This window comes from Humulus lupulus, chromosome 1, assembly GCF_963169125.1.
Source record: "Humulus lupulus chromosome 1, drHumLupu1.1, whole genome shotgun sequence".
Classification (NCBI taxonomy): domain Eukaryota; kingdom Viridiplantae; phylum Streptophyta; class Magnoliopsida; order Rosales; family Cannabaceae; genus Humulus; species Humulus lupulus.
This window is the reverse complement of record NC_084793.1, coordinates 232,016,732-232,088,820: the sequence shown is the minus strand read 5'-3', so window position 1 is coordinate 232,088,820 and position 72,089 is coordinate 232,016,732. Positions and strand designations below refer to the sequence as shown.

At 37.2% G+C, this 72,089-nt stretch overlaps 2 protein-coding genes and 1 non-coding gene across 3 annotated transcripts; 1 reads left to right on the top strand and 2 right to left on the bottom strand.

The window, feature by feature from the left end:
* Positions 1 to 33,061: 33,061 nt before the first annotated feature.
* Positions 33,062 to 33,165, bottom strand: LOC133813699 (small nucleolar RNA R71). Its single transcript, XR_009884703.1, has one exon. It is a non-coding gene; the product is annotated as a small nucleolar RNA R71 (small nucleolar RNA).
* An 8,387-nt stretch (positions 33,166 to 41,552) lies between these two features.
* Positions 41,553 to 41,933, bottom strand: LOC133830737 (polyphenol oxidase, chloroplastic-like). Its single transcript, XM_062260788.1, has one exon. The coding sequence runs from the start codon at positions 41,931 to 41,933 to the stop codon at positions 41,553 to 41,555; it is 381 nt and encodes a 126-aa protein (XP_062116772.1).
* Positions 41,934 to 46,043: 4,110 nt separating this feature from the next.
* LOC133830729 (uncharacterized) lies at positions 46,044 to 48,304 on the top strand. The gene is made up of 5 exons (XM_062260779.1): positions 46,044 to 46,527; positions 46,676 to 47,184; positions 47,329 to 47,574; positions 47,659 to 47,901; positions 48,278 to 48,304. The coding sequence occupies exons 1-5, from the start codon at positions 46,044 to 46,046 to the stop codon at positions 48,302 to 48,304; spliced, it is 1,509 nt and encodes a 502-aa protein (XP_062116763.1).
* The last annotated feature ends 23,785 nt before the right edge of the window (positions 48,305 to 72,089 follow it).

Below are 72,089 nucleotides of genomic sequence, written 5' to 3'. Positions count from 1 at the left end.
ATATCAGTAGTTATCCAAAGTGATTTTTTGACAATCAATCAGAATTAATCACGCAATATCTGATATCTCAACTTTAATCAAAGTGATTTGCCAAAATCAATCAGAATAAATCACACAATATTAAGATAATCCCATCTTTAATAAAAGTGATTTGCTGAATCATTACCATTTTAGGCATCAATTTCTCATTCACTCGGCCATGGAAAAAGTAAATGATCATTTTTCTTATGACTAATCTACTCAGATGGTTTCTATTAGAATGTTTGTCCGCATAACGTGGAAGTAGCACACAATAAATGCTACATATACTATTTTTAGAATTGGTTATTGTATATAAATATAACTAGGAAATAAAACTATACCTGCAACAATTTTTTTTTTATATTTGTTTAATAATGTTTGAGAATAAAATAATTTATATATGTAATAATAAGAAAAATAATTAGTACTCTTTTTAATTTTATTTTTGCATTTAACCTGACTTGCTCATCAATTCATTAATTCAATAAATATAATAATTTTAATATACATAAAATCATTCTGACTCATTATTTAATTTTATTGACTTTCCAGTGGTTACTCTAATTTTAAACCAAATACTCAGTTTTAGTCTTTTACTCCATAAATTTTGGTGTAAATTACACTATATAGGCTATTTTATCTATTTAGCTTTTTTTTAATGAGAATTTGCAAGTATTAATGTTACTATTACTTTTTATTTTTAGTTTTTAAATATTGGGTTTTTTATTCCCGTATAAATAATTAAGTTTATAATTAAGACGCGTGGTTTATTTCACATTTAAGTTGTATTATTTATTACCCAACAAAAATAAACAGTTACATATTTTATTAATTTAATTTTTATTTTAAAAAAATATTCAATAAATTGTTTAGCTGGGTGTTTATGTTCTTCTGCATCTCAATGGTCGCCGTAGGCTCCTGCGCCAAACGATCTTTGTACTTGGCGAGGTAGCAAAGTCAATGGAACACTAGGAACAAGATATAATAAAAATGGTAAAACGGTAATTTTAATCTCTTTTAATTATGAACTTTTAATAGAGGATTAACGTTGTATGTAATGATTATATCAATAGACACTTTATTATTTAATAAGTACTATGTTAATATATGTCTGTAATTATCAAGAGTTCAATTTCATATTTATTGTGAAGTAATCTTGAGATTAATAAATATGATTATTTAATCAAAGAGCTTTGATTAATAATCTAATATTTATTGGACCTTGATATTATAGGTCCATAGGTTCCAAGGGTGGCTCTATCAACACCATATCAAGGTAAAAGTTGATACAAGGGTAAATCTGTAATTTAGAAATTTGAGAAGAATTTTTATTCTTCGGGTCAAATATACAATTATATGATAATTGAAGTTGAATAATTAATTTATAATAAATTATTAAATTTTCGAAAAGATGTATATTAATTTAAAGATATAATTTCGAAATATATATATAAATAAATAAATAAATAAAATTTGAAATTAATTATTTTATTTGAGTGGGAGAAAATAAAATTGGTAAGTCAAAATAATTTTTGATTTATTGAATTTTTGAAAGATAATGATAATGATGATCATCAATTTCAATTATTTTGAATATAAAATTTAAATTTTGAAATATGCTTGTGATCTTTTCCTTAAAAAGATAATATCATATTTTGTAAAATGATTTATTTTAATTAAATAAATAAAAAAAATGCAATATTTGTGAAAAAGGAATACTGCTATTCACGCATGACACAGTCCAAGGATTGTGCCATGCATGTAGCGGAATACTAATAATGTATCAGTATTATTTTTATTTTATTATTTATTTAATTAATAATTTAAAAATAGATATTTTCAAATTGGTAGGTTAGATATTTATCTAAATTAACTCCTATCATCATTGTGATATTATTATTATTATTATTAATATTATATTACTATTATTATTAGGAATAATAAAGTAATACATAATCTCTCTCTATATATAATATAGAATGACAACAAGAAAAACAAGTCAGTGGTAATTCAGAAAAAGTTTCAGAATTTGTCAGACAAGAAATTGTCATCTTCTTCTTTTATTCTAACATTTCTCAAGTCATAATACAAGTTCTCATGTGTTGAGATATACTTGTGATTTCTAAATTACAAACTCATATTCTCTATGTGCCCACACATATCTTGTAGTGTAGAGAACACTCCGAAAGATCAATGTTTGAGTACTCAAAGCGTTGGATAGGAAAATCGATATATATATATATTCAGAAAAATTGTGAATATTTGTGTATATGTGCATATGATATATATAAATATGTGTATATATATATATATATGATGCATGATTAATAATATTGCATATTAATGTTTCTGTCGGAATGTTTTCTTAAACATATAAATTGTTTATATGAGAGATGGAAAAAATTTTATGTTTTACACACTGGGCCCACCACGCCTATTTCGTTGTGCACTCTTATTGTTTTTCCAACAATTGGTACCAGAGCAGGTCATTAATCTCTGCATATTATTACTTGTTGTGTGGGACTATGTGCATTTTTATATTATATATATGTAATATATGTTTGAATGGATAGATGTTTGCATTCATGATGATAGATTTCTAAGAGTTGTTTATAATGGTGCTTTTGGGTTTAGGAATTGTTCTTAAAATTTCTAGATGAAAAATGTAAGCCAATTTTGGGGCATAGGAATTTTGTAATTTTTCTTGTAAAATTATGGCTAATAAAATTCCAAGATAGCCCAAGCCATGAGCTGTGCCCCTACACCTGCGCACGCTTGCGCGCCAGCCCTGCCCAGGCCTATGCCCTTGCCGCGCCTGCACCCAGCCGCACCCACTGCTGCACCTACGCCCAGCCGCACCCCGTGCCCACCTGCGCCCAACCGTATCATGTGCCTTGCGCACACGCCGTGCCTGCCGCACGCCCAAGCCATGCAGCACCGCCGCACCCTTCCTGCCACCCCACATTGGTACACACCTAGGGTTTGTATCTTACAAACTTTAATTTTTTGTTACCATAATTTTTTTAATTATTCATTAAATTAAAAATCTGAAATTGAATTAAAATGATTTTAATTTAGAAATTTCTTTAATTGAAATAATAATGATTATTTTTCTTAATTTAAAATGTTTTAATTATTCTCTTCCATTATTAAAATTGTTTTATTTAAAATATCCAAAATTAAAATTATTCTTAATTTTTATTTAATTAAATTAAATTGTTTAATTTTATTTTTTGAATTAAATTACTCAAATTCAAATTGGGCCTTAGAAACTATTCGGGTGTTAAAACCCAAAGTTTAATTATTTTTAAATTTGTTTAAAATATTTAAAAAGTTGTATAATTCAAAATTGATATGGAAAAGGGTAACACTGACTCAACAAGACTACATCTCATGGTTCGAGATCAAAGTGCTCTTCATCAGGCTTTAGTTAGTCTAGGTTACATTTTCATGTATTTTTTGCAAGTGTTGTAATTTTTCTAGAAATACCCAAAAGTTACCAACCGCTTTTATTTACTTATTATAAATGTTTGAATGCGATTAAAATGTTTAATATTTTGTCATGCATTATAACATGCCATTCATACATACATACAAGTATGCAATTAGCATGCATTAAATTCATGTAGAAACATGCTATTAGGAACGTCTTATATTTTATTTTATGTTTGTATATGATAATTCATATAATAATGAATTTAGTCTTAATTAGTTAAGATTGTAAATCAAAATTAAAGTTGTTTAATTTGTTATTTTAATTAAAAATATTTTGTTAAAATAAAAATGATATTCTCTTAATTAAAGCAAACTTAAAATTACAATTAAGGGCACATTTTTTTTTTTTTTTGTTAATTGGATTAGTAATTATTAGAATATCATTTCGTAAAAATAATTAAATTTATTTTTACAAATAAATTTTAAAATATTGATTTTGTGAAAAACACACTTTTTCAAAATAGTGAAAGGGAGAGGGAGTTATGACAATAAGTCTCATGGTCTCCATTATTGGTTTAACACCGAGAGGCATAGGAAATGCCTCATGTCGCCTCCGTTTGCAGCCACCCTAAGGAAAGACTTCCAAATATGTTTATTTTATCTCAAGGTTGACTTCTCTTATGAGAATATAATTAGTGATGTATTTCAAGTTTGACTGACCGCAAAGCACACTCTTGAGTTAAGTGATTGATTGAAAATAATGGGTTACACTTCGAAGGTGTATCTAGGCTTTCGAGCATGACTAGTGCATCTTGACCAAACTAGCGATAGTTCATAAGTGAAATGAGAAAAAAATGTTTTTAACTTTTCACTTATGAAACTGAGATTTGTCTCAAAATTAATTTGTAATTAGTCTGACCTACCCCAAGGCTGGTCCATTAATTTTCAAATTAATTTATCGTGGATTAATATATATATATTTTATGTGTTTCTATATGTTGCATTCATGTATCATGTTTATGTTTCCAAATAAAATCTTATATTTATTATATGTTTTTAAAAAAAAAAGATAAAAAGAAAATTTGGGATGGTTCTACCACTCATAAAAAAAAACGTACTTATATATTTATATTTATTGCTTTTTTTTAGTTGACGACACTTGTGCCTCCTTTCTATGTGTTTTTAATTTTTATAGTTGATGGCACTTGTGCCTCCTAATTTTGTTGTAACTTTGTTGTAATTTTTATTCCTTGTATATCTTTGTTAGTTGACGGCACTTGTGCCTCCTAACCTTTGTTGTAATTTTCTTTATTTATCTTGTTGTTATATTGTGTATCATAATTTCAGCACGGGTCTCTCCCTCAGGTCGTATGCAGCTGGCAAATAAATGCATGGAAGAAATAGCCAAGGAGTCCATGTACGTTCCATATAGACAACACGATTTTCATGATGGTTGTATGAGTTAAGGATGCATAAATTGATAAGTGCGATCTTATAGTATTTATAAGGCATGGCCTCCATGATACGAGGTTGGCGTTGTGTTCAACTCGCGGTGAAATGAACATATGGCATGTCCGCAGATCCCCGAAGACCCAGATACTTTATACAATCGTTTATGGCCAGCCTGTTATAGTTAATACCCTAGATATTAGGAGTCCATTTATTTCATGATCAGATCATATCATAGTATAAATGGGAATATTCCATAATAAATACGCAAATCTGTGATTGACTCACGGGGTTACCCAAACCTGTCCAAGGAATTTCTCTATAAATACTGAGAATATTGGACAAGAAAGGGGACGATTATTCTGTAATACCAAAACTCAGTCAAAATAGAGACAGAAAAGTAGTAATAATATAGACTCGTGGACTAGGTGAATTTTAACCACTGAACCACGTAAAAAGACTAGTGTTCTTGAGAGTTATTTTCTTACTTCGGTTTACCATCAAGCACTAATTCAACCTTATTATTTTCTTAATTCACTGTTGGAGAAAAACCGTGTCAATAGTTTGGTGCTTTCATTGAGAGAAAAATTAGTGCTTTCATCAAAATTCCAATCAAATCTCATCATGGTGGTTGCTCGCTCGATGCACGACAATGAGATGGAACAGCCTCGTGGGCAGGTGATGGACCCAAAATGGGTATGTTTTAAATATTTATAACTCGCAAGCGCAGGAATCGTATATGAAATATAATGTTCGTGTAAGCACGAGATTGATCCCAAATGAGTTGTCTAAAATAAAAAAGAAAACTATTTTAAATCAAAATTAATAAATTCTAACCTAGCTCCAAAGATTGATTAGATTTTTGTGACAAGAAAATCAAATAAAAGATAATAGTAAAGAAATTAAAGACAATATATAAAAATAAATTAATAGTAGAAATCAAGGCAGTAAAAGAAGATTATTAAGGTATTAGAATCCACAAAATATAAGTTCAATAATATTTATAAGTACATTGATTCCCAAGTTTCATTAATAGTAGAAAGTTATCAACTATCACTTATTCAAATTAGAATTGTAAGATTTATCTTCACTTTTAAAATTATAATTTCAAAGTATTTAATGTAAATCAATCTATTGAAATAACAAACAAATCAATGAATATTATTTATAAGGCAAAACATAATATTTTTGTTCTATGCATTTGATGTGCACAATTTAATGGCACACCTTAATCAAATAATATTATGATTTTGCACTAATGAAGAACAAAGTGTAAATATGTTCTAACAATAAAAAATACAAGATATTTAAGATGAAAGAAAATATTTGAAGAAGAAAATCCATAAACTTTATTGCACAAAATGGGAAATCAACATACAACATAAATACTATCTAGTTACATATTGTTTCAGCATCACCTTAATAATCTTAAAAAGATTAGAAAATCATAACTAGAATAAAAATTACAAACCAAAAAATTACAAACATAAATAGGAAAATTTGGAGGAGGAACCCCCAAATTTTTCTTCTAAAAACTCATAGAAAAAATGACCAAAAAGAAGAAAAAGATGAAGAGAATGGAGTGGTCTTGAAAGTGTAGAAATTTTGTAGTGTGACCTCTCCTAAAATTAAGCACACCCAAATGGTCTTGAAAATTCCCTATTTATAGCCAAAATGAGAGTGTTAAAATAATTAATTTAAATTAATTAAATTAATAATAATATGGAAAATAGGGGTAAATTTTAGGGTGTAATGATGATTTTGGGGTAAAATTTGTGGAAAAGTTTGGGTAAAAAAATAGCATTTTTAGACAAGGGGTCAAAGTGACAATTTGTGGGCTCAAGGAATTGGAGGCATGCATGGGTGGCTGCTGGCAGGGGCATTGGGCTCGGGCTGGGGTCGTTCGTAGGCCCATGTGGCTGGTGGAGGCAGCTGGGTGTGGGAAGCTTCGGAGGTTGGCTAGGTGAGCCCGTGGGGAGAAGCTGAAGGCTTGGCCGACTGGAGAGGAGAAGGATTTGGGCCTGGCAGAAGCTTGGGAAGGCCTAGACGGGCTGGGTGATTGCTGGGGAGTCAGGTGTGGAGGCACGGGCCCAGGAGGGCTGAAGGCTGCGTGGGCCTGGTGTGGGCTTCGGGTGGCAGGCACGGGCCCAAAGGCTGGGGGAGCTGAAGGAGGCGGGCCTGGGCCGAAGGTGCAGGTGGCTGTGTGGATCTGGCTGATGGTGCTTGGGCTGGCTTGGAGAGCTTTTCCAAAATGCCACATTTTCCTTATTTTTTTCAGCTTTAATTCTTGTCTTTCCTCTTATTTCCAAAGTAACAAAATGAAACATTGTTTTCTACAAAATAATTATAAACTAAATTAAAATTAAATGTTTTCATTAATAAAATATACCATATAACTTCCATGAAAATATTAATTAAAATTTAATTTACATAACATTTAATTTCAATAAAATCATATTTTCAACATTCAAACTAACAATACTAATTTTAAATAATTAAATTACAACATAAAACAATAAAATATCTATAAAAACATATAAAAATCTAGAAAATTACAATAAGACTAATAAATACAAAATTATTAAAAAAACTTAATAAATTATTGAAAAACTCAAAGACTAAGCAACAATTAGCATAAAAAATGTGGTAAAATAACTCTATTTTGTAGAGTTATCAGTAGGGGCCCCACCATACCGCTATTTCAAATGAGCATGGCCCTGAAATTCAGCAACGACCGGGAAAGTAACCGGTAGGCCATGGCGATACTGGGAGTTCAGCGTCATTGCCGCCAAATCCAAACCCAGACTACTTAACTGCAGTAGAACTGGAAAACATGTAGTTAAGGAGCCATCTTGCTAAGGCAAACAGGCAGATTGAGGAGGTTTTGGCTCAGTTACCCCCTCTTGCAACCAAAGTTAATGTCGGAAAGAGGAAAAGTGGGTCTCATAAGTCCCATAGGAATAACCGACCCAAGCCAAGTCGGTCAGTCAGAACTGCCACCCTAAGTTCTGGGCCCACAGCGCAAGATCGCCGAACTGCTCAGCCTAGTGGCCCTACTAGGGGTCAGCGACAAATTAGTCGATCGTTCAGAACCGCGACCCTAAGTTCAGTACCACCATCGCATGCTCATGGGAATACCCATGGAAACCCACGAGGAGGAGCCGGAGCAGGCTCACAGAGAAAAAATGTTCCGACCAATCCTCCTGTGCCACGATTGGATCGCCAGGTGCAAAGAGCTAGAAATGGTGGGGCAGAGCGACCACAGGCTAATTTAGTTCACCCTGATGGGACAAGAATTGCCTCACCAGTCAGGCATCCCCCATCACCCATAATACATCTGGCACCACCTCGTTTTGCACGAGACATTCTAGTTCATGGGAACAACAGGAGAAATCCTCCTCCTTTTGCCCCTACTTATGTCCCGCGGATCTGAGTCAATAGTCCGGATCCTCAGCCTCAACCGCAAACAATGAGCTTTGGTAAGGGAAGTTATTGGACTAAGAGCCACCGAAGTGGCATGTCCGAAGGCAATCTGAGAAATCACCTGAGTTCGGCTCAAAGTCCCCGATTTGATCCACAGCCTGATCTACCAGATCGTTTAAACTCGTAGAGAAGAAATTTATCTCGAAATGAAAGAGTTAGTTACACTCGTCACGGGGGAGGTCCTTCCAAGGTACGTGATAACGGGAATGTCCCACAAAACCAAGCCCAAACTTGGAGGGACAACAACCCGCAGAACGCGTACAATAGAACAGGAGCTATTGAATAGCCCAGAATAACCAAGGAACCAGGGACCAAACCCTGGAAAGGTTAGCCCAGATGGAGGAGCTGATGTAAAGGCTCCTATCGGAAAAAGAGAAAGATGAGTGTGATTCAGAGGATGAGCTTGAGCTTTTCGCCCCGAATATTGTAGCGACTGTATATCCACAGGGTTTCAGGATGCCACATTTGTCAATGTTTGATGGAGATGGAGATCCGTCTGACCACTAGGGGATGTTCAACACCATGATGATGGCCCACAACATCAGGCCTGAGCTAAGATGCTTAATATTCCCCTCGACTCTGATTGGGCCAGCTAGGCAATGGTTCAAACAATACAAGAGGCATTCAATCAGCTCGTGGAAGAGCTTTTTCACTGATTTCAAGAGAGCATTCAAGGCTTCTCAAGCAGCTACGATTAAAGCCGACTCTCTGGAAAACGTAAAGCAACATCCCGGTGAACTATTGAAAGCATAACTAAGTAGGTTTGCCAATCTTGCTGCAAGAGCTAGAGATGCCAACGAGAGTCCAAGCTCATGGCAATGAGAATGGGAATCCTTGTTGGAGGTGACCTGTGGCAAGAGCTATAGAGGAAAGGATTTAGTACTGTTGATGAGTTCTTGAACTGAGCTCAAAGGTGGGTTAACCTAGAAGAGGCACGAGCTTCCGTTGCAGGAACCAGCCAAGTCCCTGTCCAGCCCGTTGGAGCAACAACGGATGTAGCGGCTATAACTCAAACCGTTGCTCAGAATAACCAAGGGGGGAATAATAAGAGAAAGGGAAATGGTGAGGGCGACAAAACGGAACAAAGAAAACAAGTCTGTGGAGAAATATAAACTGGTCTACACAACATATACCGATCTCACGGATACTAGAGAACGCATCTTCTTGGCAAATTCTGCTCGCCTTCCATGGAAGAAACCAGAACCGTTAAAGAATCAAAGGGCGAAGAGAGACCCTTTGAAATTTTGTCGATTCCACAATGATATCGGTCATAACACGGATGAATGCAGACACCTGAAGGATGAAATCGAGACTCTCATCAGGGTAGGACCTTTGGCTTAGTACGCCTGGAATCAAACAACTCCTAGTCAGCCCGCTGAACAAAACACTCTGTCAGCTTCGGAAGCTCCAATGAATCAAATCAGAGCTCAGGTGAATCAGGAAAATCCTCCTCCAATAACAGGATGAGATATAGCCACCATTTATGGAGGACTTCATTTGGCAGGCAAGAACAGTGGTGCCCAAAAGAGGTATATCAATGAGCTGAAATCCCATAATGGAGTCGAGTTTGTCCCAGAGCAACGGTAGTCAAAGCAGTAGCGATTGGAAAAACAACCGATCAGTTTTACAGAGGAAGATCCCAGCCATGTCCAGTTCCCACATAACGATCCTTTGGTGATAACCATTTAGCTCGCCAACCGGAGAGTTAGGAGGACGCTAGTAGATAATGGAAGTTCCGTGAATCTACTCTTTAGGTCCACTTTGGACAAAATGGGATTGTTTGTAACTGAGCTAAAGGCTACCTCCATGATTCTATATGGTTTTTTGGTGAAGGGTCGGCAACTGTAGGAACAATCGAGTTAGTGGTAACATTGGGTGAAGTTCCATGAACTGTCTCCAAGCTTCTCGAGTTCATGGTCATCAATTGTCCAGCCACATACAATGCAATTTTGGGTTGACATGCGTTGATGTTGTTCGAAGCCATAACCTCTATCTGCCACTTGGCAATCAAATTCCCCTCATACGCGGGAACATGCACTATCAAAGGTGATCAACTCGCTGCCAGGGAATGCTATAACATTTCCATGAAGGAAAAATCACAACCCGGGCAGCAAGCAATGGCCAAAAGTGAAGGAGTTGAAGAGTCCCTGAAAGTGGAAGTTTCCTCCGAGACGAAAGGACCTCAAGGAATAAAGGATAGAGATGTCTCCCCAAATGATGACATCGATCCACGAATAGGCGAGGACAGGTCAGAGCTCCAAGCTATTGAGGAGCTCGAGGAGGTAAAGATAGATCCCACGGATGCTTCAAGAGTCGTTAAGAGTTGAAAAAATCTTGGCGATGATAGGAAAAATGAGCTGGTTAAATTTCTGCAAGGGAATCTAGATGTTTTCGCCTGATCTCATGAAGACATGGTGGGAATAAGCCCGAGTGTGATCATGCACACCCTAAACTTGGATAAAAGCATGCCTGCGAAATCCCAAAAACAGAGACGTTTGGGAACAGTTCAAGCTGAGGCATTGGAAGAAGAAGTAGCCCGGTTTTTAAAGTGCGAGTTCATTCGTGAAGCAAAATACTCGATCTGGGTCACAAATCCTATCCTAGTACCAAAGCCGAATGGAAAATGGCAGAATTGCATTGATTTCTCTGACCTGAGCAAAGCTTGTCCTAAGGATTGCTTCCCATTGTCGTGAATTGATCAGTTGGTAGACGCCACCACGAGACACGAACTCATGTCTTTTATGGATGCGTACTCTGGATATAACCAGATCGAGATGAATCCTGCGGACCAGGAGCATACTAGCTTTATGACTCCAACGAATGTATGTTGTTATAAAGCTATGCCCTTCGGGCTGAAGAATGTTGGGGCTACCTACCGACGGTTAGTTAATAGAATGTTCGTTGATCAGATCGGGAAAAATATTGAAGTGTATGTCGACGATATGCTAGTCAAATTCAAGACTTCCGATAACCATGTCTCCTATCTAAAATAATGTTTTGAAATCTTGAGGAAATACAATATGAGGCTAAATCCCAAGAAATGTACTTTTGGAGTAGCGTCGGGAAAGTTTTTAGGATTCATAGTCAATACAAGGGGGACAGAGGCGAACCCAGAAAAAATCAGGTCATTATTGGAGATGGCTTTGCCCAGCTCGCGTAAAGAAGTTCAGAGCTTGACTGGAAAAGTGGTGGCATTAAACCGATTTATTTCAAAGTCCACTGACAAGTGTTTCCCCTTTTACAACTTGCTCAGAGGAAAGAAGAAATTTGAATCGGCTGAAGAGTGCGAGCTGGCATTCCTCGCCCTAAATATGCATTTGGCCGAACCCCCAGTACTGTCTAAGCCTATATCTGGAGAGCCCCTGTTCCTATATTTGGCCGTAACAGAAAATGCAGCTAACGCCATGTTAGTTAGGGAAGAAGACCATGCTCAAAAACCAGTGTACTATATAAGAAAAAGACATCTTGGGGCTGAATCACGGTATCCACTGATAGAAAAGATAGTATTATGCTTGATATTAGCTTCCAGGAAGCTTAGACCATACTTCCAGTCCCATTCAATCCATGTCATTGCCGACCAACCTCCAAGGCAGGTTTTGCGAAAACCTGAAGCATCGGGACGTCTTTTAAAATGGGCAGTAGAACTCATCCAGTTCGAGATACGGTACACACCGCGAACCTCGATCAAAAGCCAGGCCCTTGCTAACTTTGTGGCTAAATGCACCGAATTTCAGGAGGAGTTTTTGAAGGAGCTGGTGAAGGAGTTATGGAAAATATTAGTGGACGGCTCATCTAACGAGAATGGATCCGGAGTTGGGATCATATTGATTTCTCGAGAGGGGCACCGGTCCATACAGCGTTGAGATTCAGATTCAAAGCATCAAACAACGAATTCGAGTATGAGGCTTCGTTAGCCGGGCTTAGAGTGGCAAGAGAATTGAAAGCAAGGGTTGTCCAGTGTTATAGTGATTCCCAGCTCGTGGTTAATCTGGTATTGGGGGAATATCAAGCGCGTGGTACCAAGATGGCAGCTTACCCAGCTAAGGTGAAAAAAGAGCTGTCAGAATTTGTAACGACCCAAATTTGCTAATAAGGCTTAAGGGCCTTGATTAGTGTGTCGGGAGGGCATAAATGGGATTTGAGTGAATAATATTTATTTGAATGTGTAATTATATGATTAATAGTGTTCTTATGATAATGGATGATATTATATGATGATGTGATATATATGAGAACCACATTATTATGTGGATAATTCTGCAGCCGGCGACTCGAGGCGATCCTAGGGCTAGATAGAGGGAAAAGTCACAACGGGGCATTATGATTGACTTTGGACAAGTCAAGGAGTATTTTAGGTATCGGGTAGTGATTTAGACTATCGGGTGATGAAAATAAATAATTCGAGATATATTTGAGGTTAGGATGTCTAAGCGGGATTATTGGGGGATTTTACCGTTTTGCCCTCGGGGATGTTTCCGGTACCCCGAGCCTTGGGATTAGTTTGATAACTTAAGGATAGACTTAAGGAATATGTTATAAAATAGTAGACGCAAGTTTAAACCGACCTTTCTCTCCTTCTCTCTGTTCTCTCTCTTAGCAAAGGCAAAACCTTGATTTTCAAGGGGGAAATTGACTGAAACTTGGGGGAATTGAAGGGCTGAACCAGAGGATTAGCTCAAGGAACTAATCAAGGGTTGAATTAGAGCCAAGTTAAGCATTAATTTTCGTTCCTGAGGTTAGAAATTTAAGGAGAAATGGCTGAGTTTTTAATAGTTGTGGTTTGGACATTCAATGTGGAGTTGAGGTTTAAAACTCTGAAGATAGGCCAAGGGATCCTTGGAGAAACGATACCACAACTGAGGTAAGGTTTAATTTAAGGTTTGATGGTTGAATTTGAGAGTTTTCATGGATGGTTTTGAGTTCTGTGGGTTTGAAATCTCAGAAATTGGAATTGGGATTTTGGTGAGTGTTAGGCTGGATTTTTGGTGGAGTTGTGTTGCTTAAATCATTCTAATGTTGTTATTATTAATTGGTTTTGAGTTGGGGGCTTTAGGATGGCTTAAGGTGAGGTTTAGAGATTGAAAATGGTAGATTTTTCTGGGTTCGAAGGGTCGGGCCGCGGCATGGTTCTTGGTGAGCCGTAGCCCTTCGAGGCTGTTGCATGCTGTGGAAGGAGGGCGGGCCGCGGCATGGTCCAAGAAATGCTGCGGCCCTTACCTGTTTTTGTGCCTTAGATGGTTCTGTTTGGGGGCCATGCCGCGGCATGGGCGCTTAAGGGATTTTGGGATTTTGAGATTTTAGGCTTGGGAATTTAACCTAGGTTGCTCGGGATTGAATTTTTTACCATATTTGGTGAAGTTCAATGATCCGGGGAATAGAACTTGGTTTGGAAACTCATTTAAGATTGTTAATGGTATATTTCATCATCATTGTGACTAGGTGTTAAGCAAGGGCTCGGGGATCGAATCGCACTCAAGGAGTATCGCCCGTAGCTAATTCGTCTAGAAGCTAAAGGTAAGAAAACTACGCCCGGTTGAATATTTGAACGGGACTAAGGGCTCCCTGATATATATGATTTAAAGAATGGTATTATGCCATGTAAATTGTAACCAACAGCCTAAGTGTGCCATAGTTAACTTTTTCAATTGGCACGGCTCGGGCACTGGTATCCGAGGACAACTTATTATGCGCTGAGCTCGATTTAAGCGGGCCGGAGTCAGTGGGTTAAACAGAGGGTGCGACCTAAGGTGTCGACCCTAGTATTTGTGTTAATTGATTATTATACTTGGCTATGAATGTGATTAATGAGATTGTTGAATAATCTGAGTATAAATGAGGTTACTTGTACCTTGAGGTGTGCTTATATGCTGTGGACTGAATATCTGAACATGCTTATTTGAATGTCTGTTTGATAATATTGTTTACGCTGTGTATGTTGTTTTCTTGCTGGGCCTTGGGTCATGGGTGCTGCGTGGTGCAGGTAGAGGTAAAGGCTAGATCGATCAGCCCTGACTGGAGAGCTCTGCAGGGTGAATGTACATGTCAGACCGCTCAACCGCCACGGTTGAGGAGGTTACAGGGACAGGAGGACCGGAATCACCTGTTTTGCCTTAGTATGGCTAATGTTTACTCTTAACTGTTGAATTTTGTAAAACCAACTTTTAAACATTGTAAATTTTGGGGATCCCTTCTGTAAACTGTTTATAACTTATAAAATGTATATTTTTAGGCCAAAATGTCTTTTAGCCCTAGAACACTTTAGCTAATGACACGTTTTGATTAAACGACTTGATTAGCAAGTCTCACACCATTACAAATACACAGTGTAACAGTCTTGGCTATCCAGGGCGTTATAACTTGGTATCAGAGCGTCCTAGGTTTAAGGGTTCCTGAAGACAAGCTGGACATGTACATTCGTTGCTAGAGACAAGCTCAAATCAGGGTTCGGTAATGTGCATATGTCCCTTTGTGCTTATGTGCTTGTGATTAGCTATGAATGTTGTTGTTTATTGGATTATTAGGAAGCATGAGATACTGATAGGGCCTGGCCCTTGACTGTTGTATGAGAATATTGAGGCATGGTTATTAACATCGCTGCGCATGTGGATGAATATTTGAATGATTAATTGTATATTGTGCATGTATGGATGCTTGTTTATAGCTATTGTGTGTTGAGATTGGAGGCGTGCTTATTAGCAGCCAGTGCATGAGAATGGATGCTTATATGTGGACTATTTGTGATTGGTGATATTCTATTGGTGGATCTTGGAGATGTTTTTACCCTGTCATCATGGTTTGATTGCCGAGTCGTTATTTACAGATTGAGTTGGATATCTATGCATCCAAGAAAATATTCACGACTAGCCGGCACTAGGTCTGGGACTAGGGGTGATGACCAGGGCCAGACTCCTCCGCCAGTGCCTGAGAACTGGCAGCAGTTAATGGCTGAGATGCAGGCTCGATTACAGAGTCAAGACGAGCAGATCCGTATTTTGCAACAGCAAGCTCCATCAGGGAGTGTTGCCCCTATTTTACCACCTGCAGTGGTACCAGTTATGCAGTCTGGGGAGATTGGTAACAAATGGGAGCCGTTATATGAACGATTCAGGAAGCAACAACCCCTAATGTTTGAGGGGGGACCAGATCCATTGAAAGTCGAGCAGTGGCTAACTATGATTACAGTAATTCTGGATTTTATGAGGATTGAGGGGCATGAAAGAGTGGCCTGCGCAACTTATATGTTGAGGGAGGATGCCCGTATCTGGTGGGAGGTGGCGTCGCAGACTAGGGATATGACTACATTGAGTTGGAAAGGTTTCAAAGATTTATTCAGTCAGAAGTGTTATAATGTTGCTGTCAGAGCAGCGAAGGTTAATGAGTTTGTGAGTTTGGTTCAGGGCAGTATGACCATTACTGGGTATGCCCTGAAATTTGATAGGCTTGCGAAGTTTTCTCCAGATCTTGTGCCTACCGATGCAGCTAGGCAGGATAGATTTTTTAGAGGGCTGAATGCTATGATAGCCCGAGATGTTAGAATTACAAAGGTACCTGGAGGAACAACTTATGCCCAGGCCATTGAGAGGGCTCTTATTGCTGAGGAAGCGGAGAATAAGATATGGAGGGATAATGCAGTGAGAAGGGAGGGCCGCATGGCGGTGCCTCCATATTCTGGGTCTGGTAGGGGTGGAGGCCCCAGTGACTTCAAGAGGAAGAGTCCTGACACTTCGACCGCTGCTGGTCCTGATAGAAGAGGTCGGGGTGGTCAGGGTGGCCGTCACGGTGGCGGCGAGGCATTGTGGACTTATCCAGAGTGTCCGAGTAGTAGAAGACACCATTTGGGCGAGTGTCGGGCCAAGGCTTGCTTTGTGTGTGGAGTTGTAGGGCATCTCAGGAAAGACTGCCCAACGGTGAAGAAAGGTGAAGCGGGAAAGGTGGATAGCTTGACTCCAGCTCGAGTATTCACCTTGACTCAGGCAGAGGCTGAGGCTAGTCCCTCAGTAGTGACACGTCAGCTTTCTAGCGCTGGCACTCCTTTTACTGTTTTGATAGATTCTGGTGCTACACATTCTTTTGTTTCTAGTAGAGTGATTGATAGATTGTGTAGACCTAGTGTGTATCGGACAGCAGGGTTTGGGACTTTGTTGCCTACGGGGGAACTGGTAGTCTTTAGAAGATGGATTAGGGCACTGCCAGTGATAGTTGATAGTAGGGAACTCTCGGTAGATCTGATTGTGTTAGATTTGGAGGATTTCAATATGATTCTGGGGATGGACTGGTTGGCCAGATATGGAGCTACGATTGATTGCTGGAAGAAGATGGTTACTTTTGAGCCTGAGAGTGAGGACCTTTTTGTCTTTGTGGGAGCGGTGTCTGGACCCCACGTACCCATGATTTCATCATTGAGAGCCAGGGACTTGTTGCAGGGAGGATGCATAGGTTTTCTTGCTAGTGTAGTGGATACCGCTAGAGCTATGCCGGCAGGGCCGGGAGAGACCAGATTGTTATGTGAGTTTCTAGATGTCTTCCCTGAGGATCTGCCAGGGTTGTCGCCGCGTAGGGAGATTCAGTTTGAGATTGAGTTAGCACTGGGGACAGAACCAGTATCTAGGGCACCATACAGAATGGCTCCAACAGAATTGAAAGAGTTGCAGATACAGTTGTAGGAACTTCTGGATTTGGGGTTTATCAGGCCTAGCTATTCTCCATGGGGCGCTCCAGTGTTGTTCGTTAAGAAGAAGGATGGGACTTTAAGGATGTGTATCGATTACAGAGAATTGAACAAGTTAACCATTAAGAATAAGTACCCTCTACAAAGGATTAATGACTTGTTCGATCAGCTGCAAGGTAAGACGGTGTTCTCAAAGATTGATCTTCGATCTGGTTATCACCAGCTGAGGATCAAAGATGAGGACATATCAAAGACGGCCTTTCGGACACGATATGGGCATTATGAGTTCCTGGTCATGTCTTTTGGTCTGGCCAATGCCCCAGCGGCTTTCATGGACTTAATGAATAGGGTGTTCAAGGATTTCTTGGATCTGTTCGTCATTGTCTTCATCGACGAAATTTTGGTATATTCCAGTTCAGAGGCAGAGCATGAGCAGCATCTCCGACAGGTTTTACAGAGGTTGATTTCAGCATGAGCACTATTGAATTTTGTAAAACCAACTTTTAAACATTGTAAATTTTGGGGATCCCTTCTGTAAACTATGTATAACTTATAAAATGTATATTTTTAGGCCAAAATGTCTTTTAGCCCTATAACACTTTAGCTAATGACACGTTTTGATTAAACGACTTGATTAGCAAGTCTCACACCATTACAAATACACAGTGTAACGGTCTTGGCTATCCAGGGAATTACAGAATTTGAATATGGTATTGTTGAACTGATCCCTCGTGATCAGAACACTAATGCTGACACTTTGGCAAGGCTTGCCACCATCAAGGAAGTTGTGACTTTGAACGTAGTACCAGTGGAATTCTTGGAAAGTCCAAGCGTGGCGGAAAAAGTGAAAGAGATCGAGATGATTGACACAAGGCCGACCTGGATGACCCCCATAGTGGAATATGTTACAATAGGAGGGCTGCCTGAGGAAAGAAAGGACGCAAGAAAGATACTCTATCAAGCTCCAAGATATGTGATAGTAGATGGAACGTTATATCGATGTGGTCAATCACTATCGCTTCTACGATGTGTTCTGCCTGAGGAGGCTAAAACCATTCTGCAAGAGGTGCATGAAGGATTTTGTGGAGATCATGCTCGGGGGCAAAACCTAGCCTTTAAAATATTAAGGCGGGGTTATTTTTGGCCCACTTTAACAAAAGATTCCATCTCCCATGTTCGGAAATGCGACAAATGCCAGTGTTTCGCCACAGTCGCACGAGCTACTCCAATCGAGTTGACGATGATCTCATCCTCGTGGCCATTTGCAGTATGGGGCATTGACTTAATAGGATCCTTGCCTATGGGAAATGGAGGAGTTCACTATGCGGTGGTAGCAATTGATTATTTTACGAAGTGGGTAGAGGCCGAGCCTTTAGCAACCATCGCTTCAAAGAGAGTCCTCGACTTCGTGGTTAAAAACATTGTGTGACAGTTTGGGCTTCCTAAAAAGATCGTGTCAGATAATGGAACCCAGTTTGACAGTGATCTCTTTATGGTTTTCCGTGAAAGGTACGGCGTGATTAAAAGTTTTTCTTCGGTTGCATATCCACAGGCCAATGGACAGGTCGAAGCAGTGAATAAGACCCTAAAGGCAAGCCTCAAGAAAAGTTTAGATGAGGCCAAAGGAGTCTGGCCCGAGCAGCTCCCGCAGGTACTCTGGGCATACCGAACTTCCCACAGGACCTCCACAAGGCACACTCCTTTCTCCCAAACTTTCGGAAGTGAGGTTGTCCTTCCCGTTGAAGCAAAGGTAGCCACACACAGGTTAAGGATAATCATCCATGAGCGGAATGATGAGTTGCTTAACGCGTCTCTCGACCTGATTGATGAAAAATGAGAGGATTCACAACTACAGCTCGCACATTACCAATAGAAAATCACTTGTTATTTTAATTCCAAGGTCAAAAGACGTAGTTTCGGTTTGGGCGATCTAGTTCTCTGAAGGGTCTTTTTGGAAAACAAGGATCCAAAAGACGGTGCTTTAGGTGCGAACAGGGAAGGCCCCTATCAGATCGTGGAAATTTTGTGTGAGGGAACTTTCAAGTTAGCTCGGCTTAGTGGAGAAGCAGTCCCGTGTGTTAGAAAAAGCTTATGCGGGATCTTTATTTATTTTCATGTATATCTAATATTAAAAAAATTAATACTAGATAGCCTAAAACATGTTTCCAAATTTGAATTTAAAGAGAAACAATTAATATAATACTTACATTATACGCAGCGGAATGAAACAGTCCTTCCTTCAGTTTCTCTAACTCTTGTATCCTCTCTGTCGCAGAGTATTATCAAGAAACTGAACCGATCTTCTATTTTCTTCACAATCTTCTAATGTATCCTTAGAACGACCTAGACTAGTGTGGACAATTCTCAACACATGAGATAGATATAGAGAGAAGAAGAGAAAATAACAAAGAGGCTTAGAAAAGGACTTGTGTATAGAGGGAATCTAAAACTATCAGAAAATCTGACTTTTTACTTATCTTTTGACTTCTCTCTAAGCACTCATTTTATAGACTCAATTAGTCCATTTAATTTAATTTAAAAAATCAATAAAATAATAGCCATTTTGAAGCCCTAGGTCGAAATTATCATGGGCTATAGGCCCGTGAAATTTCTCATTTGATTATAAGCCCATTGGACTTAAAATCAAGGTCTGTATTATTTTCTATTGATTTAATTAATTAAATATTTATTTAAATTATTTATCAAATTAATTATTTACAATTTGAACCTTGATTTAAATTTATTTATTAATTTAGATACCAATTTATCTTAATTAATAAATTTGCCATAATTTCTCTTTTCTTCTCAAAATTACACAACTCTGTGAAACTATCCAAAATTGACCTAGTTAACTTTGATAATTCTAATTGATGATTAAATCAATTAATTGAGACTATTTAGATGATTTTATCCAAGGTACAATGGGGACCATGGGCCTATGAAATCAAGCTCCAATAAGTTATCATAAATCTAACAAATAAATTTACTAACTTATTAATTCCTCGTGACTCCACTATAGACTCAGAATTGCACTCTTGAATTCATAGAACGCTCTATAACAAATATTGATACGCTATTAATTATCCATTGTTACAACCATAATTGTCACTCAATCCTCTATAGACGGTCTACAATGAGATAGGACTAAAATACCGTTTTACCCCTCATTATATTTTATCCTTAAAACACTTAGTTCCTTGTAACTGATATTTCAGTAAACTAATTTAATTACTGAAATGAGATCTCTATCATTTAACACCTTGAACCAAACTAAAAGGAAACCATCGTTTCACTTCTTCATTAGAAGCTATAGATGTTCATATCTATGATTAACACTCCCACTCAATTATACTACCGAGTTCCCAAGATGTAAGTATGGGCTAGTCCGTAGGGTAAGCTGGTAACGAACAAGTCAAAGAACTCAAATAATACAATCAGTTAGAATACTAACCACTCAGAATTGAGATTGAATTGACCTATGGTCAACTATATGATATGACTAGAATAGATAATAACGGTATGTTTATTTATCTTATCAATTGTTAATATCGGTCTTGTCCGATGTAACATATACATCCGATCTTATCTACTTTGCTAATGTTCTGGAAAGAACATAACACTGTAATGTGTTAGAGAGAGGTTAAAAGATAAGTAACAAGTCAGATTTTTTGGTAGTTTTAAATTCCCTCTATACACAAGTCCTTTTCTAAGCCTCTTTGTTATTTTCTCTTCTTCTCTCTATATCTATCTCATGTGTTGAGAATTGCCCACACTAGTCTAGGTGGTTCTAAGGATACATTGGAAGATTGTGAAGAAAATAGAAGATCGGTTCAGTTTCTTGATAATACTCTGCGACAGAGAGGATACAAGAGTTAGAGAAACTGAAGGAAGGACTGTTTCATTCCGCTGCGTATAATGTAAGTATTATATTAATTGTTTCTCTTTGAATTCAAATTTAGAAACATGTTTTAGGCTATCTCGTATTAATTTTTTTAATATTAGATATACATGAAAATAAATAAAGATCCCGCATAAGCTTTTTCTAACACACGGGACTGCTTCTCCACTAAGCCGAGATAACTTGAAAGTTCCCTCACGCAAAATTACAGTGTTATGTTCGGATGTATATGTTACATCGGACAGGACCGATATTGACAGTTGATAAGATAAGTAAACATACTGTTATTATCTATTCTAGTCATATCATATAGTTGACCATAGGTCAATTCAATCTCAATTCTGAGTGGTTAGTATTCTATCTGATTGTATTATTTGAGTTCTTTGACTTGTTCATTACCAGCTTACCCTACGGACTAGCCCATACTTACATCTTGGGAACTCGGTAGTATAATTGAGTGGGAGTGTTAATCATAGATATGAACATCTATAGCTTCTGATGAAGAAGTGAAATGATGGTTTCCTTTTAGTTTGGTTCAAGGTGTTAAATGATAGAGATCTCATTTCAGTAATTAAATTAGTTTACTGAAATATAATTTACAAGGAACTAAGTGTTTTAAGGATAAAATACAATGAGGGGTAAAACGGTATTTTAGTCCTATCTCATTGTAGACCGTCTATAGAGGATTGAGTGACAATTATGGTTGTAACAATGGATAATTAATAGCATATCTATATTTGTTATAGAGCGTTTTATGAATTCAAGAGGGCAATTCCGAGTCTATAGTGGAGTCACGAGGAATTAATAAGTTAGTAAATTTATTTGTTAGATTTATGATAACTTATTGGAGCTTGATTTCATAGGCCCATGGTCCCCATTGTACCTTGGATAAAATCATCTAGATAGTCTCAATTAATTGATTTAATTATCAATTAGAATAATCAAAGTTGACCAGGTCAATTTTTGATAGTTTCACAGAGTTGTGTAATTTTGAGAAGAAAAGTGAAATTAGGGCAGATTTATTAATTAAGATAAATTGATATCTAAATTAATAAATAAGTTTAAATCAAGGTTCAAATTATAAATAATTAATTTGATAAAGGATTTAAATGATTATTTAATTAATTAAATCAATTGAAAATAATACAGGCCTTGATTTTAAGTCCAATGGGCTTATAATCAAATGTGAAATTTCATGGGCCTAAAGCCCATGATAATTTCGACCTAGGGCTTCAAAATAGCTATTATTTTATTGATTTTTTAATTAAATTAAATGGCCTAATTGTGTCTATAAAATTAGTGCTTAGAGAGAAGTCAAAACATAAGTTTGATAAGTCACAAGTCAGATTTTCTGATAGTTTTAGATTCTCTCGAAACACAAGTCCTTTTCTAAGCCTCTTTATTATTGTCTCTTCTTTTCTGTATCTATCTCATGTGTTGATAATTGCCCACACTAGTCTTGGTGATTCTAAGGATACATTGGAAGACTGTGAAAAAAATAGAAGATCGGTTCAATTTCTTGATAATACTCTACGACAGAGAGGATACAAGAGTTAGAGAAACTGAAGGAAAGAGTCTTTCATTCCGCTGTGTATACTGTAAGTATTCTATTCATTGTTTCTCTTTGAATTCAATTTTAGAAACATGTTTTAGGCTATCTCGTATTAAATTGTTTAATATTAGATATACATGAAAATAAATAAAGATCTTGTATAAGTTTTCCTAAGAAGCTCATCATTCCTAGCCCTAGCCCGGGCTATACTGCGGTGCTAAGCCAGGACCGACTACAAAAATAAAGAGATAAGATAGACGCATACTAGGGCAAAATGAAAAGAAGAAATTCACTAAGGAACAATATCTTACTGTGAGGGTCATCCCCAAGGCGGACTCCAGGACGTTCTCTGGGCTCTTCTCTTCTATCGTCCTCAGATCCCTCGGGTTGGTTTTATATATGTGATCAACCACATGGTTCGCCGTCTCGTAGAGAGTCCCCCGAAAAGTCTCAGGGATCTTCTCCAGATCCTGAGGATTGACTGGGATGCACACAATAATGGTGGGGACAATCGAAGCTGGGGGATCAGCTTGTATAACTTGATCCTGAGCAGGAGTAGGTGGAAATCGAGGAGGAGGCAGAGGAGGAACCGTTTTCTCCGTCACGATGGAAGTCAGAGCTGCTGAGCTTGTATCTTTCCCCTTAGCAGGAGATTTGGAGGTATTTCCTTCAGCAGGAGGCATTTTCTTTGTGTACCGGGGCTTCTTTATGACAAGACCCGAGCTGGTTTTTTCCTCTTGGAAAGCTATGCGGAGGTCGGGAGCTCTTGTTCGTTCCATCTCTTCGCCTGAAAAGAATAAGAAGGGAGTTAATATACAAGTAAAAGTCATAAATTTACATAAAAGAAATAAATGAAAGTCCTACCCTCCGAGCTGGGGGAGGAGTCTATTATCACGTCCTCTGGCCTTGGTACTATTGGAGGAGATGGAGAGTCTAAGTCTACAATTTCTTGGATTATAGCAGGTTCAGGCTCAAGTTCTACCTCGAGGCTAGACTCGTCTACATATTGCCTAAATCCAAGGGCAAAGGCACCCTGGAACAAAGAAGTCCATGACCTACGATTGGTCCCATATTCCTAAAAAATGGCTGACCTAAAAGTCGAGGTGTTATCAACAACAACAGTATCCTTAGGATAACCCATATCATGGCGCAACACTAGATGGTCCACGCACTGGAGCAGGGTTATCTTACAGTCTGGATTACTAGGGTGGCGGTGGAGGAGCTAGTTTGGGTTAAATCTAACTAGTCTAAAATTGGCAACAACCCTATCTAATTCCCTATAAGGGTATGGGTTACCTTGGCTGGAGGGGCCGACTGCTGCCCCCGATGCAGCTCGTTCTAGGTCAGGGCCTCGAGCAGCCGGGGACCCACCTTTTCCACACAAGAGGGACCTCGTCTTCTTCTTGTTCCTCACCTTCAGCGGCCTCAGGGTTTCCTTCTTGGGGAGGCGAGAGGTCGTGGACTACCGGAAGGGTAGCCCATGTCCTTCTTAAGGCCAAAGTCTGGCCTTCACCGATCAATTGGCACGCCAGCATCGTGACATTAGTCACGAGCTGGTAGTAATCCTTCTCATGGGCTGGAAGCCCGGACAAGGGGTCATACTGACCCCCGAGGGTCGCAGACTTCTCCGTCCTCGCGAATATGGCTGCACAAAATATGGTAAACTCAATTAGTATAAACACAAGAAGTATGTTTATTAAAATTATATAATGACTTCGCGAGCTGAGAAAAGAAAGAAGACTTACGAGGACGGTTGAAATATCGATGATCATAGTTGTGGAACCCATTCGACATAAAGAATTGATCCTTATAGTCATTGGGGTGGCTGGGGAGCTCGATAACCGAGGCTGAGTTCGGGAATCTAGTGAGGTAGTAGAATTCGTCACCTCGACCTCTTTTCTCCGGGTTAGCCTTAAGGCAGAAGAAGTAGAGGATATTTCCTGGAGTGGGGACCTCCCACTGGTATTTTAAAAAGAGGTATTTCAGCCCTGCCAGAAGTCGGTATAAGTTTGGGGGGAGCTGAAACGGTGCAAATTTTATGTAGTTGAGGAAATCAGCAAGATATTGGTCTAGGGGAAGGAAAGCCCTCGGCTTTAAGTGCTCGTCACTCCAGGCCGCGAAGTCATCCTGGAGGGGTGCACAGCTCCGTTCCCCTTCGAACGGAGGTCAGGCAATGAAGACCCCGAACCCGACCTCTATGTTGTGGCTTAGCATTATTTTATTGACCCTTCCTTAGGTCGTGATCTTGGAGACAATTGTCTCTGCCTCGAAGAATGCGTTAGGGTCAATCACGATCTTCTTCTCCATCACAGGGCCAAAATGAGGAAGAAGGGATTCGGAGGTGATCTATTTTCCCTTGTTGGTTTGTTGAGACGACGAGCCAGGTGAATTTTTCTTGGGTACATTCTTCTGGGGTACGCTCTTCTTGGGTGCCATTAGATCGCCTAACGAACAAGAATGACGAGTCACTTAGTAGGCGACCTAAGATTTTGTATAGGTTATGACATGGATGTATGTGGGAGAATGATATCTATGATATACGAGCTGAGTCTCAACCTGTTGCATGATCCCATGCACTACCCTACGCTACGTGCCTCGATTTCCCAACAGATCCCTTATGTTTAGGGATCCATGTGTCAGAAAATTCGGCCACTACTGTCCTTGGGGGCGGTTTTAAAAAAAAAACCACCCAAGAAACGTGTTCCCTAAGCAATCTGATTTGTGAACCCTAACCCTTCATCTTCTATAGCCCAAATGGGTATTTCCTAAAGTTTTCCATAAATTACCCAAATCTACCCAGAAAATACCCAGTTTCGTGAATGTCATAGTTTTAAAAGATATTCTAAAACTTCTCAGTAAACCTAAAGTTGAAACCTATGTGCCAAAAACATCGAGAAAACACCCTTATATCAACTACGGCAAAGCATGGGTGAACATGGTAAATAAAAGGCAGAAATCAGTAAAGAAAGAGTTTATTTGAAACGACAATACTTACAATGTGTTCGTCGGTTGAAGAAGTATGTTTCACAAAGCCTGGGAGACTAACCCTTGAGTAATTGAACAACCAGATGTCAGAGAGATCTTGCAACAAAGAGTTTTTGGGTTTTTGTTTTCTTTGAGAAGGAAGAAGGTTTGAAAAGCACAAAAGAGAGAAGATAGAGGAAGTTTTTGAATAAAAGGTGATGAATTGTGGAAATTGTCTACCCTATTTATACGTAAACGACATAAATCAATTTGAGCCATCCGATTAGGACAAAATGGTGGCAAAAAGTTGACAAGACAATTATTGCAGTCCTCGAAACCCGAATAGACGCCAATTGTAGTGTTCCACGTGTTCGGTACTCAAGTAGTGGACAGGCATGGTTTATTGCTATAGAAGTCTAAAAGTTCCTACTGTGTAGGTCAAAAGATGACATCATAAATGTGAAGTGTAATCCATATGAAAATAAGAAATAGAACTACTTTTACTATGTTTTAAAAGTTAGTTAAAAAGGTTGTTATAAGTTAGTTGTTAGTTGATGTCATAAGTCGGTTGGCTAAAGTTTTGTAAAGCTATATAAGCTGTGTTATTAAGACATTAAACCATATAGCGTGTAAAGAAATAGAAAGATCAGAGACCTGAGATTGATAGAAAGACAGAGAAAGAAGTAGACCAAGATTCAAGAAGAAAGGTGCTTCTTAACCATGGCATTCATGGTGGATCGACAAGCTTGAAGAAAGTCAGATTGGTGGTGTTCTGTCTTATGATTGATGAGTAACATTGCATAGCTTGAATTGGTGTTTGTAATCAACCTTTTGATAGTGGAGAAACTCCTTGAGGGAGAGCTGGAATAGGACTCACATTGAGAACCGAACCAGGATAATTTCTTGTGTTCATTTGCTTTATTTTTCATTGCTGTTTTCATTTACTTAGCATCAGCATTAGCAATATTAAGTTTACATTGATTCTTTGATTAGTTTTGTTTGTTGGTTTGCTTTGAGTCTGTGTTGTAGGGATTCACAATAGTGGTACCAGAGCCAGGTTAGAAGGATCCGAGACTCAAGTTGCAACACAACCAAGAATCAAGAAAGAGTTGATCAATGGCCTTATCATCAACCAGATTCGATTTTGAGAGGTTTGATGGATCGGGGGATTTCAGTCTTTGGAGAGAAAAGATGATGGCAATCCTAATCTACCAAAAGTTAGATTGTGCATTAGAGGAAAAGATTGAAAAGACAGAAAAGGAACTTGATGCAACAAAGAAAAGTGAAACAGAAACAATCATGAAGCAAGCAAGATCGGCCATAATAATGAATCTTGCAGATAATGTATTGAGGCAAGTCATTGGAGAGAAAACAGCTTTGGGGATATGGAACAAGTTGCAGCAATTTTACATGGCTAAGTCGACAGCCACCAAAATATTCCTAAAAGGAAAATTCTATGGCTTCAAGATGAATGCCACCATCTCATTAGATCAGAATTTGGATGACCTCAACAAGATTGTTTTGTCTTTAACCAACATGGGAGAAACAATCAAAGAAGAAGACCAAGCAGTAATCATATTGAATGCCTTACCAGATCAGTTCAAAGAAATGAGAACTGTAATAATGTACAGTAGAGACACCCTCACCCTTGAAGATATAATGAGCACACTGAGATCGAGGGATGCAGAATTAAATTGGCAAAAGGCAGCAAGACAGGAAGCTTGAACTGAGGAGGCATTGACTGTTCGAGGAAGACAACCAAGAAGAGGAAATTCAAGATTAAGAGAGAACTCTAAACCAAGATACAACTCAAGAACAAGAGGGTACAACAGATCGAAGTCTAGACCAAGAGAAACTAGGAAATGCCATCACTATGGCAAAACAGGTCATCTAATAAGGCACTGCTGGGAACTCAGAGATAAGAAAAGGCAGAATAAGGATGAGGAAGAAAAAGGAAGCGACTCTAATGTAGCTGTTGATGACAACTACAGTTCAGATGGAGATGTTTTTGTGGATATTAATGATCTGAAGGAGTATGCAGATTTGGGGAAAGCTTGCACCAGTTCAAATTGTAAAGATGCTGATGAGTGGATTTTGGACAGTGGTTGTACTTACCACATGAGTCCAAACAAAGAATGGTTCAGTGAGTATACAAAGATTGATGGTGGAAATGTCATGATGGGAAATGATCACAAGTGTCAAGTTGTTGGTATCGGCTCAATTGCTTTAAGAAGCTATGATGGCACTATTAGAATACTCAGCAATGTTAGACATATTCCTGAGTTGAAAAGGAACTTGATCTCACTTGGTACCTTAGATGATGAAGGTTTAGAATACAGAACTGGTAAAGGTACAATGAGAATCACAAAAGGAGCACTTCTGGTCATGAGAGGCATCAAAAGAAATGGTCTATATTTTCTGGATGGAAAAACAATAACTCCAGCACAAGCTGCAGCAGTCACTAAGTGTAAAACAGATTCAAAAGTTTGGCATGCTAGATTGGGACACATAAGTGAGCAAGGCCTGGTTGAACTATCAAAACAAGGTTTGCTTTTGAATTACACTCATGCAAATTTACCTTTTTGTGAGATCTGTGTGCAGGGAAAACAACACAAGATAAAATTTTCGAGAAGCAACTATAAAGCTAAACAAATTATGGAATATCTACATGCTGATCTCTGGGGTGCAAGTAGAGTAAAAACTCTAGGTGGAAATCAATACTTCTTATCAATCATAGATGACTATAGCAGGAAGGTATGGGTTTTCTTATTAAAATACAAAAATGATTGTCTTGATAAGTTTAAAAACTGGAAAATTTTTGTTGAAAACCAAACTGATAAGAAAGTTAAAACATTGAGGACTAACAATGGACTTGAGTTTGTTAATGATGAATTCGATAAGCTATGTATAGAAACAGGTGTCAGAAGGCACAAGACAGTTGCTAAGAATCCACAACAGAATGGTGTTGCAGAAAGAATGAATCGGACACTACTCAACAAGGTCAGATGTATTTTGTTAAATTCTGGTTTGCCTAAGAAATATTGGGGTGAAGCATTATATACTTCATGTTACTTAATAAACAGAAGCCCAAGTAGAGTAATAGACCTTAAAACACCAGAAGAATTATGGAATAATAAACCACCATCATTAATGCATCTTAGAACCTTTGGTTGTGCTGCCTATGCACATACTGTAGGAGATAAACTTGGACCAAGATCTGTTAAATGTATCTTGTTAGGATATCAAATTGGTGTCAAGGGTTATAGATTATTATCAACTGAAACTAATAAAGTCCTTGTTAGTAGAGATGTAGTCTTTAATGATAATGATTTCCCTTTTAAAAGAAATGAGAAAGGTATCTTATCTGATGTTTCAGGTACAAATTCTCAAAGTGGAGTTCAGATTGAGGTGGAACCACTGCAGCATGCAAATTTAGATTCAAATGATCACACTGATGTAGATCAAGAAATTGAAGAAGAAGGTCAATCTGAGGACTTAGAAGGCTACCAGTTAGCAAGAGACAGAACAAGAAGGGAAATAAGACCTCCTGCCAGATATGGTGAAGCTGACATTATTGCTTATGCTTTTGCTATAGCAAAGGAATCAAAAGAAGCTGTGCCAAACAACTATCAGGAAGCTTTAAAATGCAGACACTCAATGAAGTGGAAATCAGCTATGAATGAAGAAATTGCCTCATTAAAGAAGAATGAAACATGGTCATTAGTCTTGAAACCAGAAAGGCAAAAGATTATTGGATGCAGATGGCTTTTCAGAGTTAAAGATGGTATAACAGAAGCTGAACCAAAAATTTACAAGGCCAGATTAGTTGCAGAGGGATTCAACCAAGTTGAAGGGGTGGACTACCAAGAAATATTCTCACCAGTTGTTAAAATGAAGACCATCAGAATGATGATTGCACTAGCTGTTCAACTCGACTGGGATATACAACAAATGGATGTAAAAACAACATTTCTAAATGGGAAACTTGAAGAAACAGTGTACATGGATCAGCCTGAAGGATTCAAGGTGGAATCAAAAGAAGGGGAACTTGTTTGCCTATTAAAGAGATCACTATATGGTCTTAAACAATCTCCTAGGCAATGGTACAAGAAAATCGATTCAGTGATCACCAAGTTTGGATATATTAGATCTGTTTTTGACACATGTTTATATTTCACAAATTTGAAGTCTCAAGCTGCTACTTTTCTGTTAATCTATGTTGATGATCTACTAATCATGGGGAAAGATCAAAATCAGATAAGGAAGCTCAAGTATGTTCTAAATAGTGAGTTCGAAATGAAGGATATGGGGGCAGCAAGGAAAATACTTGGTATTGAAATTCTGAGAAACAGGAAAGAAAAGAAACTGATGCTTACACAGAAAGCATACATCGAGAAAGTCATAAAGAAATTTAATATGGAAGGTGGAAAGGAGACCAAGATTCCTCTAGCTGGCGATTTTATTTTATCCTCTGAACAATCTCCAAAAGATGACATGTCAAAGAGAAAAATGGAAGAGATCCCTTAAGCTAAAGCAATTGGCAGTGTGATGTATGCAATGATAAGCACAAGGCCAGACATTGCATATGCTGTTAGCACATTGAGCAGGTTTATGTCAAACCCTGGTGAAGATCATTGGAAAGGTTTGAAGTGGCTATTGAGATATCTGAAAACAACTTCAGATTATGGTTTGAAATTCGAAAAAGGAAGGGATGACTTGAAGTTAGAAGGATATGTAGATGCTGACTATGTATAGAGATACCAGAAAATCAATGACCAGTTACTGTTTTATGCTGAATACATGCTGTATCAAGTGGAAATCTCAGCAGCAACATGTTGTTGCATTATCCACAACTGAAGCAGAGTTCATGGCTGTTATAGAAGCCTTCAAAGAAGCAACATGGAGGATCAAGGGTATTTTACAAGAAATCAGTATGCTAAAAGGTAGAGTTTATGTATTCTCGGACAGTCAATCAGCAATTCACTTGAGCAAGAATCCAGTTTACCATGAAAGATCGAAACACATTGACATAAGGATGTTTTGGATCAGAGACAAGATAGAAGCTGGTGAAATCAATTTGGAAAAGGTGCCTACTGAAGAGAACCCTGCTGATGCAGGAACCAAAGTGCTGCCTGTGAGCAAGTTCAATCACTATTTGGACTTGCTCAACCTTGGACCTGTTTGAGCAATCAGGTTCACTCGCTCAAGGACGAAGATACTTCTAATTTTCTATGGATTAAGGTGGAATTTGTGAAGTGTAATCCATATGAAAATAAGAAATAGAACTACTTTTACTATGTTTTAAAAGTTAGTTAAAAAGGTTGTTATAAGTTAGTTGTTAGTTGATGTCATAAGTCGGTTGGCTAAAGTTTTGTAAAGCTATATAAGCTGTGTTATTAAGACATTAAACCATATAGCGTGTAAAGAAATAGAAAGATCAGAGACCTGAGATTGATAGAAAGACAGAGAAAGAAGTAGACCAAGATTCAAGAAGAAAGGTGCTTCTTAACCATGGCATTCATGGTGGATCGACAAGCTTGAAGAAAGTCAGATTGGTGGTGTTCTATCTTATGATTGATGAGTAACATTGCATAGCTTGAATTGGTGTTTGTAATCAACCTTTTGATAGTGGAGAAACTCCTTGAGGGGGAGCTGGAATAGGACTCACATTGAGATCCGAACCAGGATAATTTCTTGTGTTCATTTGCTTTATTTTTCATTGTTGTTTTCATTTACTTAGCATCAACATTAGCAATATTAAGTTTACATTGATTCTTTGATTAATTTTGTTTGTTGGTTTGCTTTGAGTCTGTGTTGTAGGGATTCACAACAATAAACCACGAGCAGGGACTTGGGGGGTAAATGTGTATCCTAATTTTAGCATGGGTCTTTCCCTCTGGTCGTATGCAGCTGGAAAATAAATGCATGGAAGAAATAGCCAAGGAGTCCATGTGCGTTCCATATAGACATCACAATTTTCATGATGGTTGTATGAGCTAGGGATGCATAAATTGATAAGCGCGAGCTTATAGTATTCATAAGGCATGACCTTCATGATACGAGCTCGGCGGTGTGTTCAGCTCGGGGTGAGTTGAACATATGGCATGTTTGGGGATCCCCGAAGACCCGGATACTTTATACGATCGTTTATGGCCAGCCTGTGATAGTTAATGCCCTAGATATTAGGAGTCTATTTATTTTATGATCAGATCATATCCTAGTATAAATGGGAATATTCCATAATAAATGTAATAAATACGCAAATCCGTGATTGACTCACGGGGTTACCCAAACCTGTCCAAGGAACTTCTCTATAAATACTGAGAATATTGGACAGGAAAGGGGATAATTATTCTGTAACACCGAAACTCTGTCAAAATAGAGAGAGAAAAGCAATAATAATATAGACTCGTGAACTAGGTGGATTTTAACCACTGAACCACGTAAAAAGACCAGTGTTCCTTAGAATTATTTTCTTACTTCGGTTTACCATCAAGCACTAATTCAATCTTGTTATTTTCTTAATTCACTGTTGGCAAAAAACTGCGTCAACATATATATATATATTGCAATTTACTAGTTGATGGCAATTTTGCCTCCTAGCTAGTTGACGGTAATTTTGCCTCCTAGTCATTTATCTTATGTTTTAGTTGATGGCACTTGTGCCTCCTAATTTTTACCTTATTTTTGTTATGGTTGATGGCGTGCTATGTCTCCCTACTCCTGCCTAATTTTTTATATTCTTTTTTATTTTTACCTTATTTTTCTTTGTCTCTTATCATATTATCGTGTAATTGTGAAAAATACTTTAAAAAAAAAACCTAATTCTTGTTCTTTCACCATAAGCAATTTTTTCTTAAAGGAAATTTGAACAAAATTCTCAATCCGCCTCTACTAATTAACCTTGGGAGGTTGTTAGTAATGTGCGAGTAAGTGGAATCAAATAGGACTAGGACAAGTAAACCATAATTATATTGTTGTGAAATCTCTAAAAATTCTAAGTATGCTATGTGGTTACAGTTTTAACTGATCTTCCACATCAGAAAAATGTTTGTTTGAGATTATCTTTGCTGTCTTAAATTGTATGCATCATTGGGAACGAAAGTCTAAAAATTGATTAGTGAAAAGACATTTATCATTGTTTGAAATTGAAATTGTTAGTAAAAATTTGAGCATCATGGAACCAATTTCTAATATTAATAGAAATAATGTTGATGAAAATGTTGTCCCCGAAAAAAACCTTGCTTGAATATTTTGCATCTATTTCATCTAATGCTCCTTCATGTATTGTTTTTCCTATTACTTCTGCTACCCATTTTGAGCTTAAACTATCGATCATTCAATTGTTGTCATCTTTTATGGGTTAGATAGAGAGGATCCTTACATACATGTCAAAGATTTCTTAGAAATTTGCTCAACATTTAAATTTCAAAATTTTTCTGATGAGTCGGTCAAACTAAGATTGTTCCTTTTTTCATTAAAAGACAAATCAAAAGCTTGGTTAAACTTCGTTGCCACGAGGTCTATAACTACATGGGATCTACTTTATAATAAATTCGTGCTGAAATTTTTTCCTATGTCTAAAACTAATAGTCTAAGGAGAAATCTCCGAGTTTTTTCAAAAGATAATGAAGAGTTCTATGAATGTTGGGAAAGATTTAAAGATTTATTATTAAAATGTCCTCATCATCATTTTGAAAAATGGAGACTTGTAAAATATTTTGTAGAGTCCAAGAACTTTACTTAACTAGTTAGATAGTAGTAGCAATAGTAATAATTATAGTATTTTTTTATGACTGTAGATTTTTGGTTCAGACCAGGATTTAATTGGACACTCGTAGTAACACTTGTAGATTTTCTAAGTTTAACCTATAGTTTAAGAATATTAATTTTAACCGAAGGTTTGATTAATATGATTGATATTGATGGTGATATTTATTATATTATAAGGTTTAGATAGATCCAATAAGAAAGTAACACTTGTCATGTGTATGTTTAATGATAATTAAGTATTTTTGAGGAATAAGTTTATTAAGAGTAATATTTGAATATCCTAAGGTCTGTCAGCAGCTTTGAAAACGTTAAAGGACTTAGTCAAGGCTGTTTACTCAATTCAAATTAAGCTGAAATTGTGCAATTTCATGTTTAAATATTCAGCGTATGCCAATATATCGCAGCCTTAGGGGGTGATATATCGCAGTACGGGGATACAAAAAACATGTAACTTCGCACGATCACCTCGACGAGCCTCGGGCATGCTGGCCCAGGCGATATATCGCCTACAAGGGGTGATATATCGGTTCCTTTGGCATATTTTTGAATGTTTTTGAAAACGTTCTCATTTTAAATCTTTAACCTCTTGATAAGTCCAGCATCTTTCTGACCGAGTCTTCAGCCTCTGCTGAACGATAATTCAAATGTTTTTCACTTAAAAAGCCATTATTTTATTCAAGTTAAATGAAGATTTTTTCATTCTTGAACTCTATAAATAGGACCTAGTACCCAACCATTTATTCATTCATCAAGCTAAGTTCAGAGGCTGCAAGCTGCTAGGTTATTTTTGAGAGTGTAAACACTTGGGTTGAGGATTATAAGCTTAATCATTATAAGCTTACCAAACACTTGGGAAGTAAGGTTTATAACACATTTCGGTTCAAGGTTTAGATCGTTCATAGAAGCATTCAAGGTATTCCGAACTCTAGTTCATTTTGGTTTTGTTTTCCTTAAGTTCTTATAGTTTTCTACTCAGCACCCTAACTCTATTCTTTATTTTTGGATAGGAAATCTAAGATCTTGAACATAAGGTTTTTGGTAAGTATATTCTTGATAGTATAGTTCGTCCATTCTTTTCATTCCTTTTTCTTCAGTATACTCACCCTTTCATTGATGGTTTTTAGGAGTGTTCCAAAGTCCCAAACCTGTTCTCATATCCCGGTATTTTTGGTAAGGAAAATAGGATAGGATTTTATATGTTATGTTATGTGTTATCTTATGATTTAAGTGTTACGTATATGTTATATGTTATATTATGTATGTTTGTAGACTTGGGCATATGACCTGTATAACTAACAAGCCCCAATAAATTTATGGGCATATGACTTACTTAGCTAGCAAGCCCCACAAATCTAATGGGCATATGACTTGTTTAGTTTACAGGACCCCAAGTAATAATGGCCATTATAGTATATGTGACATATGTTATGATATGTTTTATTATATATTGATATGAATATTATGTATATGATTTATGTGTTAGATTTTCCTTGCTGGGCATTAGGCTCATTCCTTTATGTTTAATATGTGCAGGAAAATAGCTTTGGTGGCGGGAAAGGTTCTTGGAAGCTTGGGGATGTGTATTGAGGCGGGATGGAATCGATGGACCGAGAGTTCGATTCAAGGATGAAGTCTCTTTAATTATGGTTTTATATGTATTTTCCGCACTTTATTATGTAATCCATTTTATTTAAAATTATGTTATGTTTTTCTTTTAAAAACAATGGGATCCCATATCCTACTTTAAATTTTATGTAGTTTAACATTTGTTTTACAAGTTTTTAATGAAGTTATGATTATTTTACTTGTAATTTTTATTAAAAATTAGCGTCTATGCATAGTAATCATTAATGGTCCAAAGTCTAGAGTAGTTAGGTCATTACATATTTTTATGATGGTTTGACTCCCTCTAATCATCAAATGATTCAATCTATGCATACTGGAAATTTTTGAAACTTTCAAGGACAAGAGGCTTGGGAGGCCCTTGAAGATTATCTGTCAATTCACAACAATTGAATTATTTTGATCTTAGGTCTAGGTCAACTAATTCACCAAAAAGAGGAGGAAGGTATGAAGTAAAAGATGAATTAGACTTAAGAATATCCTTAGACAAATTAGCGAGAAAAGTAGAAGCTTTAGCCATAAGCCAAACTATAAATTCTCCAATACAACCAATAAAAGATGTTTGTTCTAATCCTTTCCATAATCATGTCCTTCCTACCAAGAAGCTTTTTCTGAGGAGGCCAATGCTCTTCATGCTTATGGGAAACCAAATGATAGCCCATTTTCATCCACTTATAATCCAACTTGAAGAAACCATCCAAACTTTTCATGGAGACAAAACCAACCTCCAATGAATCAAGGGCACCAATACAACACGGAAAACCAAACTCATTCCCTACAAAATCAACCATATCCTACAAAAAGGAAACCTTCCTTAGAAGATACTTTTAAAACAAGTTATGCAATCCACTCATCAAATGGAGAAGTCAAATCAATTTCAACTCTTAGGTCGGGAAAAAACATTGTCAAACTTGATTACATACCCGGGGTTGAAAAAGAAAAAGAAAAGAGTCAACCTTCTAGTTCTAATGCCAATGACTCTTCAAATGAGGATACTACAATCCATCCTTTCATTCCAAAAGCCCAATTCCCACAAAGATTACTTCCAATTAAAAAAGGCGACCAATATAATGACATCTTAGAAGTTTTTAAATAAGTTAGTATCAATATCCCTTTCTTAGATGTCATTAAACGAATTCCTGCCTACTCTAAATTTTTGAAGGATCTTTGCACTGTAAAAGGAAACACTAATGTTCCTAAAAACATGTTTTTAACTGATTAAGCTAGATCCATTATTCAATATAAGGGTCTTGTTAAATATAAAGATACTGGGTGTCCCACAATTTCATGCATTATTGGTGATCATTTTATTAACAAGACTTTACTTGATTTGGGTGCTAGTGTGAATTTATTGCCTTATTTTGTTTATAAGAAACTTGGTCTAGTGAAGTAAAACCTACTTCTATAACTCTTCAATTAGCCGATCATTCTGTGAAAATTCCTAGAGGCATTATAGAAGATGTTTTGATAAAAGTTCATAAGTTTTACTTTCCTATTGATTTCATTGTTCTTGATACTCAACCTATGGAAAATGTGCATGCTCAAATTCCTATCATTTTAGGTAGACCATTCATAGGTACATCTAATGCAATAATTAATTGTCGTAATGGCGTTTTAAAATTATCTTTTGGAAACATGACTATTGAATTGAATGTATTTAATGTCTCTAAATCTGTTAAGTGTGTGGAAGTGTATGAAGTTTACATGATTGAGAATATTTTTGAAGATGATAGAAATGACTTGCTTGACTTTTGTGAAAAATATTTTAGTATGAACTTACATGTTGATGATTCCATGAAAGATGTGAATTCTTTGTTAGAGTCTATGCCCTTAAATGATACCATAACTGAACCTTTTTTACCCCTAGAGAATATTCAATCAATTTCTGAATCTCCAAAGTTAGACCTAAAATCTTTGCTAGAAAATTTAAAATATGCTTTTCTAGGAGAGTCTGAAACCTTACATGTTATCATAGCATCCGCCTTAGATAAAGAACAAGAAGATAAATTGTTAGATGTCCTTAGAAAACATAAAGAAGCCATAAGTTGGACCATTGGAGACATTAATGGAATTAGCCCATCCGTATGTATGCATAGAATCCATCTAAAAGAGAATGCTAAAACCTCTCGGGAATGTCAAAGAAGGCTAAATCCAAATATGAAAGAAGTAATTAGAGAAGAGGTTATTAAACTATTAGACATAGGTATCATTTACCCTATTTTTGATAGTCAATGGGTTAGCCCAGTTCAGGTTGTGCCTAAGAAGTCTGGGATCACTGTTGTTGAAAATGAGAAAAATGAATTAATCCATACTCGAGTACAAATGGGGTAGAGTGTGCATAGACTATAGAAAGATAAATAATGTTACTAGAAAAGACCATTTTCCAATACCCTTTATTGATCAAATGCTTGAATGTTTAGCTGGCCATGCATATTATTTCTTTCTTGATGGATATTCAGGATATAACCAAATCCCCATTGCCCAGAAGATCAACAAAAGACTACATTTACATGCCCTTTCGGGACTTTTGCCTATCGCCGTATGCCTTTTGGATTATGCAATGCACCTGCGACTTTTCAACGGTGTATGATTTCAATTTTCTTTGACATGGTTGAAAGATTTCTTGAAGTGTTTATGGGTGACTTTTCTGTATTTGGATCCTCCTTTGATGAATGTTTGCACCATCTTTAACTTGTTTTAATTCGTTGCAAAGAGAAAAAACTTATGCTTAACTAGGAAAAATGTCAATTTATGGTTGTACGCCCTAAATATCTGCAAGTTATTGGCGAGCTGGAAAAGGGCATAATTCAATCTTCCATGTGTAAATCGTCCACCTGGAGCTGCTGTTACGAGTCTCCACCTCTCCAGCCCGAGCTGATTAGAGAGTTAGCAGTCTACTCAAAGGCCGCGGGTCAGCAGTATGGGTATCACGAGCTGGCGCTACATCAAGCTCGAGGTGCGGCATAGATCTGACACCCGAATCCTTGTAAAGGCAACCACGCAATGTAAATGTACACATATCAGACATCACGTGTCTATTCCATTCCTGAATTCTCGGACACGCAGTATAAACGTGCGTATTCAGACCTCCACGCCTGGTTTGGGCCATGCGGCCCATTATCCCCCCTTACCTATTGATTAGACCACACCTCACTGTCAGGTTTTAGGAATTAATCATCAGTGTCACAGAGATGACGTGATGGGTAAGAAGGTCACGGGATGACCCCCTTTACCAACCCAGGTATCCTCTCCCTATAAATACCAAGACCCTGGGCCTTGTAAGGGGTTGGCATATTTTTGTAAAGAAACACTCTGTAAGGAATAGTCAAGAGATATCAATAATATCGACTAGTGGACTAGAGGGATTTTAACCTTCGAACCACCTAAAAAGGAAAGGAGCGATCACCTTCCCATGTCATCAATTTCCTAAGTCTAGGAGTAAACTATTTTCCTACTACAGTTCACTAATTATCACTAATCCATCCTGTTTATTCGTATAATTATCTGTTTGCAAAGAACCGAGTCAATAATGGTTATAAAAGGAATTGTTTTAGGTCATGTAATGTCATCTGAGGGAATAGAAGTTGATATAACAAAAGTTGATCATATTTCAAAACTCCCCCCACCTAAAACTATGAAAGAAATTAGATCATTCTTAGGCCATGCCGATTTCTATAGATGATTTATAAAAGACTTTAGCAAAATTTCTCGCTCTTTATGTCATTTACTTGGAAAAGAAAATACTTTTGTATTTAATGATGATTACCATGTTGCCTTTGAGAAATTGAAAAATTTGTTGACTACTACACCCATTATTCGACCCCCTGATTGGAAAATACCTTTTGAAATAATGTTTGATGCTTCTAATTATGCTATAGGTGTTGTCTTAGGACAAAGACTTGAAAAAAATACCTCATGTAATTTACTATGCCAGCAAAATTTTAAATGACGCTCAATTAAATTATTTCACAAGCGAGAAAGAATTGCTTGCTGTTGTTTTTGCATTGGAGAAATTTAGGTCTTATCTGTTAGGATCTAAAATTATTGTCTATTCTGATCATGCTACATTAAAATATCTATTGTAAAAAAATGATGCTAAATCTCGTTTGATTCGTTGGATCCTGCTTTTACAAGAATTTGACTTAGAAATACGTGATAAAAAAGGGTCTGAAAATGTTGTTGCTGATCATTTGTCTAGACTAGTTGCTGAAACCATACATGATTCCACTCCTATCACTAAAACTTTTCCTGATGAATAATTGATGCATGTTTCTTCTTTGCCTTGGTATGCTGATATTGTGAATTATTTGGTCACCAAAGAAATACCATCTCATTGGTCTAAGCATGATAAATCTAAATTTTATTCTGAGGTGAAATTTTTTATTTGGGATGATCCTTACTTGTTTAAATACTGCCCTGATCAAATAATTAGATGATGCATTCCAAATTGTGAACAATCTAAACTTATATCTTTTTGTCATGATCATGCATGTGGAGGACATTTTAGTGGTAAGAAAACAGTTGCTAAAGTTTTACAATGTGGTTTTTATTGGCCAACTATCTTTCGTGATACATATGTGTATTGTAAAGCTTGTGAACGTTGCCAAAAGTTAGGAAGTTTAATGTAGCGCACCAAATTTTTTTTTAAGTTATTAAATTTGTGCTTTATTTTATTTAATTGTTAAGTGTTGTGAATTATTTTATTTATTTGTTTAAATTAATTGTTAGAATTGTTTGGTAGAATTTTGTGAATTTAATTATTAATTGTTATTTATTTATTTATTTTAAAATGTGAATAATTTGAGTTTTGGTTGAATGCACTAAGATACATGGTAGGTAGTGATGCACCCTAGTAATTGAGTGTGTGCATGTGCATGGTTGCATGGTGCACATGTGAAGAATTTTCTACACACTTTTTAGTTTCCTTTTATTAGATTTATTTAATTATTTAAATTGAAAAAAAATAATAAAAGAAAGGGAAAGGGACTTGGACGTGTGAGCATAGTGGGAAAATGGGATTTTCATTCTTATTTTATTTGGGTGAATTTTAGTTAAAAATGGAAGAGATGTTGTCATCTTTATTTCATACTAATTAAGATAAAAATCAAATAAATTAGAATAAAGGAAAAATAGGCACCATTAGGAAACTTACCCTTTATGTTATTAAGTTATTTTTGGCTAAATTAAGATAAAAAGGGAAGAGAGAAAAAGAAGAGGCCATTTTGGACTTGGAGCCGTCGACCTAGAGGGAAGGGGAGAGAGAGAGTGGGCGAGCTAGAGAGAGAAAGGGAGAGAGGGGCTGCCATTTTCTAGAGAGAAGGAGGAAAGAAAGAAGGAGAAAGGTGAGAAGGAAAGGGTTTCGAAACTCTAGGTATGTATTCATCTATGGTGTTTTTAAATCCTTGGTTAAGAGTCTTCTTCTTCTTTAATCGAAGAATATTTGTGTTTTCTTTCTTTGGTTCTATGGTGTTCGAAACCCCTAGGATTTGAGCAAGGTGGTGATTCTAGTTTGGGTTCTTGATTCCTATCAAGAGAGGTATTGGATTTCCTCCCTCAATCTATGGTTGTTGTTGTTTTATTTTTGTTATTTTGGAGAGATCATGGCTGAATGTGGGTTGGTGTTTGGGTAAGGATATTATGTTTGTGTTGGTTTGATATTGATGGATGCTTTTTTAAAAAAAAAGCATGTTTTGAAAGAAAGCTAATGTTTTGATTATTTTGGCCTTGGTGAATGTGTTGCACTATTGTTATGATGGCTTGATGAGAACATGTTAGGTGGTTATATATTTTTGGATTCAAGAGTATGAATCTCATATAGGTCTCACCCAAGGCATATGTAGATAATACATGTAGAGTTTTGCTTATGCTTCCTTTGATGTTTCAATGATTTTGGTAATGTTATTTGGGAAATAGGAACATGCTAGGTTTCATGTGAAGGCATATATGGATATTGGTATTTCATATTATTGATGCATGTTTGTCATTCCTATTTTATTTGATGTCATGTATATACTCATTAGAAACATGATATGGTGTTCGTAAGACATTAAATGGGTATATGTTAGTGATGTTTTCTTTTGGATTACTTGAATGATAGAAGCATGCTAGGGTTTGTGTTTAATTAAGTTAATTAAACATGCATAAATAATGTGTGAATTTCGTAAGCCATGATGAAATTGATGAATTTTATGATTTGAAGTACTTGCTGATTTTTGTGTATAAATTGTGTCAATATGATGAGAATAATGTTTTTAAATGTTTAAACAATGTTGTAAGTGCTATAATGTTTTCAAGAAACTAATGGAACTTTAATATGCCTTGAAATGATATTTTTGCACAAATAATTATCTAAAGATTTTCTTATATTTTTAGAGAAAATATGAGTTTTAAAAATAAAAATCACTACACCAAATACCTCTTTCTATAATACATAATTATAAGCTAATTGGAAAAGTAATATAATAGGTAAGCCAAAAAGTTAGAAAGTGGTAAAGTAAATTTTAAAATGGAGGGAAACAAGAAAAATGAAAGGGTGGGTACTTTTGGGTAGCCCGCTCAATTAATGTAAAGGGCTTTTTTTTAGCAAATGTGAAAGGCAAAGGCATTTCCAAATAATTTTGTCTGATTCCTCTTCTGCTTCGCCGCAAGAGTTGCTCCGAAAGCTCCACCTCTTAAGCCAAGGATTGTCAACATTTTGGTAGACGTACTCGAGCTTTCTCATGTCGAGGCAGTCTCAGACCTTGACCCAAACTAGCTGGATCGTCGTAGAACAAAAAGTCGGCGTTGAGCCAATCCAGGTCAGTGAAATCTCTTCTTTTTCCTCCAAGGGTTTTCCACACACTCCACAATCGGTCAATGTTCGAGTGGTGGGCAAAGAATACTGGACCACGAGTAGCCGAGTAGAAGTTTCCCATGTTCTCGAAGTTGGGCTGGGTGCTATCACCGGTCCACAGGTGGACTGATCCATGAGGAATGACTTCCAGTGAATCTGGTCCAGGATCGGTCTCGTCTCCGGCCCTATAAGGCGCACCGAGAAACAGCTGCGCATTTTTGTCGTTTGCTACCATCTCTCTGTACATAATATTGAGATTGATCGATAACTGTTCTTCTCTACCAGTCGTGGGAACACCGACATCTGCAGGGCTGTAGTCAAGGTATCTGTTCCATGTTTAATTGATAACTGCAGAAAAGGTTTTGCTCTTTATTTTTAATTGATTTTAGGTTCCATGTCAATTTGTTTGGGATGACTTGCTGCAATAATCTTATATTTATACAAGTCTTTTGATCCTCTGGTGCTATCGTGAGTCCCTATAAAATGCTTCTTGAGCTATTTTATTTGTTGCTACCAAGATTGTTTTGTTTGCTTGTATATTTTAGGGGCTTTCGAAATTTTCAAAGTTTCTTATTCCCATATTTTGTTTCTTAATATTTGAGTTGTTCTTTTTTGGGCAAGTGTTTTTTCTCATTAGCTTTTGTTTTAGTGTGTTTTTGTCTCATCCCCGTTACACTCAGTTTAACTCTTCTTTCTCTGTCCTGTATTGGTTACATTTGCTGAGTTCATGCAAAAAAAAAAAAAATCAAATTTGTTGGCTTCAACTATTCTATAAAAAAGTGTTTGTTTGTTAATCAAAATATCCAAAATGTAATGTTATGCTCTATATTTTTATTTTTGAAACAGAGGTTTAACTAGAGGCTGAAAGATTTATAGTGTTTGATAAGATTCTCAGACTAGGCGAAGCAACAATATAGTTAAGTTTGCACGTTGCAGTAAAAGATCAAGAAAAGGATAAGTTATTTTTTTAATATTTGACTACATTATTTTTTATTATTTATGTAATGTCACATAATGCAAGGCATACGCCTAACTATATATATATATCTATTTATATATGACATGAATCTCTCTTATGTATTACTCTAACATTTACTATATAAAGAATGACAGTTTGTATAATTGGTTGAATTGAAAGAATGAGAATGATATTGAAGCTAAGTGATATGATGGAGAATCTTTATTTTCTTTACACGTTAGGTCAATTTATATAATTTTCTATATTCTTAATAAGTCGACATTTATAGTACCAATATGCATTATTTATGAGTAAATATATACATAGCCGGCATTCTTGCTTTCTATGCCTTGTTGTGGCAGTGGGATGCTGTCAAAATTTGACCGGCATAATCGGATTGGCTTAATATAATAAACAGTTTAGTTATAAGGAGAGTGGTGATTAAATGATAATAACATAACCACAATCCTATCTATAATATTGAGTCAAATCGTGCAAGTGACTCGTCACTGCATCAGTTATCGATCGATGAAGATTCGAACGAAATCACAGCTATTTCCTTATATTTTTCTTTTCAATCTCTTCATCAAGCTTTTTCATTTTTTTTTGGTTGCAAGTTCTAGCCTTAATTTGGCTTTATCTTAGCTTTTTCATTTTATAGTGTTTGATAAGATTTGAGAGTTTCCATTTTCTATTTTAGGTTTTTTTTTAGTTGCAAGTTCTATCCTAACAAATTTAGAAAACCCACATATATCCTTCACTAGTTGTACCAAAATATAGACATGAAGATTACTAAAATAGATTTTTAACATTAAACATAAAGCGAATACAATAGGCAACACTCGTTGTCTAGTATATCATCAATGTTGCTTAGTTTATTCTTTATAAAAGGGATTTGATTTCTGTGTTCAATTAAATTGGGTCCTTGACTTTTTTGAGTTTGGTAATACATTATAAAGTTTGATAGAAATTTTTCTTTCTCTGGAAAAGAGAAATCAGAGGGAATTTCCATTGCTTTTGTATTCGCATTTGTGATTGTCCTTGACTTTGCTGTTGAGAAGTGGGAATTTGGATAGAGTAATTGCAAAATCTGTTAGTGCCTAATTTGATACTTTGGTTTTCCTGATCATTTGCTACAACACTTGCAGATGTATATTTTTCAATTGCTACTACTTTGGTTTATGCCCTGGCCTTTCAATGTTTTCAAATCGTAAGCACGTCCAAATCATTTTACAAAAGAAAAGAAAATAAAATATTCTGCCTATATACATATATAAAACCTAATTAAGAAAGAAAGAGAGGTTGAATGTGGAAAGACATGGTATGGTATCACTGTTTTGTTGTCCTTTTTTTTCTATGGAGTTGCAATAAGAGCGGTATTCTATTTCAGATGTTTGTATGTTCACATCAGAGACCTAAATAAAAAAGAAACCAATAAAGAGCATAAAACCCAATCTAAGGCCTACATTTTGCAATACTTAAAAGAATCAAGGTACTATTGTTGAGACAAGCTAATGGTCTTATGCTCTTTATTGGTTTCTTTCTTATTTAAAAAGGCTTTTGTTTATGCTGACAATGAACACATTCTGAATGATGATTCTTCATTTTTATTCAACATTGTTAGTTTTGACTATTTTTTTCCTTAGTCCCTATAATAATATGATAACCATATATACCCAAAAATTAATATATAAAAGAATTTTTTTACTTATTGTATCATTTAATTTTAACTTTGTTTTAATCTTTTAGGTATTGAATATATTCTTTAGGTTGTGAATCGAATTGGCAAGGAGCATTGCAAAGTTAATTTACTTGATTATTAATTGCAAGAGGTACGGAAGTATGTTCTCTTAATTCTTTTATTAATATCATACAAATGTTAGAGGAGTTTGAATATCTTAAATATTCATTCGTAGAGAAGTAGGTTCTGAGATTAAAATTGTGTGCTGTGGTGATAACGGAAGGTTGAAAACTTGTGTGTCTTAGAAAAGTAGGTTCTGGAAAATTTGTTTGTGTGTTGCGGTGATATAAGGAAGAAAACTTATTATGTGTTATTTTAATTTTTTTACTTTGTATTGATAGATGGTTAGGTAACCTTTATATGGGAAATGATGTTAGAATTTATCTAGAATTATGTATTATCTTTTTACAAATAAATTGTGTTTGCTTGAATTGGTTTGATTATATTGATAGATATCTCGCCTGGGGTGTGAATAAGGGTAGTTTTCACATCCCCAACCTTAGTGTTTGAATAATAAAACATTATACATATGCGTTGTGATTAGGTTTTTTTTATATCTATGCTTATGATATACAAATGGATAAAACCTGGATCCATCTTAACAGGTTAGCAAATAAAATTATATAGTTTATGTTTTGGTATTTTATTATTGAAGTATCCTTCAAAATTGTAGAGCAATAAAGGAATATGAGAGAAAAGCTAGGGAGTTTGTGAAGACTGTAGTAATGAATGCCGGTTTTCCGAGTAAGATTCTTTGTCCATGCAACAAATGTCAAAATCTAAGACATCAACTTTCAGATAAAGTTGTAGAACACTTAGTTTTGTACGACATAGAAAAATCATACAAAACATGGTTTCATCACGGGGAAGATCTAGTTCAAAGTAGCACGACTAAGACAAGTTCTACATATAATTTATTTTGGGTTGCTGGAGTATGTTCAAGTAATGTCAATGATTTGGATGATGATAACAACGATGATGATTTTGATAGTCTATTAGGAGATATTAAATCTCCATTGTATGAAGGTTGTTTGAAATACACCAAAATTTCATCCATCGTCAAGCTATACAATCTAAAAATTAAGCATGGATTCTCAGATGTTGGCTTTTGTGAGATGTTGGAGATGATCAAAGCAATGTTGCCAAAAGATAATCTCCTACTAACATCTATGTATGCAATTAATAAGTTTCTAAAGATGTTTGATCTGAACTATAAGCATATACATGCTTGTGTGAATGATTGTTGCTTGTTCACAAAAGAAAATGCTAATGCCCAAGTGTGTCCGACATGTCAATATCCAAGATGGAAGCAAAATGAACACACACAAGAGATTCTACAAGGGCAGCCTGCAAAATTGTTATGATATTTTCCTATTACACCAAAGTTTCAAAGGATGTTCCGAAATGAAGAGACAATTTCATGCTTAAAATGGCATTCAACTAATAATAGAATGGATGCGAAAATAAGCCACCCGGTAGATTCAGAGGCTTGGGATGCAGTTAATGAAAGATGGCCAGATTTTTCACTTTAACCATACAACCTTCGACTAGGACTTGCTACTGATGGGATCAACCCTTACAAAAATATGAGTTCTTTATATAGTTGTTGGCCAATAATGCTCGTTGTACACAATTTTCCACCTTCAATGTGCATGAAGAATGAATTCACATTTCTTTCTATGTTGATTCCTGGACCAAAACAACCCGGGAATGACATAGATGTTTATTTGGAGCCCTTAATGGATGAGTTACTAGAATTATGGAATGGTGTGTATACATATTATGCTTCTACAAAGAAGTTTTTTAATTTAAAGGCCATGTTGTTATGGACCATAAATGATTTTCCAGCTTATGGGAACTTAGTTGGATGTGCGACTAAAGGGAAGTATGGTTGTCCTATATGTGGAGAGAACTCAAATGTTGTTTGGTTGAAGAATAGTAAGAAGATGTCTTTTTGCAATCATATTCGATTTCTTCCACTACATCACCCATATCGAAAGAAGAAATATACAGCTGCTAGGGCAAGGGAAAGAGCACCACAATGTCCAACTATATTAACAAGTGTTGAAGTAGCTGAGCAGTTAAGTGAATTCACTAATGATTTTGGCAAGGGTAGAAAGAGGGGTCATGGTTCAGAGTTTGATAAAAGATGGAAGAAAAAATCAATTTTTTAGGCTCCCTTATTGGGAGATCTTGGTTGTTCGTCACAACTTGGATGTTATGCATGTTGAAAAAAATGTTTGTGAAAACATTCTTAACACATTGTTGGATTGTAAAGGAAAATCTAAAGATCATTGCAACTCGAGATTAGATTTGACAAAGATAGGCATTATGACTCATCTCCACCCATATGAAGAAGAAGGAATTACTCGTCTTCCTACTGCAGCTTACACTTTATCAAAATCAGATAAGAAGTTGTTTTGTAAGAGACTATTTGACTTGAAATTGCCTTATGGATATAGTTCTAAGATTAGAATTTGTGTAGATATGGAGAAACATAAGCTAACAGGACTTAAATCTCATGACTATCATGTGATTATGAAACAATTGTTAGTTATTTCTATAAGGGGTTTAATGGAGGAAGGTTGCAGAGAGACAATCCTTCGACTTTGTAGGTTTTTCCATGAATTGTGTCAACTTGTGGTTGATAAGGAGGAGATTATAAAATTGGAATTAGAATCTGCAGAAATTTTCTACAAACTAGAAGAGTATTTCCCACCTTCTTTCTTTGATCCAATGATTCACTTGGTTGTCCATTTAGCGCGAGAAGTTAGACTTTGTGGTCCAGTGCAATTTCGATGGATGTACCATTTTGAGAGGTATATGAAAGTATTGAAAGGATTTGTATCAAATTATGCATGACCAGAAGGATGTATGGAAAATCGCTATATTGTTGTTGAATGTGTATGCTTTTGTGAGACCTTTTTGAAGGATAATGATAATCAAGATAGTACTAAAATTGAAGAAAATCCACTATCAGCTGGAGAATGCTTTGAACTTGACCAAGGGGATATAGCAATAGCCCACCGGTTTGTGTTATTCAACTCAGATATTGTAGCACCATTTCTCAATATCCATATGGATGAGCTAAAAGAAATGCACAAAAGCTTGAAGGATAATCAAACTTTGCTATGGAATCGACATTCTGAAGGGTTCCCCTTATGGTTTTATGATAAGGTTACACTCTAAAGCAAAGATACAAGTTTACAATTTCATTTAGTATATGAAATTTATTTGACATCAATATTTTTTTCCTTTTAGATTTCTAAATCTAACAAAGTAGAAGACATGTTAGCTCAATTGGCTGATGGCCCAAGTCATAGTGTCATTTCCTATAAAGGTTACATGATTAATGGAACTCAGTTTCATAAAAGAGGTGCTGGAAAAACTACTCAAAACAGTGGTGTATACTTGGAATCACATGGTAGTGGGCAGTTGAATGATACAGAAGAGTATTTTGGAGTTATCAAGGATATAATAATGCTTGATTATCATACTTCTAAGGTGCCTTTATTTTGGTGCGATTGGGAAAATATTCAAAATGGTGTTAAGAAGTTGGATTTCTATACACTTGTAAATTTTAATATAGGGTAAAATCAATCTATTAGGGATCCATATGTATTAGCATCTCAAGTTAAAAAGGCATTTTATGCAAGAGAGAATGAGTCATCTAATTGGTATATAGCTTTAAAGGATTCAAATAGAGGGTGTTTGGGGCCAGAATGAAACAATCTGTATGATTTCATTCAAATTTATGCTACTCTTATGACTCTTTAAATGTAATTTTTTTCATACTTTCAATAAAACAAAGCTGATTTTATTTACTCTTTGGCTGATATTGTGTTTCTAATTTGATATATTAATTATTTATCTTATTTAGGAAGATAAGGATATGATGCATTTATGATTTCAGTTCTTATGTTATTTTGTTTTTTATTGTAGTAATTTCAATAAAAAATGAGTACATTAAGAAAATCTCCGAGAAAGTAAAAAAAAAACACCTACATCCAGGTGCAGTATGCAATATTGTTGCCCAAAAAAGAAAAAAAATCATTAAAAAGTCAAGCTGACTGGGATGATATGTTGGACGAAAGCTCTATTCTAAAGAAAAAGAGTGCCCAACGTAAGTTTTCAGCACCTGCTAGAGTTGTAATAGACTCACCACCTGCTCTTAGTACAAGAACGGCAACTCGTCGTATGGTTTACAATGGGGAGCCATCTCCAAATGATAATATGGCAAACATGGAGATGTCACTTGGAAGTTCAAGGGCTAGAAGATCCCTTAATGATGAAGTAGAAAGGTTATTAGAAGCAGAAAGAATTTCTAAAGAGGTTGAAAATGAGGAACTGCAAGAAGTGGCTGAGGCTGAACATAAAAAAATGGTTGAGGTAGAATATGAAGAAGTTACTGAGGTGGAACTTGAAGAACCAAAAATAATGGTTGAAACAAATGAAAATATAAGTATTTCCCCAGCTATAAGGTAACAAATGCGTCAAGCTCTTAGAAAATCTGATCGATTATAAAAAATAAGTGAGACAATTCAAAATGAGTTCTAAGAAGCACCTCAAGATAGAAATGCAAATGAAATGAATGCACTCAGAAAGACTAGGGGCGGGACTACATTGACAAATCTTACAAAGAGAAACAATGACTCGATGAAAATAAATTGGAATGAAAAAGGCCAACCAGTTGGTACTAACTCAGTACAATTTTCTTCTTTTGTAGGTGCTCTTGTGAGGGAGATAGTTCCTTATACTATTTCAGATTGGAGGAAAATTTCTCCAATCATGAGAGACGTTCTTTGGGCGTCTATTCAGGTAGCATTTACAGGTTTTGTGGTTATATTCTTTCTTTTCTTTAATATTCAGCTCTCATCATAAACATATAATATGTTATTATATATCTTATTGTAGGCAAATATGATTTACATGAAGATTGGCAAAAGAAGATGTGCTTTGAAATGATGGCAGACCTATGGAGATCTGCCAAATCTAGACCAGTTAAGGATATTATTGATGCTAAAACTGAGAATGAACGACTAGCATTAAAGCTAGGTTGCAAAAAAAGTGATGTAGAATGGAGGGCGTTTGTTAAACTAAAAACTAGTAAAGAACACATGGTAAGATTTGAAATAAGTGATTGAATATTTAAGTAGAGATCAAAATATATTTTTTTCCTAATGTTGGTTTCTTATTAAATAGGCTATAAGGGCCAAATTTCAAGAGAGGAGAAAGAAAAGTGTTCCACACACCTTAAGTCGAAGAGGATATGCTCGAATAATCAATGATATGGTAACAATTAATATTTTTAGTGAATATATTTTGGTTCTTATTATTAGTCTTTATTTTATATTCTACATTTTTTTATTGTGTAGATCAAACCAACTGAAGTGGGACAAGTAACTAGGATCGATGCTTTTCGGAGAGCCCATACCAAGAAGAATGGTGAACCAATCAACCAAACATCATTTGAAGTTTTTGTGAGTATTTATTATTTAATTTTGGATATTTATACTTGTTCACTATTACTGTACGTTAGCTGTACTATTTTATATGTAGGAATAATTGGCTGAAATTATACGCAAAGACCCAAAATTTGGAACTACAAACAATACCGATGAGGATGCATTAACAAAATTATTTTGTAATCCAAAATCTAGACGCTTAAGCGGACAAGGAAGGGAGGGTAACAAGGTCAAAATGAATTGTTGTTAATAATTGTAAAGAGAAGATGACATTGTTGGAAGAAGAGCAGTTAAATATGAAGATTCAAATTACTGAAATGTTGAATCTACTTAAAGGACACTTGATAACAATTCTTTCTCACACTTATATAACTAAAAATTTGTATTTTTGAAATGAATCTTATCTCGTTGTTTATATTTAGGGCGGTAGAGCAATAACAAGTGAGGGGCAGTCCCAAAATATTCCACAATCCAACAATAATCCTTCTCCTAAGGTAAATCTTCAAATTGTTTTCTTTCTTTTTAAGGAAACAAATACAAAAATTAATATACTCTCTTCAAAATTAATTTTGTAGAGTGTTGGAGTTAAAAAGGGCCATAACTTTACAGAAGCAAGGAATGCTTGCTACTTCCTCGATTGGTCAGATGCAATTATTGCTGAAGGTCGTTGGGATTCTAGTGATCCAGACTTAGAGGTGCACGGAATTCCTCTTGGACCAGATTTTATGCGTGTATGGGTTGATGTTGCTGTTGTGCCTGGTGCTTATTTATTTCATCCTAGCTATGTGATGCTTACTATACAAGAAGTTGTTGGTTCAACAGTTGCATGACCTTCTCAAAAGTTTATTCGAAGAGGATTATATAAATGTCTGTTCAACACTAACCGATATGCAATCCAAGATTATGATAGTATTATTTGATTGATTTGATAGGGAAGATGAGAAAGACAAAATGATAATGGGGCCAATTTGAATTAATATTATGCACCATTTAATTAAAGTTCTAAGGTCACTTGAGTATAGATAGTTGTAGTAATGTGTAATATAATAACTTGTTTATTATTCAAACTCAATTATTGTAAATTTGGTTATGTGTCATGATATTATTGACTATTTTAGATGAATGATATGATATTTCACGACCTCATTAGTTTTTCTTTTATGTTTTATTTACCAGATTCAACAAGTGAAGTGCAAAAGAAAATCTTATTTGGATGGCTTTGGTGTGCTAACATTTGGAAGATCATGAATTCGTACCTTTACTTTTGAATATGCAACTGTTTAAGACTATTTTGTTGACTATTGTGAGAATGATTTGTTTATGTTAATTAGGCAGTGTTGAATATCTTAAGACTTTTGGATTGTTTTTTAGATAATCTTGAATGTATTTTGACACAATTATTTAGTTATATGTGTTATAAACCATATAATTGGTACTCAAAAATATATTTGTACAATGTTAAGGGTGTCTTAAGTATATTAAATGAAGTGGGTTTGAATTAAAGCAATAAAAAATAATTATAATGTACAGGTTTATATAATAATAATTTAAGCTTATATAAATATTAGAATAATACAAAAAATGTGTTATTTTATCTTTTACAATAACACTTGTTTATATGCATAATGTTGACCCAGATTTTGGCCAACTGACACGGAGTCAAAATACGCTTGACGTGGAAGATTACGTTGAAAAGAATGTGATGACGAAAATAATAAGGACACAAGATTTTATAGTGGTTCGGCCCCAGGATCTGGTAATAACCTACGTCCACTTAGATTGTTATTGATATAAGATCCAAAGGAGTGATCAAAGAACTAGGGTTCAATGAGTTTCACCAACCTATGAAGAACAAGACAATATCTCAAATAGAATCACTCTAGTCTCAAATAATTCGAAAGCCAAAAGTCCCCTCCTTGAGCTATCTTTCTCTATTTATAGGCTCAAGGGGGATTACATGAATTTGTTACAAATACTCTTTCCTAAATAATCGGATACTGAGGAAATTGTGCGAGTTAATTTCGGGATTTACAAAGATCTTTATAAAAATATCATGAAGCATGCGGAACCTGTGACCATACTGGTCGCAGGTAAGTTTCGGCTGCCTACTGCTTGTAATTTGTCTTCTGGTCGATACCCTAGCAGAGTTTCGCCAAGTGTCAGCCATGTGTCTGAGAATCATTTGCCACGTCATTCGTACCAGTTTTTTGGATAACATTTGCCCCCCAAGTTTATTTATTATGAACAATAAATAAACTTTTGAGGAAACGTCTCTTCGGTGACCCTGCCATACCTGTCAGAACCCTTCGTGTGTTCTTGGAAAAAGCAACCTACTCTTGTCTAATCACGGCTTTTCGCTTCCCCAGTAATATTTCGACGGCTATCACTCTTCCCCATACTTCGAAAAAGGGGAAGCTGATGATTACTCCCTTCTAATGCCTCAGACAAAAATATATATATAGCATCTCCGAAGTCTTCCTTTTCTTTTTACGCACGCCATTACTCTTTCAAGAAACCCTAAAACCAGAGCTTCCATTTTCTTCTGGAGACCGTCCTTCTGCATTTTCAAGGCTTAGTCCGTGAGTTCCCTGATCTCTGAAAACTTCTTACCAACCTCCACGATCTTCATTCTGGTAAGTCTTGGAACTCTTATGCTTCATATTTTTGTAGTGCATGTTTCCGTGTATTTGACTGTTGAGTTCATCTATTTCTAGGTTGAGATGTTTGTCAGTAGAGGGATTTGTGGATGAAAAAAGTTACGAGTTAGTTTGATAGTCAAGATCATACTTTTTAGGACGTAAAACCAAAGTAAAGGTTCGATTTTTATGCCAGCCGAAAAAATAGGTTTTTCCCGCCCTAAAAGGAGTTGAAAAGGCTTTTACAAAAAAAAAAAACTTTTTACTTTCACTTCTGATCTGTTTCTCAAACTGTTCGCGTGAAATTTTTTAGCTTTTTGTTAGAATGCTGCTGTATAAAGGCTTAACTTTTATACTCGACCAGCGTTATTCTAAAAGCTTTCAAAATTCTCTATCCCCACCTCCCCATTCTTCTGTTTGCAGACTTTAATGCCAGATTTGTGGGGAGGTGAACGGCCCATCGACGACGATCTTCTTGCCCAGCTGCTCGAAGGCGAAGAACAACCGACCGACCGAGTTCACGAGATTCCATTTTCACGATCTTCTTCTAGACCTCGTCCATCACCTCCTCAAATGGCTCGTTCTAAGTCTTTAGGCAAGAAAAGACCTGACTCCAAAAAATAGCCCAAACTCTCCTGCCCAGCCTGATCCACAGGCTAGGGTTCCCTCGACCAGTGGTCGAGAAAATGCCGCCCCAGACCCTCGTATCCAAGTTAGAGCCCGCCCTCGGCATCAAAACCTTCCTGATGTCGAGTGGTATCTCTCCCCGACCAGCCAAGTGACTCCTCGGATGCTTGCCAACTACCGTAGGAAGTATCCTCTTATAGGGGTTAATCTCAAAATTCCAGCCGCAGACCAAAGGGCTAACCTTCCCAGTGGTGTATACAGTGCTTGGTCCAGATATCATATAGAGGCGGGGGCTATCCTCCCTCTACAACCTTTTTATCAGGGGGTGGCCAACTATTTTGGTGTCGCCCCCTTTCAAATTACCCCGAATGGATATAGAATGCTGGGCGCACTCTATATCCTGTACAAACTTAAAAAATGGTCAGAACCTACCCCTCATGAGGTCAACTTTCTTTTCGACCTCAATTCCAACCCTCAACAGTATGGGACGGGCTTCTTCCACTTTTGTCACCAGGAGATGAGCCAGACATTCCTGAGTGACACTACTCATATTTCCAACATGGGGCAGTACAGTAGGGAGTACTTACTCACACCGGAAATGACCGCCAACAATATGGCCTTCGCTCGAGGAGGTAAGTGCTGCTTTTACTGGTCGTTACCTTTCCTCAGCGAATTTTCCTGCATTTTTCTTAAGGTACACTTTTCCTTTCAGGACCATGGCTACGTCCGACCCCTACACCAGACATGGTGTTGAGGTCCATCGCACTGCCCAGGATGACAGACGCAGAAAAAAGCGTCAAGTCCCTAGTTACCGATGAAAATCTGAGGCTATCTGGTCTCCTGGCTCCTCGCCATGAAATAAGAGGACATGTGGTAGCAGATGCCACAGCTGAGGGGGATCCCGAGCAGCGGCCCCCAGTGTCTCCTCCCCGAAGGAGGCCGACGGGGGTTACAATCAGGAACCCACTGGCGATCCTACCGCAGAGAGGCCTTCTGCGCCCCAAGGCAAGGGGAAACAAAAGGCAACAGAGTCTGTTGTGGACCTGGATGAATCCTCCGAAGAAAACGGTACTGTTATTTCGCTTTTAAATAACTTGCCAATTCCCTGTCACTTGTTTGATGGGGAGGGCAATTTTACGTATACTCCAAATCTAGGGCCAGACTTCTTCATGCCAGATAGTGAGTGTGTGACTAATAGAGTCAGTAGTATAGCGACCAGTAGTTGTACCTCGGGTACTAAACTTTGTGACCTCCTTTCTGTTTTATCAAGAGTTTTTATCTGCCTTTATCTTACCTTTTGCATATTTTTCTTTGTACGCAGATATGGCCACTCCCAATGTCTTCGATTTGTACCAGACTGAGGAGGAGGTAGAAGTCCCCTTGTTTCGGCGAAAGATGTCCAGGAGGCACAATGGTGAATCGAGCCAAGGACCTCCTGCCAAGAAGGGTCGAGCAGAAGATCCTTCCAAGGATGCGCCAACTGGGCAAGCTTCTGCTCAGCCTTCGGTTCCTGTTGAAAAGGAAACCTCGCCTGCTACTACGAATCCCACACCTGCAGCCACGAAAGAACAGTCCCCGCCGGCTGAAGCTCCTGGGGCCAAACTTTCACACCGCACCTTGCAAGTAGCCAAGGATCGCCTTGCACACATCATGAAGTATGACCGCTGCAAGGATGCGATGGCTGAGGCGGAGAACATGGGGGTCGATCAAATCCTGAACAGGGCCCTAAACAAAATTGCTAGTGTAAGCATTTTCCATCTCTTTGGCCTTCATTTTTTCTTCCTTGTAACAGACTCTAATTTTATCCTTTGACCATAGGCTTTGCTGATTGCAACTGCTGCTCGTACTCGTGCCCAGGTTACCATCAACCAGGCTCAGGCAAAGGCCATTGAAAGGTATCAGGTGAAAGCCAACGAGGAGCTTCAGGCTGCAGAAGCCAGGCACGCTGGGGAGTTGGAGGAGGTCACCCAACAGAAGGATGTTGCGGCGGCAAAGCTGGCAGAGGCTGAGTCTTCTAAGGTGGCCATAAGGAAGCAGAGGGATGACTTTCAAGAGTCCACTCGGATCCAATACCGTGAAGTCAAGAGGCTTAAGGAGGAACTTCTTGCTAAGGACAAGGCCATAGCCGTTTTTGAGAGCCAAGTAGAGCAGCTTAAGCTTACCAATGCCAAAGATCTGGAAAGGTACAAGAATGCGACGCTTCGGTGCTTTTATGACTTCTGGAAACACAACCGGGGTGCCAACTTTGACTACCTTCCAGAAGATGCCAGGAATGCTGAGTTGGCCCGCTGCACTGCTCGATTGGCTGAAGAAGAAGAAAGAGCAAGGATCCCCGCTTTCCAAAGCATCTAGCTGGCCACAGTCGTAAAGGAAGGAGGAGTTGCTGATGATGCAACCAACCAAAATGTTGAGCAAGATCCTCCTGCTCCTTAAACTTATTTTTCTCCTTTTTATTTTTCTTCATTTACACGACCCACGGGTCGTTATGTAAAGACAATTTTTATTTTTAAATTTAAATTTGCTGCACGGGTTGCAAACTTTCCTTTTATTTTGAACAATTACATCCAAGCAATGATGCTCGCGGTGTAAAAGACTGCATCTTGATATTATAATATTTTCATTTACTATAACATCTGTCCGTATGACCAAACTTAGCATAGTACTTTGGTTTGATTTAACAAAATATAGATTTTGAAAAATACTCTAAGTACCGTAGCATTCTTTCACTCATTTTGTTCATGTGTTTACATACCTTTTGGTATGCTTTGCTATCGATGTACCTTATATGCCCCCCAAGTGATCGAGGAGCTTTAGGTCCTGGGTCACTTGCCTTGACCACGACCTGTGCGAACATTTCTGCTTGGTAGAAAACGTAACACTTATAATACAGCAAAACAACACACGTAATGAACAAATACTTGTAAAAATAAATTCACAAAGGTTGGCAAGAATGACTAGCTGCGCACAGTCCCTTATAATCTCGTATTAAAAATGGACTAATCATGTCTTTACGAGTGATCTTAAAAAAGATCTTACACTTTTAAGCGATTAGCCATACAACGTGGCTAACCCTTTTTCGAAACTTGTAAAAAGTAAATATTAATACAAGCCAGTCCTTTAAAAAGGACTGTTTATTGGTAGTACTTGCGCAGGTGTTCTCCATTCCAATAGCGTGGAACAAGATCTCCATTTAGGCGTGCAAGTTTGTAGGTGTCCGGGTGAAGGACTTCTTTAATCTGGTAAGGTCCTTCCCAATTAGGTTCGAGTACTCCAGCAGTGGGGTCGCGGGTGTTCAAGAAAACTCGTCGTAGCACTAGGTCACCAACGTTGAATTTCCTTTCTTTTACTTTCGAGTTAAAGTACTGGGCGACCTTTTGCTGGTACGCAGCAACTCGGAGTTGGGCTTTTTCTCGTATTTCGTCAATTGAGTCTAGGGACTCAATTATCTGTTGGCTGTTCTGGCCCTGGTCATATGTAATGCGTCGATGTGAGGGGGGATCTAATTTGACAGGTAACATGGCTCATATCCGTAGGCTAAGGAGAACGGGGTATGACCCGTTGCTGTTCGAGGATAAGTTTTATACGACCAGAGGACTTCAGGTAGCTGTTCTGGCCATGCTCCCTTAGCGTCCTTGAGCCTTTTCTTCAGGGTGTCTTTAAGCGTTTTATTCACTGCCTTGACCTGCCCGTTCGCTTGTGGATGCGCAAATGAAGAAAAGCTTTTAATAATCCCGTGCCTTTCGCAGAACTCGGTAAATAAGTCACTGTCAAATTGGGTTCCGTTGTCTGAGACAATCTTTCGGGGAAAACCATACCGGCAAACAATGTTCTTGATGACAAAGTCAAGAACTTTCTTGGTCGTTATGGTAGCGAGTGGTTCAGCTTCGGCCCATTTGGTGAAGTAATCAACTGCCACAACTACGTACTTCACTCCGCCTTTTCCCGTTGGCAGGGATCCGATCAGGTCTATACCCCATAATGCGAAAGGCCAAGGACTCTGCATCTGTTTTAACTCGTTTGGAGCTACTCGTGGAATTTTCGAAAACCTTTGACATTTATCGCATTTTCGTACAAATTCCATTGAATCTTCGTTCATAGTCGGCCAAAAGTAGCCTTGCCTTAGAATCTTTTTTGCCAAACTTTGCACCCCAGCGTGATCCCTGCAGAAGCCTTCATGTACCTCCTTCATCAGCTCCTTAGCTTTTTCTAGTGTAATGCACCTGAGTAGTGGCATGGAATATCCTCTTCGGTACATAACACCATCAACTAGTATGTACCTAGCAGCCTGTCTTTGTAGAGTTCTGGCCTTGTTCCTATCAGTTGGTAGCACACCATTTTTCAGATACTCCAAGTAAGGCGCCTTCCATGTATCTTCCATTCGGATTTCCATACTGGCTTCAATTGCTCGTATGCTTGGCTCACTCATTCTTTCTACCAGCACAATGTTCAAAGTGTCAGCATCTTTCGTGCTCGCGAGTTTGGCTAAGGCATCTGCATTTGAATTCTGATCCCACGGTATTTGCTGGAGGGTATACTTCGTGAACTGGGCTAACAGGTCTTTAGTTTTATTCAAGTAGGCCACCATTTTTAGGCCTCCTGCTTGATATTCCCCTAGAACTTGATTCATTACCAGTTGTGAATCACTGTAAATATCAAGCGCCTTTATGCTCATGTCTTTTGCCATTTTCAATCCAGCGAGGAGTGCTTCGTATTCGGCCTCATTATTTGACGCGGTGAAGTCGAACCTAATGGCGCATTGAAATCGATGCCCTTCTGGCGTTATCAAGATCACTCCTGCTCCTGCGTGAGATTCGTTTGATGACCCATTTGTGAATAACTTCCATGAAGGAGCTTCATCATGAGGCTCAGGCGCACTAGGCTTTTCGCACTGCTCACTATCTGGGAGTTCGGTGAACTCAGCGATGAGATCAGCTGAGTTCGACTGCCCATTTCTGCTGCTCGCAGTGAATATGTGATATCGAACTGCCCTAGTTCGACTGCCCATTTTAATAGACGCCCAGCCGCTTCTAGTTTTTGGAGGACTTGCCGAAGGGGCTGGTCAGTTAAAACTGTGATAGGGTGGGCTTGAAAGTAAGGACGTAGCTTCCTTGAGGCCAAGATTAAATAGTATGCTAACCTCTCGATGGGAGGATACCTCAGTTCTGCTCCGATCAGCCTCTTGCTTACATAGTAAACCGCTTTTTGTACGTCTTCTTCCTCTCGTACTAGTACCGCACTAGCAGCAACTTCAGTGATCGCCAGGTAAATGAACAAAGTTTCTCCTTCGATTGGCTTTGATAAAATGGGAGGCTGTGCCATATGGGCTTTCAAGGCCTGAAAAGCTTGCTCGCAGTCTCCTGTCCATTCAAATTTCTTATTGCCCCTAAGTAGATTGAAAAAAAGGACGCATTTTTCTGTTGATTTTGAAATAAATCTACTTAGGGCTGCAATCCTCCCGGTTAAAATTTGTACATCCTTGATCTTTTCTGGTGATTTCATGTCAATCAGGGCTTTTATCTTGTCGGGGTTGGCCTCGATTCCTCTTGAATTTACAATGAACCCCAAAAACTTCCCTGATCCAACTCCGAAGGAACATTTGAGAGGATTTAGTTTCATCTAGTATTTGTTCAATACATCAAAACATTCTTGTAAATCCTTCGCATGTCCTTCTGCCTTTTTAGACTTTACCAACATGTCATCCACGTATACCTCCATGTTTACTCCGATCAACTCTTTAAACATGTGGTTAACTAGTCGCTGGTAAGTTGCACCTGCGTTTTTCAGTCCGAAGGGCATTACTTTATAACAGTATAAGCCTGTATCGGTCCGAAAGCTGGTGTGATCCTCGTCAGGGAGATGCATGCTAATCTGATTGTAGCCTGAATATGCGTCCGTGAAGGAGAGGATCTCGTGTCCTGCAGTAGTATCAACCAACTGGTCGATTCTTGTGAGTGGGAAGCAATCCTTTGGGCAGGCTTTATTGAGGTCTGTAAAATCCACACAGGTTCGCCATTTGTCGTTAGGCTTGGGAACCAGCACTGGATTGGAGACCCACGATGGATAAAACGCCACCCTGATAAACCCATTCTCCTTTAACCTCCCAACTTCTTCTTTTAAGGCTCTCGATCGATCCTTATCGAGCAGCCTTCTTTTTGTTGCACGGGTGGAAAAGTCTTGTCTATGTTCAGGACATGGCTGATAACTGCAGGGTCTATCCCATCCATGTCTTTGTGCGACCAGGCAAAGACTTCCTGGTTCTTTCGCAAAAATTCCACCAGTGCATGCTTCGTGGTTGGTTCTAGGTTTTTCTCGACCTTCACGACTCTGGTCGGGTCTCTTTCGTCAAGTTGAACCTCTTCCAGGTCCTCGACGGGTCCAATGTTTTCTTCAAAATCCCCAAAGTGAGGATCTAAATCTCTATCCTCACTTTGGGCAACACCCTATTTGGTGACTTCATCACCGGATTGGGCTTGTGTATCAATTGCCATCTGCAACTTATCTAAGGTAGTGCTTTTTGATGTTCCCTTTTTCGCCTTTGTGACTGAGGCATTGTAGCACTCTCTGGCCTCCCTCTGTTTTCCCAACACGTGTCCTACCCCTGCGTCTGTCGGGAATTTCATGGCTAAGTGCCACATAGAGGTGATGGCCCGTAGATCAACCAATATAGGCCTCCCAATGACAGCATTGTACGCCGAAGGACGATCGCTACTATAAAAGTAGCGAGTAATGTCCTGGTAGCAGGCGCTGTACCTACTGTCACTGGTAGCTTGATTGATCCTGCGGGGGCGAGTCCCTCACCAGAGAAGTCGTATATTGTTTGGTTGCAGGGCTCCAGGTCCTTAACGGACAACTTCATGCATTCCAGCGAAGACTTATACAGGATATTCACCGAACTTCCTGTATCGACCAGCGCTCTCTTCACCATCATGTTGGCCATTTGGATATCCACAACCAGCGGATCGGAATGTGGGAACCGAACATGTTGGGCATCGCTATCAGAGAAGGTTATCTTGCCTTCTTCTGACCGAGCCTTCTTCGGCGCGCGGTCATCCACAGTCATTATGATAATGACATAACTTGGTGGTGTCGCTTTTCGAAATATCCTTTCGAATGGGGGCAGGTCTCTTATAAGGCACGCTGGAACTCGTGGCCTGATAAACCTCTCCCCGAGACTCAACTAGGGCAGTATAGTTAGTGAACCGAGGTTCATAACGGTTACCCTTGGCTCGTTTATTGTCAGAGGTGGAAGGCTCATTGTGTGGTCGTTTCCCCCCATTCTTGCCATTGCCGTTGCCATTTCCATTGCCTTTGCCGTTGCCATTGGGCTTGGACCCATTGGCGGCTTTGGCGGTCTCGGCAGTCCCCTTGCCCATGCCTGGGGGCTTTTCTTCGTCGGTGATGGCATCTTCGAGCTTGATGTAGCGATCATCCCGGTCTAAGAATTCCTGGGTAGTTCTAACCCCATGTTTTCTGAGGCTTTCCCAGAGAGGCGTGCGGCTCTTAACCCCTGCGGTTATGGCCATCATTTTGCCTTTGTCTCCCACTGTCTTTGCTCCAGCAGCTGCTCGCATGAAGCACTGGACGTAGTCTTTCAGTGGTTCTCCATCCTGCTGGCGTATTTTGACCAGCTGGTTTGCCTCAGTCGGGTGCACACGACCCGCGTAGAACTGTCCGTAGAACTCCTTTACGAACATTTCCCAGGAAACTATACTTGTAGGAGGGTATTTAAAAAACCACTCCTGTGCGGCATCAGAAAGTGTTGCAGGGAAAATCCTGCACCGAGCGTCTTCGGACACTTTCTGAATGTCCATTTGTATCTCAAACTTGTTGACGTGAGATACCGGGTCACCATACCCATCGAAGTTTGGAAGCGTAGGCATTTTAAACTTGCTAGGAGTTTCTGCCATAGCTATCCTTTGGATGAAAGGAGTGTCTTTCCTCCTATCGTGGTCGTTGTAAGATGTTCTTCCCCCGACCAGCTGCTGCACTGCTTGGTTGAGGGCATCTATCTGGGCCTGCACAGCGCTGGGAATCATCGTGGCTTCTGGAGCTGGGGGGATGTACTCGTCCTGCCGTTCGCGGCGATCGTTAAGTACATCTCTCAAGTCCCCGTCTCTCCTCCGCTGCTCGCTAGCTCCGAGCCGGTCAAAGACGTTATTTTGTCTGGGCTACCCCCCAGCATCCCGTCTGTCGGGTTGGTCATCTTGAGGTGGCTGGCTCCTGGCTCCACCTTTTCTTCATTCCTCCGACCGACATTCCCTTTGCCTGAGTCGGCTTCATTATAACCATGGCCATCTCAAAATCTTGATTGGCTATGGTGGGATCGACTGTTCCCTCGATTGCCCTCCCGGCCTGGAAACTCCCGAGCGTTAGAGGGAGGTCTGTGTTGGTCGTTAGGTCCCCATGCATTACCATGCCGTGGGGGGCCTCGGACCACAGAGCCTAACTCTGAGTTCCTCCTGTTGCCAGGATGATGCTGTCCTCTGCTCGGAGGGTTTGGCTCGTCGTCCCTATGGCGTCTAGGACTGCGAGGTTGCTGCCCGGTCCTATTATGCCTCTGCTGCGGGGGATTTCCGCGACCAGCTTGGGATGGAGGCTGTGCCTCAGAGTCTCCTAGCGGGACATTGTCCTGAGGCACCGGTGGCTGCTCGGGCCTTTGTGGGCTCGAGGGTTGGATGGACGGGCTAGGATTGGGACCCTTGCGGGGTGGCCCATTCGAGGGTTGATCAGGCTGCGAGGAAGGTGCAGCCTAATTCCTAGCCAATTGTAAGGCTACCTCGAGGGCTGCCATGGCTTCGCCCTGGCGACGGTCCATCTCCGCCTGCCTTTCACTCAGCTCCACGCACTGCCGTTCAATTTCTTGTTGCTGCCGCGCCATGATTTCGGCAACACTTTCCTGGCCGGCCCTCAGATTGGCCAGCTCTTCGTGCAGCGCCCCTAGAGTGCTCTTCAGCGTCGCGTCATCCATTTCTTCCTCATCAAATTCCAAATGTGGCTCATCTTCAGCCACGTTGGGAGGAGTAGGACGAGGCGGGTTAGACGATGCAGCGCCGGCCGCCTGTCCAGTTTTCCTGGTAGTTTTCGCCATTGGTTTTCTCAACAATGCTATATCAAGCTCTCAATGAAAGCACCAAAATGTTGACCCAGATTTTGGCCAACTGACACGGAGTCAAAATACGCTTGACATGGAAGATTACGTTGAAAAGAATGTGATGACGAAAATAATAAGGACACAAGATTTTATAGTGGTTCGGCCCCAGGATCTTGTAATAACCTACATCCAGTTTGATTGTTATTGATATAAGATCCAAAGGAGGGATCAAAGAACTAGGGTTCAATGAGTTTCACCAACCTCTGAAGAACAAGATAATATCTCAAATAGAATCACTCTAGTCTCAAATAATTCGAAAGCCAAAAGTCCCCTCCTTGAGCTATCTTTCTCTATTTATAGGCTCAAGGGGGATTACATGAATTTGTTACAAATACTCTTTCCTAAATAATCGGATACTGAGGAAATTGTGGGAGTTAATTTTGGGATTTACAAAGATCTTTATAAAAATATCATGAAGCATGCGAAACCTGCGACCATACTGGTCGCAGGTAAGTTTCGGCTGCCTACTGCTTGTAATTTGTCTTCTGGTCGATACCCTAGCAGAGTTCCGCCAAGTGTCAGCCATGTGTCTGAGAATCATTTGCCATGTCATTCGTACCGGTTTTTTGGATAACACATAAAATTATGTTATGCAAACTATTTTCTACAAAGCAGAAAGTGTGTTATTATAAAGCGTATCATAACACTAATTTATAAGTACAAAAAAGTGATATATAATCTATTTATAAATAGGATAATGAAATACTTATCTAACTATTAAAATAACACAAAAAAAGTGTTATCGTAGGCTATACCATAACACATGTCTATTACTATGGAAAAGTGTTATGCAAAGTGCTCCGACCTACTATAACATCGCTTTCCTTAACACATCAAAAAGTGTTATGGTATATATTTGATAATACTTTTTCGTTCTTATTGAAAGTATTTTTTTTCTTGTACTGAATGGTGATTTCGAGGGTATATATTGTTGCTGAACTTTTAGTAAAAATGAGAAGTTGTATTTTTAAATAAAAGGAATTTTGTGTGTATGTTGAAATAAATTAATACCCTATAAACTATGAAAATATTAAAAATGGTATTTTTAATATAACCATGAGTGTTCATTTTAATAGACATGATTTTTCTTTATTTTAATTAAGAAAAATATTGAATTTAATTTACTTGTGATTTTTAAATAAATTAAATAGTGGCACACCTAAAAATTATATTTTCTCCCACCAAGTTTGTAATTTTGTTAATTGGATTAAATTGTTAATTTCTAAGGAAACATGTTAAATTATAAGTATTTTACATAATTTATAGCCTTTATTATTTTTATGTAATTTAAAAATAAATAATGGAATTATTATATTTCTAAATGGTTAAATAATTTATTTCATGAAATAAAAATAATGTTTTAGAGGTTTAATCAACTTAGTGATTTTAAGGAGATAAATAATGGTAATAAAAGTATGTTACTAATTCATTATTTTTTTTAAATGATAGAAATAAACGTGTAGGAATTATCGTTTTTAACGCCGCTTTTTAACAACGTTCCCACGTATGCATGTGGCATGCAAATGCACTTTTACGTTAAAAAATATGTCTAATATTCAACCATATAATTTTTATTTAAAAACCATACATGTAACATAAGTATAATTTGCATTATTCTTTTGATGATTTTATGTGTAATTATGCCTATTTGGAAATTTTGAGTAGTCTTCACCATGTGTGCATGACCCATGCATACATAGGGTATATGGGTTGGTAACAAGAGAGTCTTATGTGATGCTAAAGGGTGTTATTGGATTATGGTATAGGCTCGTTGTGAAGTTTGTCAGTTGTTCTTTGCTTGGACCTGAGGTAAGGAAGTTAGATAGAATGCTATTTGTTTATGCTATGAACGGTAAGATTTTCTTGAATGAATAAAAATGTTATGAATGATGATACCCTTTAGCGATATGAATTATGAGATGTTATTTTGTGTTGATATGATTGGATTGTATGTCATTGAATGTTGCATGTCATGAAATGGTTGTTAGGGTGATGAACGCAACACAACAAAAAAGGGTTACTAAGGATGTGAAGAGGTAATCCGAGTTACTAAGAATAAGAAGACGTAACTCATAGGGCAGATCCACCAAGGTCATTCAAGGACCAGAGATCCTATTTACCTCAAGATGTGACATGGACAAGTTAGCGGGCCATGTTCACAAAGATATGATGATAAGTTTATAATGACTATGTATATGATGTTTAAGTTATGATGTTATGTTGATGATGACTATGTATATGATGTTTATGTTATGATGATAATGTTTATGTTTACGATGATGATGGTTACGATAATGATGCTTATGATGTACGACGATGTATGAGTATGAACATGTTTTGTCGTGTTTTACTTGTGTGTTGCTTGTACTTCCTTACTGGGCTTTTAGCTCACTCCCTTATTTTCCGTTCCAGGTAGAAATAGGATTTCTCTTTGGCAGGCGTGGTGATGTGGGGAGTTCTATCGTTAGGGTGTGTATGGCGTGGGGGCATCCTATGGATGAGAAACGATCAATTTAAAACGCCAATTTCTAAAGAATAATGTCATGTTATTTTAAATTTCCAGAACTTATCAGTGGGACTTTAACTTTAATTGTCTTTAAAAGTGTTGCATGAAAACTGTTATTTTTCTTTTAAATTATTTGGCCCAACTTGCATGTTTTTAGCAAGGCTGTAATCCCCCAAATTCCCTAATGTTGCTTAGAGCCTGGATTAGGAGGTCGGGAGGGCCATAATTGATATATTATGCAATTAAATGATTATATGCATGTTTATGTGAATTATATTATTATATGATGATAAATGCATGCATGTGGGTCCATTTTTCATTATAAAGGTATTTTGGTAATTTGGCTCGTTGAGGACATATTTGTATATTTTCATACATGTTGGTGAATTATGAATGAGGCCACATTATTATGTGGATATGTTCGAGCTATTCGGCACGAGACGATCTTAGAATGTAAGTTAGTGGTTTAGTCATAACGAGGTTAATTACCGGGCTCGGGGTGAGTCTGGGGGTAATTTAATGATTAGTACATTATCAGGAATTAAGGGGTAATGGGATATGATTTATTTATTATTTGAGAATATTGGGAATCACAGGAATTGGAGGATGTTAGTTATGATTAACGAGATTAGAGGATAAATTACACTTTTTCCCTTGGTGGCTGTTAAGGAAATAATTAGGCATGGGGGGCATTTTGGTCATTTGACCTTAGGTTATATTTAAACTTAAAGGAAGGCTGTAGAAGAATAAAGCAAAACTGAGTACTTCCTTCTTCCTCTTCCCCGATCATTTCTTTCTTCCTTTTCCTTTGAATTTTGTGGCTGAGATTGAGGGTTCGAGCTAGGATATTAAGGATGGAGGTTCTAGGCTTTTGTTCAACCATTGATGGGGATGCAAACCTGAGTTTAAGTTGATAATTCAGCCATGATTTTTCTTTTTTTGCTATGTTTGGAAGTTAGTTTTTGAGCTAGAACTTTTGATTATAGAAGTGGTTATTTGAGGTGATTTTAATTGGTTTAAAGCATGAGTTTTGTGGTTAAACTAGAGGATATGATGTGTTGATGGTTGGTTTTGATTTTGGGTTGGTTTAATGGAGGTTCGATTGAGGTTCTTGGCTGGTTTTAAAGGAGAAAATGGCATGGGGACTCTGTTCGTGGGGTCAAGTCGTGACTTGGCCGGTCAAGTCGTGACTTGGCCAGGCAAGTCGCGACCTGCCTTAGTGCCCAGGCTGAATGTGCTCTCTGACTTGGTGGGCACCGCGACTTGCTAGGCCAATTCGTGACTTGGCCCTTCCTTTTGTGCCAAGGAGGAGTTTTCAAGGGTTTTGGCTTGGGGGTTCAATTCCTAAGGCTCGGGATCGAATCTACTAACCGTTTTAGTATGATTCGAGGTCCTGGAAGCGAGGTTTTAAACCATGAACCTTTTATAGAGTTATTTTATTAATGGAATTCCATATTTGGGTATGACTAGGTGATTGCTAAGGGACCAAAGGATCGATCGTTCTCAAGGGTCGTTCTTTTAGTATTTCACGCTTGAACTAAAGGAAAGAAAACTACACCCAGTATGCGACATGCACGGTTATTAATGAGGCATGTTGAGTGCTCTATATGTGGACATTGATTTCATATTAAATGCTTAGCAGTCTTGCTTATCTGTGAATGGTATTGATTTATTAGTCAGAATTGACAATGGTGTCAGTACTGACTGTGAAGTTGTGACTTATTAGTCAAGTTCGGCAGTAGTACTGAGCACTGGTCATATGGGATTGACCTATGAGTCAAGAACAGTTTTAGCATGTTTAACGCAAGCTGAAAAGATTGGATCTAATCGACATAAGCATTATCAACCTAAGCATGAAATGCTTGACCAACCTTAAGTTCGATGAATACAAAAGTGCTTGTCTAGTCTAAAGGCTAGTTACTTAGAGTCAGAGCCAAAAGGCTAAGGTGACCGACATGTCACATGTATTAGGGAGCGGATCCCTAGAGATGGACTTATTAGCCATATATTTATGGAGTAGAACCCTAGAGATGGACCTACTAGTCATCTATACAGGGAACAAATCCGTAGAAGTTGACTTATGAGTCACTTGCACAGTGTGTGACTCAATAGTCACTTATCTGATTAGGGTGCAAAGCCCTAGAGATAGACTTATTAGTCATCTATTCAGAGTATGACTTAATAGTCACTTATTTGATTGGGATGCAAGCCCCAACATTATTATCAGAATCTTTATTGATATTCACTTATCTAATTTGGGCTACAAGCCCCAATATGATTATTGATATTGAATACATGCAGTAATGAGTTTTCTTGCTAAGCCTTGGCTCACGGGTGCTATGTGGTGCAGGTAAAGGGAAAGAAAAGCTCCCCCAGCCTTGAGTGGAGAGCTTAGGTGGCGATGTGTACATATGCGATTGCTTGACCACCACGGCCAAGGTGTTTCTCAGGGGAACTAAGGTTTAACCCTATATTTTGCTGCTTAGATCGGCGGGTTGTAATTTTTACAATGTAATGACCATTTTGGATTGTAAATAACTTGTAAACGATTTTATGGGGCCATGTACGGTTTTATGTTTTAAATAAAATATATCCATTCCTTTTAATAGAAAATTTTCACCTTGGCCTATTAATGATACCTAGATGCATGTTTATAACCTAATGACTCGTTAAGTGAGTTAAGCACTGTTTAAAGTTCACAATATCGGTCTTGGAGTAACTAGGGCATTACAAAGGCCCCACTGGGACTTTTTATAATAAGTGACTTTTCTTTTATAAACTCATGTGCACGCAATATATTTTACAAAGTATTAGACTAGGGTGTTTTACATTTAACTAGACGAAACATGATGCCTTTGAATCCTATTCTTATAATTGACATATTTGATGTTTGGGTCATTGATTTTATGGGACCATTTCCTAACTCTTTTGGTAATCTTTATATTCTTGTTGGAGTTGATTATGTCTCTAAATGGGTTGAAGCTATTGCATGCCACACTAATGAACACAAAGTTGTGCTTCGGTTTTTGAAAGAAAATATATTTTCTCATTTTGGTTCACCGCGTGCTATCATTAGTGATAATGGTACACACTTTTGTAATAAGTCATTTGAACATTTGATGAAATAATATGACATTACACATAAAGTCTCAACACCATATCACCCACACATTAGTGGTCAAGTTGAAGTGTCTAATAGGCAAGTCAAGCACATTTTAGAAAATATTGTGAATCCAACAAGGAATGATTGGTCCTTAACACTCACTGATGCATTATGGGCGTATCGTACCGCGTACAAAATGCCCATTGGCATGACACCCTACAGACTTCTGTATGGGAAGGTGTGCCACTTACCTGTTGAGTTAGAACATAGACTCTTTTGGGCTATTAAGTAGTTAAATTTTTCTTTAAACAAGGCAGGTGAGAAAAGAAAGCTTCAACTAAAAGAACTAGACAAAATTATGAATGATGCATATAACTATTCAAAAAAGTATAAGGATCGTATGAAATTTTACCATGATAAAAATATTTTGAGAAAAGATTTTTCTCCAGGTCAGAAAGTCTTTTTATAGAACTCTCGATTGCATTTATTTCCTTGAAAATTACATTCTAGGTGGATCGATCCCTATATTGTTCTAGTCGTTTTTCCACATGGGGCTATCGAAATTGAAAATCCTAATAATGGTGATATTTTTAAAGTTAATGAACAAAAATTAAAACTATTTTTATAATTAAAAACCAATGAAGTGGATGAAATCCTCCTTGAGGATCCTATTTACCAAGTTATTTGATTGCTTGCAATTACTCTTGGTAACTTGTGTATATGTGTTTTGTGTGTTTATTTTTGTGTGCTTGTTTTCATGTTTACTTTTGCGTGTTATACTTTTTGTTAAGTGTTTCTTGCTCTCTTGACGTTCCACCACGATGAGGTACGACCATTCTAAACTCTAACCTCTTGTCAATTTTAATTTATATTTATATTTTGACACATTGAGAACAATGCTTAAATTAAGTTTGGGGGTAGTGAGTTTAATGGTTGTTTACCATTCATTATGTTGAATATGAGGGTAGAATTTTGTTAAGTTTGTTTTGAAAAAAAAAAATCAAAATTGTTTTATTGTGTTTTGCATTGTTTTGTTTAAAAAAAATAAAATTTGGTGATATTTTTCATTTTCAATGATAAAAATCTTGATTGTGTTTGAGGTTAATTCTCTTAAAAATATGAATAATTTTTAAGCTTTGTTTTTAATTATAGGGTCAATTTTTCTTATAACAAAAAATTATATCTTTTTATAACAAGAACACTTTTATTTCCTATAAGTTTAAGTGAAAAATAATTTTTGAAAACCTTTTTTTTAGAAAAGAAAAATTGACAATTTAATTAATTACATAAGCTTAACTTTTATTCATAATAATTTTTTAGAATTATTTTCATTGTGCAATTTTTGAGAAAATCCTTTTTATATCACTAATAAAAAAAATGTGTATTTTAATTTTCTTTTGCTTGAGGACTAGCAAAACCTTATGTTTGAGGGTGTGATAACTCTATAAAATAAAGTTATTTTACCACATTTTAATGCTAATTGTTGGTTAGTCCTTGAGTTTTAGGTAACTTATTAAGTTTTTAAATAATTTTGAATTTATTAGTCTTATTGTAATTTTTAGATTTTTATATGTTTTTATAGATATTTTATTATAATTTGTTGTAGTTTAATTATTTGAAATTAGTATTGTTAAGTTAGAACTAAAAAGATGCACTTTTGAGCTTCAATGTATGTAAATTAAATTTTAATTATTATTTTCATAGAATTTATAAGGTATATTTTATTAGTGAATATATTTAATTTTAATTTAGTTTATGATTATTTTGTAGGAAACATGTTGCATTATTTGAAAGAAAAGGAAAGAAGTAAAAAGAAAAAGAAGTGAACCAAAGTGGCATTTTTGAAGGGAGAAGAAAAAAACAAAGAAGAAGCCACCAAGTCAGCCCAAAGACCCAGCTGCCCAAGCCCACACCAGGCCCACCCAAGGCAGCCACACACCCACGGCCCAGTAGCTGCCAGCCCCCTTCCAAGCTTGTGGGCCCGCCTGTCTCCATTCGCCCCAAAGCCCTGTTGGCCTTGCTCCCACCCAACAGCCCGTCTACCTCCATCAACCCACACGCCAGCCATTCCAGCCACCGTGGGTCTGCCACCCTTCCCAGACCCCCCTGCCACCAGCAGCCAACCAGCCACCTTCCCCTTCTCCTTGAGCCCAACATGGTTTCCTTGTCCCTTTGTCCCCCTCTATAAAAAATTGTCACATTTCCCCCCCAACTTTCTTACCTATTTTACCACAAAATTCATCATTACACTATAAAATTTACCTCTACATGCCATATTACTCTTCATTTAAGAATTAATTTAATCAATTTAATTAACTTAAATTGATTATTTTAAAAACTTTATTTTGGATATAAATAGGTAGTTTCAAGAGCATTTGGGGTGCTTAATTTTTGGACCATCTTCTTTTCTACCATTCTCTCCTCCATTTTAGTGTTTTTCAAGTATGTATTTTCTTTATTTTGTAATTTCTATTCTAGTTATGAGTTTCTAATGTTTTTAAGATTATTAAGGTGATGATGAAACAACATGTAACTAAATAGTATTTATTTTGTATGTTGATTTCCCATTTGTGCAACAAAGTTTATAGATTTTAATTCTTCAAATATCTTCTTTCATCTTAAATATCATGTATTTTTTATTGTTAGCACATATTTACACTTTGTTCTTCATTAGTGCAAAATTATAATATTCTTTGATTAAGGTGTGCCATTAAATTGTGCACATCAAATGCTTAGAATAAAAATATTATGTTTTGCCTTATAAATAATATTCATTGATTTATTTGTTGTTTCTTTAAATTGATTCACACTAAATACTTTGAAATTATATCTTAAAAAGTGAAGATAAGTCCTATATTTTTATAAAAACTTGTGCTTAAATAGAATATCTAATTTGAATAAGTGATGGTTTGATTAATTTCTACTATTACTAAAACTTGGGAATCAATGCACTTATTAATATTATTGAACTTATATTTTGTGGATTCTATTATCTTAATAATCTTTCTTCTACCATCTTGCTTACACTTATTAATTTAGTTATATATATTGTCTTTAATATCTTTTATTTTATTTTCTTGATACAGAAATCTCATCAATCTTTGGAGCAAGGTTAGAATTTATTCATTTTGGTTTAAAATAGTTTTCTTTTTTATTTTAGACAACTCCTTTGGGTTCGACATCCTTGCTTACACGATTACTATTCTATATGAACGATTCGTGTGCTTATAATATAAATATTTAAAACATACTCATTTTTGGTCCATCAATTCCGTTTAGTCTTAACCGCATAAAAAGATGGTATGAAGAGATTCACATTGTCTTTGGAAAACAAAACTTGTACGGAGCGATCTATGATCTACCTCCAAAGGTTCAAAGCTTTTCATCCAGCTTTGATGAACATAAAAAATATGGTGAATGGATGAGATTGAATCACCTAGCACGTCAATGCATGTTATCGACTATGCATGGTGGCATTAAAGAAAGATATATGGTTATTAAAATTGCATACGAGATGTGGGCCTTGATAAAGAGTGATGCTCTGACACATGCTCCATTTTTTAAATACAGGGTAAATTCGATTTACTCAAAAAATCTTCTTTAATATTTTGAATGGTTAATTCAAAATTATGCCACTGATATTATTTTTCATTTCTTCTTGTCTTCAGGGATGCATAAATCTTTCAAGAAAAAGGATATTTGCATTGAAACCAAAGCGAAGAAGAAATGATGAAGACGATTGAATAAAGAGAAGATTAGTATAGAAATTTATTTTGTTCAGTTTAAAAATAATTTAAATTTTTGTCATTTTGAAATAGTTGATTTTCGTTATGAAAGAAACTAATAAGTTCTTTCTTTAAATTAGTTCTAGAATTCTTTCTAGAAACTATATTTTAGATTCCTCTATTTGATGATTGAACAAATTTGATATTTCTTTTCAATAATAAATTCATTTGTTATTTTTGAGATTCAGTTGTTATTTTTTAGAATATATTTGTTCCACCTATTTCATCAATAAGTATAAATGATAATTATGAATTATTCATTATTGTGCAAATCATAGATTTAATAAATAAGACACATTATTGCAACCACAATTAAGTGAAACATATATGTGAATTATTTTTGAGATTTCCTTGTAATTAATTAGACATATAAAACAAATAAAAGACAGTCTTTTATTGGAACTGTTGTACCTTGATTT

Excerpts from the sequence above, each read along its gene's own strand:
- LOC133830737 (XM_062260788.1), bottom strand. The coding sequence starts at position 41,933 with ATGGTAGCAAACGACAAAAATGCGCAGCTGTTTCTCGGTGCGCCTTAT.
- LOC133830729 (XM_062260779.1), top strand. The coding sequence starts at position 46,044 with ATGTGCATGAAGAATGAATTCACATTTCTTTCTATGTTGATTCCTGGA. Across the intron at positions 47,185-47,328 it reads AAGTTAGACTTTGTGGTCCA|GATAATGATAATCAAGATAG; the intron begins GTGCAATTTCGA and ends ACCTTTTTGAAG. Across the intron at positions 47,902-48,277 it reads TTGATTATCATACTTCTAAG|GAAGATAAGGATATGATGCA; the intron begins GTGCCTTTATTT and ends TATCTTATTTAG.